General features: G+C 43.8%; 3 protein-coding genes across 3 annotated transcripts in view; 1 reads left to right on the top strand and 2 right to left on the bottom strand.

Moving 5' to 3' along the window:
* The window catches only part of LOC311130661 (prohibitin-2-like), an 8,515-nt gene extending 2,457 nt beyond the window's left edge, over window positions 1–6,058 (bottom strand). Inside the window, exons 1-8 of the mRNA XM_084163446.1 lie at window positions 5,981–6,058; window positions 2,841–2,973; window positions 2,664–2,748; window positions 2,453–2,532; window positions 2,155–2,339; window positions 1,215–1,344; window positions 896–999; window positions 249–326 (exon numbers count right to left, since the gene is read on the bottom strand). Of these exons, the coding sequence (XP_084019572.1) occupies window positions 249–326; window positions 896–999; window positions 1,215–1,344; window positions 2,155–2,339; window positions 2,453–2,532; window positions 2,664–2,748; window positions 2,841–2,973; window positions 5,981–6,001 (816 nt within the window). The 5' untranslated portion in view covers window positions 6,002–6,058. The remainder of the gene's footprint in view (window positions 1–248; window positions 327–895; window positions 1,000–1,214; window positions 1,345–2,154; window positions 2,340–2,452; window positions 2,533–2,663; window positions 2,749–2,840; window positions 2,974–5,980) is intronic.
* Window positions 6,059–6,795: 737 nt separating this feature from the next.
* LOC311131475 (retinal rod rhodopsin-sensitive cGMP 3',5'-cyclic phosphodiesterase subunit delta) lies at window positions 6,796–29,782 on the bottom strand. The gene is made up of 5 exons (XM_084164493.1): window positions 29,447–29,782; window positions 12,925–13,013; window positions 9,643–9,768; window positions 7,686–7,791; window positions 6,796–7,367 (listed from the first exon to the last, which is right to left on the bottom strand). Exons 1-5 carry the CDS (start codon window positions 29,512–29,514, stop codon window positions 7,286–7,288), a joined length of 471 nt encoding a protein of 156 aa, XP_084020619.1. The 5' UTR covers window positions 29,515–29,782; the 3' UTR covers window positions 6,796–7,285.
* Window positions 29,783–33,174: 3,392 nt separating this feature from the next.
* Window positions 33,175–61,294, top strand: LOC311131474 (occludin-like). The gene is made up of 8 exons (XM_084164492.1): window positions 33,175–33,415; window positions 37,872–38,686; window positions 38,918–39,088; window positions 48,945–49,102; window positions 54,775–54,987; window positions 57,064–57,235; window positions 57,674–57,715; window positions 57,825–61,294. The coding sequence occupies exons 2-8, from the start codon at window positions 37,892–37,894 to the stop codon at window positions 57,924–57,926; spliced, it is 1,653 nt and encodes a 550-aa protein (XP_084020618.1). The 5' UTR covers window positions 33,175–33,415; window positions 37,872–37,891; the 3' UTR covers window positions 57,927–61,294.
* Window positions 61,295–72,089: the final 10,795 nt, after the last annotated feature.

Here is a 72,089-nt window from a genome sequence, read left to right as displayed (position 1 = left end):
GCTCAGAAAAGAATCGAAGATACCGATGTAACCAGCTAACTGCACTGTGGGTTACCATAGCAATGAGAACCAAACAGCCACAACAAGAACAGGCTGCTAAAATGAATGACCCCATTCTGACTGGAACAATAACATCAAAGGTTTAGTAAACATTTCCTCCATACTTAATTAATAAAGTAGTTATGAGGACATAACTCAATTGATATCCAATTCCTTTATACAGGAACAAGGCCATGATTAGAACTCACAGTCTTAGCAATGGCCTGGGCAGCTCTGATTCGTCGAAGCTTCAGATATCCAGGATTCTTTGTCACTGCTTGTCCCAACTACAGCACAAACACAAAAGAGCCAGAATGAAGGAATGCTTAATGAAATTCATATAACATGTCAAAACTATTACAATGTAAATTGACTTTCAATCCGTCTGCCTGCATATTTCAGGCCATGGCATATGAGGGTGCAGTGAGATACCCGATGGATTGGACGATACTTTTCTCGTCAATCATCTTGGGAAAACATGTATACTTAACTGGAAATCAACCAATTCTCCGTCGTTAACACAATGGAAAGGTCAAAAGCTGTATTATCTAAATGTTGAAAGTGTGTGGGTGATGGAGAGAAACTAAATGGTGCAGTTTGAGGCCATGTGGCGGAGAGTGATGCGGGCGCTGGAGATGGGGGGGGTGTGCTAGTGGGTCTGGGCAGGGGTGATGTTGTGGATGTTGGTGTGAATGTTTTTTATTGTACAAAAAAAAAAGGAATTCATAAAACACGTTAAAGTCAATAAAAAACAATTGTAGACTAGAATAATCAGCCTGGGTTTTGAAGTGACGTGAGGTCATGCGAAGAGGAGGGGGCAGATTGTCTGAAGGTTGTGGTGAAGTTGATGTGTTACCATCTTGGCAGCCTCTGCCTCTCCCTCCGCCTGAATAATCTTGTGTCTCTGGTCCTGTTTGGCTTTCTCCACATAGAACTGGGCTCTCTGGGCCTCCTGTTGGGCTGTAAAGACACACAAGCTTTGTTTAAACTCAATGCATGTTCTCACACACGGTAGCGTACTGGGAACCTCCCCCTTCACACACACACACACACACACACACACATATATATGCAGACAACCTAAAACACAGGCAAGTATGCACCCACAGACAGCCATATAACACCCCCCCCCCCCCACACACACACACACACACACACACACAATGGGTACGCACCAACTTGTTTGGCCTCTACAGCAGCAGTGTACTCCCTGCTGAAGCTCAGCTCTGTGATGGCCACATCGTCCAGGATGATGTTGAAGTCTTTGGCTCTCTCAAACAGATCCCGTCGAATCAACAAGGACACCTACAGTAGACACCGGAACGCAGCACAGACTTATAAACCCCGTCAAGAAAAAGGCTAAACATATGCAGGAGTTCAAGTTTCAATCTACTGTGTGTTCATTTTTAAGCAGAGACCGGCAAAGTACACAACCTTGGTCCCATATAACCCATCACTTCTGGGTGGCAGCACCTGTGCTCCCTGAGATGAGCTGTAGGCTACCTGTGTGAGTCCCTGTGCCGTACCTGTGCTCTCTGAGTGATGAGCTGTAGGCTACCTGTGTGAGTCCCTGTGCCGTACCTGTTCTCCCTGAGATGAGCTGTAGGCTACCTGTGTGAGTACCTGTGCCGTACCTGTGCTCTCTGAGTGATGAGCTGTAGGCTACCTGTGTGAGTCCCTGTGCCGTACCTGTTCTCCCTGAGATTAGCTGTAGGCTACCTGTGTGAGTCCCTGTGCCGTACCTGTGCTCCCTGAGATGAGCTGTAGGCTACCTGTGTGAGTACCTGGGCCGTACCTGTGCTCCCTGAGATGAGCTGTAGGCTACCTGTGTGAGTCCCTGTGCCGTACCTGTTCTCCCTGAGATGAGCTGTAGGCTACCTGTGTGAGTCCCTGTGCCGTACCTGTTCTCCCTGAGATGAGCTGTAAGCTACCTGTGTGAGTACCTGGGCCGTACCTGTGCTCTCTGAGTGATGAGCTGTAGGCTACCTGTGTGAGTCCCTGTGCCGTACCTGTGCTCCCTGAGATGAGCTGTAGGCTACCTGTGTGAGTCCCTGTGCCGTACCTGTGCTCCCTGAGATGAGCTGTAGGCTGCCTGTGTGAGTCCCTGTGCCGTACCTGTGCTCTCTGAGTGATGAGCTGCGAGGCATTGAACTTGGCCACCACGCTCTTCAGCACCTCGTTGACGATGGAGGGTAGTACTCTCTCGTCATAGTCCTTCCCCAGCTGCTGGTACATGGCGGGCAGGTTGGCAGCCACAGGACGGGACAGCACACGCAGCCCAATGTTTATCATCTGCAGATCTACACAAGGGAAACAGAGAGAGAAGTTACAGGGCTGTCTCTTCTTTACTGATCTGCTGGACATAATGTATTGGTCTACTTGTGTCCATCCCTCCATTTCAGCCATCATGTACCTTTGCTTCCAGTTAGTGAAGCGATCTTCCTGGGCCTGGCTCTGATGTCATAGATGATTGGGTACTGGATCCATGGTAACCTGAAGAACAACAAAAAACTGTTCAGTTACAATACGGTCATGTGAATTCAGTTTTGCTTCAAGTTGGAGCCTATTGAACATGACGACCCTGGCTTTATGATAAACCCCTGAGACAGAGTCAGGCAGTGTACCTGAAGTGCAGTCCCTCAGCTAGCACTGTGTCCATCTGCATCCCCCCGATTCTGTTGAAGATGATCGCTCTCTGACCTCCATCCACTGGGAACAAACCATTTCACACAACATTAGAGGGGTGCTCTCATGATTGTGATAATAGTGTTACCCATTCCACAACCAGAGGTTAAGCCTACCTGTGAATGTAGCCTCTTTGATGCCATAGGCCAGAGCTCCAGCCCCAATGAGCAGCTTGAGACCCATCCCTGCTCCCTTGCCCCCCGCGCCAGACATACGCCCAGCAAGGTCCCGCAGGTGTGTCAGGAGGCGCTGGGAATACCGAACAAGGACGTCATGTTAGGTATCTGACAGAGCCCCTTTCTCCACAAATTACTACATGGCTTCCTCTACACTTGTTCAGTTATTAGGCCAGTAATACAGTCAACATTTTGGAGGGCTTGTTTGATGGTCCAGTTAACACCACTACCCCATCTGGTGGTCTTGAGGGGTACTTGTGGTCAGGACCTGCCTGTCATTTCATATTCAACTCGAATATTGACCATCTCTAATACATTTTAGTAATTTAGCAGACACTCTTATCCAGAGCGACTTACAGTTAGTGAGTGCATACATAATTCTTTTTATTTTTCATACTGGCCCCCGTGGGAATCGAACCCTGGCGTTGCAAGCGCCATGCTCTACCAACTGAGCTACATGGGGCCCATATACACTGCTCAAAAAAATAAAGGGAACACTTAAACAACAATGCAACTCCAAGTCAATCACACTTCTGTGAAATCAAACTGTCCACTTAGGAAGCAACACTGATTGACAATACATTTCACATGCTGTTGTGCAAATGGAATAGACAACAGGTGGAAATTATAGGCAATTAGCAAGACACCCCCCAATAAAGGACTGGTTTAGCAGGTGGTGACCACAGACCACTTCTCAGTTCCTATGCTTCCTGGCTGACGTTTTGGTCACTTTTGAATGATGGCGGTGCTTTCACTCTAGTGGTAGCATGAGACGGAGTCTAGAACCCACACAAGTGGCTCAGGTAGTGCAGCTCATCCAGGATGGCACATCAATGCGAGCTGTGGCAAGAAGGTTTGCTGTGTCTGTCAGCGTAGTGTCCAGAGCATGGAGGCGCTACCAGGAGACAGGCCAATACATCAGGAGACGTGGAGGAGGCCGTAGGAGGGCAACAACCCAGCAGCAGGACTGCTACCTCCGCCTTTGTGCAAGGAGGAGCACTGCCAGAGACCTGCAAAATGACCTCCAGCAGGCCACAAATGTGCATGTGTCTGCTCAAACGGTCAGAAACAGACTCCATGAGGGTGGTATGAGGGCCCGACGTCCACAGGTGGGGGTTATGCTTACAGCCCAAAACCGTGCAGGACGTTTGGCATTTGCCAGAGAACACCAAGATTGGCAAATTCGCCACTGGCGCCCTGTACTCTTCACAGATGAAAGCAAAAAGCAGGTTCACACTGAGCACATGTGACAGAGTCTGGAGACGCCGTGGAGAATGTTCTGCTGCCTGCAACATCCTCCAGCATGACCGGTTTGGCGGTGGGTCAGTCATGGTGTGGGGTGCCATTTCTTTTGGGGGCCGCACAGCCCTCCATGTGCTCGCCAGAGTTAGCCTGACTGCCATTAGGTACCGAGATGAGATCCTCAGACCCCTTGTGAGACCATATGCTGGTGCGGTTGGTCCTGCGTTCCTCCTAATGCAAGACAATGCTAGACCTCATGTGGCTGGAGTTTGTCAGCAGTTCCTGCAAGAGGAAGGCATTGATGCTATGAACTGGCCCGCCCGTTCCCCAGACCTGAATCCAATTGAGCACATCTGGGACATCATGTCTCGCTCCATCCACCAACGCCACGTTGCACCACAGACTGTCCAGGAGTTGGCGGATGCTTTAGTCCAGGTCTGGGAGGAGATCCCTCAGGAGACCATCTGCCACCTCATCAGGAGCATGCCCAGGCGTTGTAGGGAGGTCATACAGGCACGTGGAGGCCACACACACTACTGAGCCTCATTTTGACTTGTTTTAAGGGCATTACATCAAAGTTGGATCAGCCTGTAGTGTGGTTTTCCACTTTAATTTTGAGGGTGACTCCAAATCCAGACCTCCATGGGTTGATACATTTGATTTCCATTGATAATTTGTGTGTGATTTTGTTGTCAGCACAATCAACTATGTAAAGAAAAAAGTATTTAATAAGATTATTTCATTCATTCAGATCTAGGATGTGTTATTTTAGTGTTCCCTTCATTTTTTTGAGCAGTGTATTATGGAACTGTGGATTGTGCAAGTCATTGAGTACTGAATGTGCATGTAAACTAGTCACGTTTATGTTCAAGCAGCAATTAAATCGACGGGGCTCCCGAGTGGCGCAGCGGTCTAAGGCACTGCATCTCAGTGCTTGAGGCGTCACTACAGACCCCCTGGTTCGATTCCAGGGTGTATCACAACCGCCCGTGATTGGGAGTCCCAATTGGCCCAGCGTCGTCCGGGTTTGGCCGGTGTAGGCAGTCATTGTAAATAAGAATTTGTTCTTACATTTTAGTCATTTAGCATACGCTCTTATCCAGAGTGCATACATTATTTTTTTCATACTGGCCCCCCGTGGGAATCAAACCCACAACCCTGGTGTTGCAAACGCCATGCTCTACCAACTGAGCTTCTTAACTGACTTGCCTAGTTAAATAAAGGTACAAATAAAAATAAATGTATTCCACGTAGAAACGGATAGGCAAGTTGCCTGCATGTGTGATGACATTGAATGAATGACTTGGAATATGTGTTGGTTCTGTTAGCTAATTATCATATTTTGGTAACTGCCTGTCAGGCTCGTATGTTATTCCAAATACCAATATTTTCCCACACTTCAGCAAGAAGTTAGTTAAGTTTAACTAGCTAGCAAATATTATCAAAGGCATTTAAGTTAGCTAGCATCTGATGCAACGTGAGCACTGGCCTGTTTCTAGCTGGTTAGAGAACAGTTTAGCTAAGTTGGCATTGGCAAACCTTCACTTCCATATGGAATCTAAAAAATACTTGCTATAGTTTGATAGTTAGCGGTCATAAGCTTTGCAGAGAAGATATGAGTCTTAAAAACGACCTGCCAAGCTAGCCAATTAACCATAGCTAACTAGCTATTAGCTAACGTTTGCTAGCTATCTCTCTCCTCTCTTAAGTATAGCCTATAAGTCATAACATATAACACACGTCTGGAATACAAACAGCGTTTACAAGCTGACACTATAACAAGTAAATCTTGCCTATGTCTATAGTAAGTACGGTTGATAGTTATTTTAAATACTCACGTTGGGCTCTTTATTCTCCATGCTTGCAGTGCAGTCGATATCCAAGGTCGTCACAACCAACCTCACTCATTTAGGTGTAAGGCTTTCTGGGACTTGAAGTTCACTGCAGCTATAAATTACATAGCCACCCTGTGGTGGGCTAGTCTGTATTTTATGAAACAGGCTTGCATTCAATAGAGTACAATCAAAGGTAACTGCCCACGGGTTTATTGAAAAGAGTTGAGTGTCTGTAGTCAAAATATGAATGAATGTTTAGTTCGAATTTGCATATAGGTGCCTCATACACTTGCCAAGTTTGGGATCCCAGGAGGCAAAATATATTGCATGAACCACTTCATCATTCTGTTGCAGATATTTTTTTATTTAACCTTAATTGAACTAGGCAAGTCAGTTAAGAACAAATGTTTATTTACAATTACGGCCTACACCGGCCAAACCCGGACGACGCTGGGCCAATTGTGCGCCGCCCTATGGGACTCCCAATCACGGCTGGTTGTGATACAGCCTGGAATCGAACCACCTGTGGACGTCGGGCCCTCATACCACCCTCATGGAGTCTGTTTCTGACCGTTTGAGCAGACACATGCACATTTGTGGCCTGCTGGAGGTCATTTTGCAGGGCTCTGGCAGTGCTCCTCCTTGCACAAAGGCGGAGGTAGCAGTCCTGCTGCTGGGTTGTTGCCCTCCTACGGCCTCCCCCACGTCTCCTGGTAGCGCCTCCATGCTCTGAATACTACGCTGACAGACACAGCAAACCTTCTGCCTTAGACCGCTGCGCCACTCGGGAATTAAACTTCACCAACCACAAAGAAAATAATTAGTGGACATATTTTAATCCATAATTCATGTAGTAATAAACAGTCTATTTTACAGGATTAGTTACAGCAAAAAAAAAATAATGCAAACAACGAGAATATCAGCAACCACAACTGGAAGCAAACATCAAAAACAAAAAGTGACAATGGAGCAGTGTACATCGCAGGGTGACAAGGAAAAAATAATGTACAAATAAAATAATTTACAGGTTTCTTGCCATGAGCATCATCTTTGCCCATACATATATATATAGATATTTACATACAAAAAGTATCGTCTGCCAAGAAGCCAGTGTGATCTTGATGACTTTGTTGGATGTTGGTTTCTTCCTGCATTGTTCCCTTTATTGCTGCGGTCACCCGTCACTGTAAAGAGAAATACGTGGCCTCCTGTGACCATTGGATAACAACAATCAGCTGTGTATGCATGGTCCTGGTTTCCCCCCCACTTCAAGGATTAATAGAAAATAAAAAACGAAGGTGTTCCTCTTCAGACATAGAAAAGTCGTACTCGGGAGGTGCTGACGTGAAGATCGTCATCAAAGAACTTGGTCTCTATAACAACGTTTCCACTACAAGGGAGAGAAACGAAGAAACATTACAATTCAGCACACGATAACCTCTAGCTGCAAAATATGAGACAAAGCAGTCCCATAACAAGGACATTGCAGTTTACAGGAAGTTTGGTGTAGAATAGATAAAGTATGAAGGAATATTTGGACGGAGCCTCATTACTTCAAGATGCAGCCTAGTGAGTGACAGTTCTATACTACTGACAAACAATTGCACAACACAAATGTAGGACAATGACCAGAAGTCCCAACAACGCATGCAGAGAAATGCAAAAAGGCTGAAATAGTTTATAAAAATATATATATATTAACTCTTACGTTAAAACATTTGCGGGCATCATCTGCGACTCTGGAGCCGCCTCTATCAAAGACTGCCATGTGTTTGTGGAGTTGGGAATCACAAAGCCAAACTCAAAGAACCATTCTGCAGGTAGAGGAGAGAGCCATCCAAAATACATTAAATGAGTGTTTATTCACGGATATTGTATTCTTTAGTACATACAGGCAGAAAGGCAGAGGCGATGCTAGAGGGATAACTGAGCCCAAAATCTATCTTCTCCAGCAGGTGGCGTTGACATTAAACTTTTTCGCTCACCAAGCGAGGAGTTTTTGTATGGAGGTCAATGAGTGTCGAATTTGGTTAACAACAAATGTACTGGCTTATTTACTATGCGTGGCTTATTAGACCGAGTAGAAGTTTCGTAATGATTTGGTTGTTACGAGTGTATTGATATAAGTAGGACACATGAAATCCTGGCAACTACAAAAAAACATCGGAATTGTGCCTGGTCGACACTAGTTACCACAGCCACAAAGTCATAAACCCCACCTATTTCTAAAATGTGTCTTCTTAAAATGTGATTTTAAACCTCACATTACCCACACTGCTAACCTTATGCCTTACACTAATCTTATAATTTTTTACGATATAGCCAATTTTGATTTTGTAGCTGTGGTAACCGTTGTGCCTGTTGTTCACACGCGTATCTGTCCTCTCATTGGCTAGAATGGTCCCACCTGATCTTGCCTCCTCCCGACTGCCATTTTTGAAGACATTTACTTGTTAGAGCGACCAGATGGTCAATATAATGGATAATATGTGATACAGGTAACTGCAAAGATGAGGCATACAAAGTATATTGAACAAAAATATAAATGCAAATTGTTGGTCCCATGTTTCATGAGCTGAAATAAAAAGATCCCAGAAATGTTCCATATGCACAAAAAGCTTTCCATCCCTGTCACTGAGCATTTCTCCTTTGCCAAAATAATCCATGTCTCAAATTGAGGGAGCGGGCACTGCAGGAATGTCAAACAGAGCTGTTGCCAGATACGTTAATGTTAATTGGTCTACCATAAGGCCAACATCGTTTTAGAGAATTTGGCAGTACGTCCAACCTGCCTCAAAACCGCAGACCACATGTAACCACACCAGCCCAGGACCTCCACATCCGGCTTAATGGTGTCGCATCCCTCCAACGGAGTTGCAGACACTTCTAGAATCTATACCAAGGTGCATTGAAGCTGTTCTGGCTTGTGTTGGTCCAACGCCCTATTAAGGTATTTGTCTGTAATTATGGCCTTTTGTGGGGAAAAACTAATTCTGATTGTCTGGGCCTGGCTCCCCAGTGGGTGGGCCTATACCCTCCCAGGCCCACCCATGGCTGCACCCCTGCCCAGTCATGTGAAATCCATAGATTACGGCCTAATGAATTTATTTCCTTCTATGAACTGTAACTCAGTAAAATCTTTGAAATTGTTGCATTTATATTTTTGTTCAGTATATATTGAAAGCAGTTGCTTTCACACAGGTGTGGTTCCTGAGTTAATTAAGCTATTAACATTCCGTCATGCTTAAGATCATGTATGAAAATGCCCAATACCCCATTATTTTGGCTACCATGGAAAGAGGAGTCTCAAAAGAGCATAGCAGGTTTAATGTGTGTGTGTGTGTGTGTGTGCGTGTGTCTCAGTCACCAGATCTCAACCCAATTAATCACTTATGGTAGATTATGGAGCGTGGCCTGAGACAACATTTTCCACAACCATAATTATTTTTATTTTTTTATAGAATTTCTCGTAGACGAATGGTGTCGCATCCCTCCAAAAGAGTTCCAGACACTTCTAGAATCTATACCAAGGCGCATTGAAGCTGTTCTGGTGGCTTGTGTTGGTCCAATGCCCTATTAAGAAACTATATTGGTGTTTCCTTTATTTTGGCAGTTACCTGTATATAAAAAGCATGATTATTGAAACAGAAAAAAGAGACTAGTACCTTCTAAGCACTGGCCTTTGAAGAAAACCTTCTGCTCAAGGCGGAACTTTTCCAGTTTTTCTGACGAAGAGAAATTTAACTCTCTGGACACAGCTTTGCACTTGAGGATTTTCTTGGGGACTCGAGCTGCAAGGAAATGAAAGGGACTGTCAACCTACTAATTAGGAGAGAAAAAAATGCAACACAAACAACAACATCATGGGGCCTCATTTATAAACCGTGCATACAGTGCCTTGCAAAAGTATTCATCCCCCTTGGCGTTTTTCCTATTTTGTTGCATTACAACCTGTAATTTAAATTGATTTTAATTTTAATTTTATGTAATGGACATTGGTGAAGTGGAATGGGAAAAAAAAACGGAAAAGTGGTGATTGCATATGTAAATAAGATCAGGTGGAACCAATTACCTTCAGAAGTCACATAATTAGTTAAATAAAGTCCACCTGTGTGCAATCTAAGTGCCACATGATCTCAGTATATATACATACACCTGTTCTGAAAGGCCCCAGAGTCTGCAACACCACTAAGCAAGAGGCACCACCAAGCAAGCGGCACCATGAAGACCAAGGAGCTCTCCAAACAGGTCAGGGACAAAGTTATGGAGAAGTACAGATCAGGGTTGGGTTATAAAAAAATATCGGAAACTTTGAACATCCCACGGAGCACCATTAAATCCATTATTAAAAAATGGAAAGAATTTGGCACCACAACAAACCTGCCAAGAGAGAGCCGCCCACTAAAACTCACAAACCAGGTAAGGAGGTCATTAATCAGAGAGATAATCCTGAAGGAGTTGCAAAGCTCCACAGCGGAGATTGGAGTATCTGTCCATAGGACCACTTTAAGCCGTACACTCCACAGAGCTGGGCTTTACGGAAGAGTGGCCAGAAAAAAAGCCATTGCTTAAAGAAAAAAATAAGCAAACACGTTTGGTGTTTGCCAAAAGGCATGTGGGAGACTCCCCAAACATATGGAAGAAGGTACTCTGGTCAGATGAGACTAAAATTGAGCTTTTTGGCCATCAAGGAAAACGCTATGTCTGGCACAAACCCAACACCTCTCATCACCCCGAGAACACCATCCCCACAGTGAAGCATGGTGGTGGCAGCATCATGCTGTGGGGATGTTTTTCATCGGCAGGGACTGGGAAACTGGTCAGAATTGAAGGAATGATGGATGGCGCTAAATACAGGGAAATTCTTGAGGGAAACCGGTTTCAGTCTTCCAGAGATTTGAGACTGGGACGGAGGTTCCCCTTCCAGCAGGACAATGACCCTAAGCATACTGCTAAAACAACACTTGAGTGGTTTCAGGGGAAACATTTAAATGTCTTGGAATGGCCTAGTCAAAGCCCAGACCTCAATCCAATTGAGAATCTGTGGTATGACTTAAAGATTGCTGTACACCAGTGGAACCCATCCAACTTGAAGGAGCTAGAGCAGTTTTGCCTTGAAGAATGGGCAAAAATCCCAGTGGCTAGATGTGCCACGCTTATAGAGACATACCTCAAGAGACTTGCAGCTGTAATTGTTGCAAAAGGTGGCTCTACAAAGTATTGACTTTGGGGGGGTGAATAGTTATGCACACTCAAGTTCTGTTTTTGTCTTATTTCTTGTTTGTTTCACAATAAAAAATATTTTGCAACTTCAAAGTGGTAGGCATGTTGTGAAAATCAAATGATACAAACCCCCCCAAAAAATCCATTTTATTTCCAGGTTGTAAGGCAACAAAATAGGAAAAATGCCAAGGGGGGTGAATACTTTCGCAAGCCACTGTACATACAAAATATACCCCAAAATGTGCGTGGCAAGTTCACGCAAAAGTTGGCATTTATAAAAAAAGATTTGACAATGCCTAATTCTAGACAATGCGTACGCACATCTGCTAGTGGTTGAAATATTGTATTGCAAGTAATTAATTTGTTCAAATCGGGGATATGATGAAAAGCATATTCATAAAACAGTATAAAAATAAAACAAGAATACAGCCATTTACCATTACTGAGAAGATCAAAAAGTTTACTTTTAGAATCTAAAATAATTCGACATAGGAATCTTTTTCCTATTTATTTTATATTCATAACCATTGCAGAATATATTCGTCACCTTTTCTGGCCATGATGGGTTCATATTCCTGAGGGAGCCATACAACAAATTACCTCGCGCATCTCTCATTTAATTAGACCTAGTAGCCTAGTAAATAGATAGGCTGTATGTATTTCAAGTTTTGCAATATCATAGGCAGTGCGGTTTATAATACCGTTATGCAGTCGAATTTAACAGGTGAACAGTTTATATTTTACATTGAAGTAGGCCTTAGTAAGCTACTGTACTGTAATTGCATTTTTTTAGTAGCCTGCCTAACAATTCGCGGACAGTCCATATTTAGGTTGGAGGAAAAGTCAATGCAAAACATAGTTGATTTCAAACGTTCTGCAGACAAGTCCACAACAATTTGCTATTGTTTTCCTCATTCAGAAACTGACAGTCCTTTTTCAGATACAGCATAAATTACTGCTGAAGATTAAAACATCCTGCCAACACAGTAAATACACCGATGGCTTTACGTAACATAGTTGACAGTATGGGTAGGCTAAAGTATTGGTGTGCGATCGGAGCGCGACATCAATGCCCATTTAATCTCATAGCCTATACCAAGGCAGCACATGGAAATCCAATAATCTATTGATAAAATAAATATTGAAAGTCTTTTGCATGCCGTGGCCTAATGCCAATAGTTCCAAATTATACCTAAAATAAAAGGGCGTTATTGTCACCACAAAAGGAGAATGGAGAGCGTTTTTCAGGCGGAGTACTAATGCTAGTTCACGCACGTAGTTTTATGACAGGTCTGATTTATAACGAGAAACATGCTTATGTATGGAGTTTGCCAAGTTTATAAATCTCTATAATTTTTGTACGTGCGCAATTTTCAGAAATGGCGCATGCAGACATTATACATTGACAGGTCCCTGATGTTTACCTAAAGCTAGGCTACTTTCTCACATAAAATACATGTTCATTTTTCTATTGATTCTAATATACAACATTGAACATGGCACAACGTGACATCACTGTGTAAAGGTAAATTGCTAACAATCATTTTGGGCGTTTTGACATTGGTTAGGGGTTCAAGCTCTTAAGGAAAAACTGTCTGTGACTGCTGGGTTTGGTTAGAACCGAGTGGTCATCTTGGTAGTGGTTGGAAGATACAGCCTAATAATCCACGTTCACACCATGACGGAGGAAAAATGACAGTTAACCAGCCAGGAGATTCCAGTACCTTCATGTTCGACCCCAGGAAGAGACAGATCCTCCGTTCCCTGCCACAGCACCTTCCCCGTCTCAGCGTCACGCAGGTTCATCCAGTTTCTGGCAGAGGGAGTCAAGGAAAACTACGGACACAGCCATGTACTTACTTACATCAGGCAACAGTAGCCTTGTCTAGGTTCTGGTTTCTGGTCTGTACTGTTTGTGTCTGCGGCTCGTGGCAAACCTTTGAATTTTCCCTCAGGGCCAGGGATCAATGAAGTAACGCCAGTATTCCACAAGGTGGCACCCAGGATAACAGGAAACCCATCAAGTTATGAACGTTTAGTGGAAGCCAACTGACAGACTATTCAAACAGTAGCCAAGCCCAATCACAAGGAGGAAATACACAACAATATAGAACCTTTGATCTCTCGGAACCAACAGGTAATCCAGAAGTATGCAAACAGATGTTCAACTCAGTCTCGAAAAGAAAAAAAGCTATCCAACGGACACAAGTCTTCTTGATAATGCAACTAGTACTAGTAGCCAAAAATGAAAACTGTCTAGGCCTATTTTTATACTTCCAAAAATCTTAGAGAGCCGACGTTTGTGGCTCTAGTTATTTACACCAGCTCTCACGCCATGTTATTTTATTGGAGTGGCCAATTCTAGTGTCTTAAAGCCGAACATGATTATGTAGCTACTACTAGCTAACCTCTTCTAATAGGTCAAGTGGTGCAAGCCGAGTCAAGTGTGTAACATAACAGTTCTCCAGCTGGTGCAAGTGCTAATGGACAGAGCAAAGAGTTTCTAACTCGGAAGCCAACCTGAAGATATGGCTGTTTTGTGTCAACTAGATGGTACTCCATGTCAGATGCACCTGAACCCCGTTCTCAAGACCATCTGTGCTGCTCTCCCCCCTCCCCCCCCAACAGGGTGTCAGTACCAGCCCTCCTCAGGACACAATGCCATTCAGTTCACGTGACTATTTCACGACTAAGGGCTTCAAACATGACTATTTCGTGACTAAGGCCTTCAAACAGCGAAACAGAATAAGGAGGAGCAAAGTGTCTGTCAAGCAATTCCCCAAACGGGATAAATTCTTTCAAACTAATAATAAGAGGCTAAATATAGAATGACCAAACTTCAAAACAGCAGGTAGGAAAATACAAGTTGTGAAGTGAAAATGGAAACAAGACGCAACCAACTCCAACACGGAGCTTAGCTAGCCATCTGCTGTGGAGCTAGCACTGTCTTAGCGAGATGAAACGTGTGGTGCTTTTAATAATAATTTCATCCTTTCAAATCTGACAGACTGCAGCCCAGCAACACCTGGGGTCAGCTCAGTCACCAACCTCCCAGCAGCTTCCAAATCATCCTAGAATGATACTCAGTCATCTCAATAGAAACGTCATCAGAAAACATAGGCCTACTACCTCAGTTTTATTAGCCTGATCAGTCTGGTATACACAAGGCTACCGTTTTACCCCTTCATTCAAACTCTGTACATGACTGGGATGCTTTGTGTGAAGTGGTTTGTTAGGTAATATTTTGGCTGTGGACTTCGTGCCGTCTGTCTCCTACCTCCTACATCATTTAATTGATTTGAACACAGTTGTCAGTCCTGCTGGACAATGACATTTCTACATTTTAGTCATTTAGCAGATGCTCTTATCCAAAGCGACTTACAGTTAGTGAGTGCATACATTTTCATACTGGGGGGGGACGACGACAAAGCAGCTTAGCAGCGTCTACCCATCTAACGTTTTATGAATGGATTAGAATACGATCTGTCCTGCTGCTTCAATGTGAATTATATATTTAATTTTAATTTTATTTATTACGCTCATGAACTGGCTGCAGAGAACAATTCAGGAAAACGTTGACAGTACATTCCAAGGTCAAAGACTAGGGCCTAGACAACACAAACTTCTTCATAATAGGCCTGGTTAGAGATGTCAGCTAACTGCAGTTATATTAAAGCCCGGTGGTGAAAGAGGTGACAGATGTCTCCAGGATCACACCTACTGAGATCCCTGGTGCTAAGCAGAGAAGATCCACAGGGGGTACAGACCCAACACACTCAAACATGGTTCTTAATTAGCCCCTAGATGCATGCTAGCCTCACCTAAGCTTCATCCATTTTTAAAGAGTAGCTTTAAAAAAGGTCCATGCAGACGTTAAAAAAAAAATCTCAATATCAAATATTTTCTGTGTAACAATTAAGTACCTTACTGTGATTATTTTCAATGAAAATGGTCAAAAAGAAACAAAAGTAGCTTCTTAGCAAAAAGCCATTTCTTAAGCAACAAATTTGCTAGAACTGTCTGGGAGTGGCCTGAGTGAGGGGCCTAATGGGAGGGGCCTAATGGGAGGGGCCTAATGGGAGGGATATGTAACCTGACAACTAGCTGTTAATGGAGGGCAAACTCTCTTTGTTTACGGTCTATTAACACAACGAGTCCCACCGTGACGCCAGCGCGTTTTGGACTTCTAACCCTTTTAAACATCGTGTTTGAGCTACCGACTTCTGCATCCATAGATACCAACCATTAGTCTGTGATTAACGGGGGCTGAGCTAGAGCGCTGTTTGTGAGACAAGGGCAGATCCCGAAGGGGCCCCGTGTCTTTTTACAAAAACGGCTGCAGAGCCCCGAATGGTTTGAGCTACACACTATTAAAAGCTATCTATAAAAAGCGGAGACTCTCACTAACATGTAACGTGTTCTGCTCTATGACGCTCACAAGCTACAAAAGAGTCGTTAGAAGGTAAGGGGTTCTTCTACATAGAAGATCATAGGACATCCCAGGACATAGTGTCTATAATACTGTAATAAGCTCACATAGTTGCTGTCACAAACTCCACACAGTTGTCACCTGACTAGTTGGATATTGATTTCCCACTGAGAAAACAATTTCTGTATTTACAGCATTCAGATAAATTCATTTTGATCAGATCTTTGCTTTTGTTGTTGAGATTTGTCAATAAAACTCATGAATGCAACTGTTTATGTCGAATTGTTTTGTGTTCTACTTAGAGCCCTGGTTGTCCTGAAAAGAAAATGGTAAAACACTTAATTGTGAGACTAAATATAAGGGCTGGACATGCAGACAAATGAAAAGTCTGATAAATGAAAAGCAGATTTTTGCTTGGGTCTTGGGACTGATAGGGTTAACTTGTATCACCTGGTGATGTAGCCAGGTGGTCCAAAATCCCCACCCATGCAAACAAGCTGAAATTTAAAGCGGTCCTTTCAAAACAGATCTTACACTAAAAGAGCATTATCATAATTTTCACAATTTCACAGTAATATTCCAACCTCAGTGTGGAAATATATATAAAACACAGGAAAATCACATTTTTGACTGCACATGCAATAAACGAGAGACATATAAAGTCATGACGTATGCAATATTGCATGAACTATCAAATAAAACCACTGCAAATAAATACATCTCATTGCATAATTTGTGTACATATACTCTTCAGAAATGCAATCGAGACTTTTCTGAAGTCCCAAAGCTCAAATATCCTACCCCTACACCAACTCAGACTTTCACTGTGAGGTTAGCCAGTCCTTGTATTCACACAGTTCTGTGAATCAGTTTGTTTCAGGGACAGATTAAATGCATGTCAGGTTCACTCAGGGGAAGCAGAAGCTGGCTGCAGTGCACACTGCATTCTCCTCCGAGGCCAGCCTTTGCCTTCCTTAGGGACATAACAGTCACCGATGTTGAAGCACAGTGCTCCTGTACAGGCCAGGATGCCCAACGCAGCAGCATCATAAATACGTGAGTCATTTTAGTCTGAGATGTATGTTTGTCTAATTAACCGAACTGCCGAGAGGTTTTTCCATACAATGAACTACTGTAGGGCAGCTTTATAAAATACTGTAGTGTGCTATGGAGAGGCGGGATCCTCAGCACGACTTGGGTAATAGGTTATAGCCTAGTCCTATGGTACACAATACTGGGTTATTCATGGTTGCAAGGCAGTTCCCAGGAATCAAAGCATCAAATAATCTGATTAGGCAGCACAAGGGAATCACACACAAATCACACTTTCATAATTTCAGGTTATACCTACATTCATTACAGAACTTGGAATATTATGCTTGACTTAGAAACTTTACTAACTGAAAGCAATGATGATATTCTCGTCAACACAGTCTGCAAACAAGCAAATTGATACTGAAGTTGAGTTGTAGCTCCTCTTGTGACTTCTTTGAATTCTCCCTGCTGTGATACAACTTCTAGTGCTTTCTATAAATATCCTCATTGCATAAGACAATGACCTACAGGTCAAAAAGCTGGTCATGCTGGGGAAGACTTCCTAACCTCCTTAACCCGATAGTCACCATACAGCACACAAAGTGATACACAGAAAACTCTGATCAGCACACGTCAAATAAATCTTCTAGATTAATTTGATGGAAAAACCTTGAGAAATCTGTGTGAATGTAGCCTGTTTCTTGGTGATGTTGTAATCACGATTAATCTGATGCTCGTTACCTAACTTTTAAGGAGGGGGAAGGAAGGAGTTTTTGGTTTTAGTTCAAAGATGGCGAATTACTCAAGAGTACAAATCGATTGCTTGGTCTCAGGAGGATCAGCTTAAAGTTGAAACAGCTTGACTATCCTCTCTATGTTCCTATGCAATCCACAAAAATAAAAATCTTTGCAAAAGTCCTAAAATCCGTTACACAGCGGATGCGTCATAATACCCATAGAACCTAGCGGTCAAACACAGAAATGGTTCCTAAGTCTTTAAACCACACATTTTTCCCATAGGGGATTTTAGAACCACTTCAAAACAAGGTCTGTGTTTCATGTAGGCTTTCCCTGGCATGACGTTTTGATAACCATGTAAATCTCTCTAGGACAAGGTGACTTTTATCTATATATCTCTATATCTATACATATATATTCGGCTCCCTTTACTTTCAGATTCGAAAATGCTAATTCCATCAAAGTAGACATCATGCTAGACTATACATTCCTGCAAGCTCCTACACGTCATCTCTAGCTGACACCTTTGCTGTCAGCTAGCTAGCTACCTTGATACAAAATGAAAGATATATTGAATCATTTACTGTTCCATATTTTATTTTACTAATATTTGTTGGCTTATTTATGCATTTGGTCTTGTGTCTTGTACAAAATACTGTCCTAGTAGCAGTTAGATATTGACATTGTGCCATGAATACTAGGCAAAACATTTTTTTTGCAAAGCTAGCTAGTTAGCTAACCTACCTAGATGATATTGGCAACATACCCTTATTTTACCAGATCCTCTTCTCCTTCAGCTTGTGGTCTATATATAATCCCTTATTTCTGCCAACTATATGAACGAGATTAAATCTATTTCAATTCGTGGTGTCAGAATGCACTGCTGTATTAAAGCAATTCAGAACTAACTTGTTGACACGTTCTGTTGCAGATTCAAAGCCAGACTAACTAATTGCAGAATTTAACAGGTCATGAATGAATAACCATATTTAATGACAAGAATGCACCTAGTCACCCATCAATTACGTCAAACACCTGAACTCCAACAATTACATTGTTTTAAAGAAATCTAACCAGTAAACAATGCATACATATACATCTGACATGAAGTAAAGCTTAAATGATTTATTCATCAACAAACCTGGCACCATATTAACTATTATTACTATCCGAGAGCACACAAGATTCTTCTGCTTTTCCATTTGAGGAATTAGACCAGCACAAATAAAGTGTAAAACGGCATATTGTGATTTTTGGTGGGTGAGTTACAAATGAAGAAATAACTGGATGCGGAAGGTAGGCTTAATACACACTGAACGAAAATATGAACTCAACATGTAAAGTGCTGGTCCCATGTTTCATGAGCTGAAATAAAAGATCCCAGAAATTTTCCATACGCACAAAAAGCTCATTTCTCTCAAATGTGCACAAATTTGTTTACATTCCTGTTAGTGAGCATTTCTCCTTTGCCAAGATCATCCCACCCACCTGACATGTGTGGCATATCAAGAAGCTGATTAAAGAGCATGATCATTACACAGGTGTCTCAAGTTGAGGGAGCGTGCAATTGGCATGCTGACTGCAGGAATGTCCACCCGAGCTGTTGCCAGATAATTGAATGTTCATTTCTCTACCATGAGCCGCCTCCAATGACGAGAATTTGGCAGTACGTCCGAACGGCTTCACAACCGCAGACCACGCGTATAGCGTCGTGTGGGCGGGTGGTTTACTGATGTCAACGTTGTGAACAGAGTGCCCCATGGTGGCGGTGGGGTTATGGTATGGGCAGGCATAAGCTACGGACAACGAACACAATTGCATTTTATTGATGGCAATTTGAATGCACAGAAATACCGTGACGACATTCTGAGGCCCTTTTCTTTTAAGGTATCTGTGAACAACAGATGCATATCTGTATTCAGTCGTGAAATCCATCGAGTAGGGCCTAATTTATTTATTTAAATTGACTGATTTCCTCATAACGCTGTAAAATCTTTGAAATTATTTCATGTTGCGTTTATATTTTTTCCCGTATAAAACTCCAGCAGAATGAGAAACACAAGACTCAAAATAAGGAAGCCATGTCCAAATGCAGCTGCAGTGCCTTCAGAAAGTATTCACACCCTTTGACTTCTTCCACATTTAGTTGTGTTACAAAGTGGGATTAAAATGGATTTGTCATTTTTTGTCAACAATCTACACAAAAAAACTCTGTCAAAGTGGAAGAATAATTAAATTAATGGAAAATAAAACACATATTTTGATTAGATAAGTATTCAACACCCTGATCCAATACATTTTAGAATCAGTCTTTCTGGGTAAGTCTAAGCGCTTTGTAAACCTTGATTGTACAATATTTTCCCATTATTCTTTTTTAAATTCTTCAAGCTCTGTCAAGTTGGTTGTTGATCATTGCTAGACAGCCATTTTCAAGTCTTGCCATAGATTTTCAAGCCGATTTAAGTCAGAACTGTAACTAGGCCACTCAGGAACATTCAACGTCGTCTTGGTAAGTAACTCCAGTGTATAATTGGTCTTGCATTTGAGGTTATTGTCCTGCTGAAAGGTGTATTTGTCTCCCAATGTTTGTTGGAAAGCAGACTGAACCATGTTTTCCCTCTAGGACTTTGCCTGTGCTTAGCTCTATTCCTTTTGTCCTAAAAAAAACTCCCTAGCCCTTGCTGATGACAAGCATACTCATCACATGATGCAGCCACCACCATGCTTGAAAATATGAAGCGTGGTACTCAGTGATGTGTTGGATTTGCCCCAAACATAATGTTTTGTATTGCTGGTATGCTGCTGCACCCCTTTTAGGTCGTTGTCCCAAATATCCGGCCCATGTCCAGTCATACTCTGGGTCTCAGCGTGTCTCCCTTGACGTCATTCCGTCTCAGTTGCAGCATTCAAATCGTGGTCATCGTATGTCTGAATCACAACATTAAAAACGATGAGGTGATCACAGCATTTCCACAAATTGAGCCATACACAATATTACTTAAGCATTGAGGGCAGTATTTTGTTGACAACATGGTGGTTTACACTATGTCTACTGTGTGTGAATGATGGACACATCTTATCCCAGCTGTAGGTCCATTTGAGTGTGGTTAGTTAGGCCTGCACATCAACCAGTAATGGGACCATTGTAGACTAGGGATGCCTGCACATCAACCAGTAATGGGACCATTGGAGACTTGGGATGCCTGCACATCAACCAGTACTGGGACCATTGGAGACTTGGGATGCTTGCACATCAACCAGTACTGGGACCACTGTAGACTAGGGATGCTTGCACATCAACCAGTAACGGGACCATTGTAGACTAGGGATGCTTGCTCTCAAAGTGCTGCTTGAATGTCTTCAGGTATGTGTCTATAAAGGTAAAGTACAAAATGGAGGAAGTGAACAATCTGTGGCTTAGACCGAATTCAAAGTTGACACAAACTATAGCAATACGATGCGACAAACTACATTTTACATTTTAGCAGACGCTCTTATCTAGAGCGACTTACAGTTAGTGAGTGCATACATTTTTCATACTACTACACATATGAAAGACTGAACCACACAGGCCAGTACCATACCCTACACATGGAGAGGAACCTAAAGGGACATGCAGTACCAACCAATAGGTTGGTGTGGACCAGTGCTGCCTTGGCTGCAGTCTTCTAGTCGCAGCTGCTCCCTCAGCAGCCGCCAGCTTGGCATCAGTCAACAAGTTCAACTTCAACTTGAGTGTGACATGTATTATATAGCAATACCATCAAAATGAATCCCCCCCCCCCCAAAAGAAAATTGTACCCATAGTACAGAATAATCTCTTAAATGGGTGGACATCTCCAGATCTGAATGGCAGGAGTGTATAAGCTTTTGTTCCTGCCCAGCTCATACCTGATTACAAATCTTAGCCTATAACCGTGACTCGTTATGTTGATTATTTAAGCCAGGTGTTAGAGCTGGAATGGGACAACACCCTTCATACACACTCCAGCTCTTCAGGACTTCCTGCAATGACTGAAACAGACCAACGCATGAGAATAGTGTTCCAGGTTGAAACAGCTTACCTAGTTGAGAGGTGATAAGACTCAGGCACACCCATTGGTTCTGGAATAGAGAAAGTGCAAATAAGGTATGCAATTTGGCATCAATAACATGACAGTAATTCTACCTCAAAAACAAACGTGTGAATACCAATTAATTTAAAACCCACCATAGCAGGTAGGACTAAATATGGTTACATAACCTCGCCTACTAGCTATACTAATGATCGGCTGTCCAGAGGGTAACAGCAAAGAGCTCAATGTCTTCCCGCAGTAAAGTAAGCACACTGTTGACCCAAGAGATGCTAGTCCGTCTCTCTGAAACCTCTCAAAAAGCCAGACCAAAATAATACAGCTAGCTAGGGTGGCTACAAGTCAAGTAGTAGGCTACTTGAAGTGGGCTACCCTCACCCTGACACAAACAAACATTATCAAGAACACCTAGCTTCACCATCTAAGTTAGCTGGCTAGTTAACTAGCAAGCTAGACAGTTGGTTTAGAACAGCTAAACTCGTTTTTATGAATTTCTCATGCATTTAAATTGCTAGAAAAATAGACCTCTAATGTAGCCATCTAGCCAGGCTAATGTTGCTAACTAGCTTGCTAACCATGAGCTACCTGGCTAGATTGATAACAGGTAGTGTAAATTGTAAACTTGCCCAAGACAATTGTCCATTTAAATAAATGTCACCAATTCATTCATCACAAAATTTGGCTAAGATTAGATAGTTAATCCAGAGATTCTTACTTTGCCTCAATTTGGCAGTCTCGTCCAGATCATCATGGCCCTGGTGAGTGACGTGAAGTTTGAGACAGGTATTTGTAGTTCTGTATGATAGCCACATTAGCAGCTAATTAGCATTGCATACAGGCAAATATATTGATAAAAGTCACCTTGTCCTGGGCCTCCCGAATGGCTCAGCGATCTAAGGAACTGCATCGCAGTGCTAGAGGTGTCACTACAGATCCGGGTTCGATCCCGGGCTGTATCACAACCGGCTGTGATCGTGAGTCCCATAGGGCGGCGCACAATTGGCCCAGTGTCGTCCAGGTTAGGGGAGGGTTTGGCCGGAGGGGCTTTACTTGGCTCATCACGCTCTAGCGACACCTTGTGGTGGGCCGGGCGCCTGCAGGCTGACCTCGGTTGTCATGTGAACGGTGTTTCCTCCGACACATTGGTGCGGCTGGCTTCCGGCTTAAGCGGGCAGGTGTTAAGAAGCGCAGTTTGGCGGGTCATGTTTCGGAGGACGCATGACTTGAGAAAAATAGTAACCTTGTCCGAGAGAGATTTGCACGGTTATCAAAACGTCACGCCAGGGTAAGCCTAAACGAAACACAGCCCTTAATTTAAGTGTTTCTAAAATTCCCTATTGGAAAAATGTATGTTGGAAAAACGATTGGAACCATTTCTGTGTTTTACTGCTAGGTTTTATGGGTATTATACTGTGGTACTCTAGGAGTATGCAGCCGGTCGTGGCTCAATGCAGTGCCTGGTAGCACGCTAACCTCAGTCACCAGGCCTGTTAGGAGGACCATAAGGCAGCAAATCCCTGTCCTTGCAAATCAAGGATTTAAGAATGAGAAGCCTAGAAAATGAAGCTTGCCTTGCAGGTCACGAATACACAGCCTGCTACAGGAGTCAGGATCCCTTACCTATTCAACACTGAATAGGTCTACCCTCAGTGCTACCAAGTCATGATTAAAGTACAGGGTGTAATTAAATAACGATGGATCTTCAGTCTTCCGAGTGAAGCCGGTGGCAGTAGCGTAGGTGTGATTATTCTCGTCCGCATTACCGTGCCTATTTTGGGACCGGTGGCTTGTGCTAGCCTATGTAAACCAGAGTAAGGGCTTCTATCCGAGCTAGGAGAGATGCACAAACATTACCCCTGGAAGGTACATAGAATGGTAATCAAACAAGCTCCTCAAATGAGCTTACTCCACTATGTTTTAAAAGATCAGGGTAGACTGTCACATTTCCCATTCTGCCCTGCCAGCAGCTCCAGTTACCTCCTACAGGTTTAGTATAGATCAACTTCCCGGTCAGACACACGCCTTGCATTGTCTGTGATGAATAAAGTTAGACACAGGGCAGGCGGTTGTAATTCCTAACTTCCACTGCCCTTCTTCTCTCCCACTGACTACCTGCACAGACTCTATGCCCATCCTCAGGTTTCTACCACACTTTACATTCACACAATCATTTATTTGATTATAGTGATTAATATTGCTGCTATATTGCTTATTAGGGGTTCCCTTTACATGGTCAAATAACTCAAGCATAAATTGGTAACTTTTTTTTCTCCAAATTAGGCAAACAGAAACTACAGGCCATGTGTAACTTTGTCAAAAAAGAATGGCACTGATTGGCCTATAGGTGGTGCTGTTATATGCAGTCTCACTTAAACCCTCATATCTGTCACCCCGTGTGACCTAGAGACTTGAAACTTTTTATGTAAGTGTCTTTCCTCATGCTGAACAAATTTGCCTCAAGGACCCATAAGGTCAGTCAGGATCAATGACTGTGTGTGTATATATAATATATATATATATATATATATATATATATATATATATATATATATACACACACACACACACACACACAGTCGTGGTCAAAAGTTTTGAGAATGACACAAGTATTGGTCTTCACAAAGTTTGCTGCTTCAGTGTTTTTAGATATTTTTGTCAGATGTTACTATGGTATACTGAAGTATAATTACAAGCATTCCATAAGTGTCAAAGGCTTTTATTGACAATTACATTAAGTTTATACAAAGAGTCAATATTTGCAGTGTTGACCCTTCTTTTTCAAGACCTCTGCAATCCGCCCTAGCATGCTGTCAATTAACTTCTGGGCCACATCCTGACTGATGGCAGCCCATTCTTGCATAATCAATGCTTGGAGTTTGTCAGAATTTGTGGGTTTTTGTTTGTCCACCCGCCTCTTGAGGATCGACCACAAGTTCTCAATGGGATTAAGGTCTGGGGAGTTTCCTGGCCATGGACCCAAAATGTCGATGTTTTGTTCCCCGAGCCACTTAGTTATCACTTTTGCCTTATGGCAAGGTGCTCCATCATGCTGGAAAAGGCATTGTTCGTCACCAAACTGTTCTTGGATGGTTGGGAGAAGTTGCTCTCGGAGGATGTGTTGGTACCATTCTTTATTCATGGCTGTGTTCTTAGGCAAAATTGTGAGTGAGCCCACTCCCTTGGCTGAGAAGCAACCCCACACATGAATGGTCTCAGGATGCTTTACTGTTGGCATGACACAGGCCTGATGGTAGCGCTCACCTTGTCTTCTCCGGACAAGGTATTTTCCGGATGCCCCAAACAATCGGAAAGGGGATTCATCAGTGAAAATGACTTTACCCCAGTCCTCAGCAGTCCGATCCCTGAACCTTTTGCAGAATATCAGTCTGTCCCTGATGTTTTTCCTGGAGAGAAGTGGCTTCCTCACTGCCCTTCTTGACACCAGGCCATCCTCCAAAAGTCTTCGCCTCACTGTGCGTGCAGATGCACTCCCACCTGCCTGCTGCCATTCCTGAGCAAGCTCTGCACTGGTGGTGCCCCGATCCCGTAGCTGAATCAACTTTAGGAGACGGTCCTGGCGCTTGCTGGACTTTCTTGGGCGCCCTGAAGCCTTCTTCACAACATTTACATTTACATAATTTAGCAGACGCTCTTATCCAGAGCGACTTACAAATTGCAATTGAACCTCTCACCTTGAAGTTCTTGATGATCCGATAAATGGTTGATTTAGGTGCAGTCTTACTAGCAGCAATATCCTTGCCTGTGAAGCCCTTTTTGTGCAAAGCAATGATGACGGCACGTGTTTCCTTGCAGGTAACCATGGTTAACAGAGGAAGATCAATGATTTCAAGCACCACCCTCCTAAAGCTTCCAGTCTGTTATTCTAACTCAATCAGCAGGACAGAGTGATCTCCAGCCTTGTCCTCGTCAACACTCACCTGTGTTAACGAGAGAATCACTGACATGATGTCAGCTGGTCCTTTTGTGGCAGGGCTGAAATGCAGTGGAAATGTTTTTTTGGGGGATTAAGTTCATTTTCATGGCAAAGAGGGACTTTGCAATTAATTGCAATTCATCTAAATCACTCTTCATAACACTCTGGAGTATATGCAAGTTTGGCATCATAAAAACTGAGGCAGCATACTTTGTGAAAATTAATATTTGTGTCATTCTCAAAACTTTTGACCACGACTGTACATGAATGGACAACGCCATCGATCACGTGACAACATTCTCTCCTATGTGAAGACAATAGCGCATTGAAGCCAAATTAAGTCGGTTAAGATGGCGTCTCATGGAGACATAACATGTGCACTTTGAGCTATTCCAGGAAGTGACGTTGCAGGCTAGCTCAGTGCTGCCCCCTCATTGAGTACCTCAAGTTGAAGGCCGACCAGGGCAAGCTGCCATTAGCAACTAAATTATCCTTTTAACTTTTTCTGTGTGCGATTTTAAAATAAATTGGTTCAAGGACATACATCTGGTGTATTAGAAGCAATTATGATTGTCTTCTAAACTTTTTTTATTTATTTACACGAAGACTGACATTTTTTCATTCACTAAAATGGGGGGATCCTGTTTTCTGCTAATACACAATACACCACCCAAAGGACATCCAGCCAACTTGACAACTGTGGGACGCATTGGAGTCAACATGGGCCAGCATCCCTGTGGAACGCTTTCGACACCTTGTAGAGTCCATGGCCCAACAAATTGAGACTGTTCTGAGGGCAAAAGGGGGTGCACCTCAATATTAGGAAGGTGTTCCTAATGTTTTGAACACTGTGTATAGTCTAGTGAGCGTGCATCAGTGCAAGATAGATTCAGTGCAGATAGTTTGTGTACCATTAATTGACTATTTAGCAGTCTGACTATTTAGCAGTCTTATGGCTTCTGGGTAGAAGCTGTCTCGGAGCCTTTTAGTCCAAGAGCCGATGTTCCGGTAACGTTTGCCGGGCAGTAGCAGAGTGAACAGTCTATGGCTTGGGTGGCTGGAGTCTTTGGCAATTTTTCAGGCCTTCCTCTGACATCGCATAATATAGAGGTACTGGATGGCAGGGCGCTTGGCTCCAGTGATGTACTGGGCGGTCTGCACCACCCTCTGTAGCGCTTTGCGGTCAAGGGTGGTGCATTTGCCGTACCAAGCGGTGATGCAGCCAGTCAAGATGCTCTCAATGGTGCAGCTGTAGAACTTTTGAGGCTCCGAGGGCCCATGCCAAATCTTATCAGCCTCCTGAGGGGGAAGAGGCGCTGCCGTGCCCTCTTCACGACTGTGCAGGTGTGTGTGTGGACCATGTTAAGTCTTCAGTGATGTGGACGCCAAGGAACTTGAAGCTCTCGACCCGCTCCACAACAGCCTGCTGAATACTGTGCTTGTGACAATAGTTTTCACACAGATTTCAGCTATAATTCGAATCAGAGTTAAACTATTTGTTACATTCAAATTCCTAAACAAAACCACGTGTCCATGCAAGTCATTTGTTTATTGGACAAAATTGCTCACGTTAAATCCATTTATGATTATCATAAAGGGGCGGCAGGTAGCTTAGTGGTTAAGAGCGTTGTGCCAGTAACCGAAAGGTCGCTGGTTCTAATCCCAGAGCCGACTAGATGAAAAATCTGTCGATGTGCCCTTGAGCAAGGCACTTAACCCTAATTGCCCCTGTAAGTCGCTCTGGATAAGAGCGTCTGCTAAATGACTAAAATGTAAAATAAAGCATCACTTCATGATTGCTTTCGCTTTGGCCTTCCAACAACATGCGGGAGGGAAGAGCGCAAAAAATAGCCGCTCTAACTGCGACGTGAATATTCTATATTCAGTAGCCTATATCCGTGGTATGGCCAGTCTCCCCTAATCTGCATCAGATGTGCTCATAAACGCGCTGCTACTCACAGAATGTTTCAGAGTTATGATGCTGCGTGCATTTCCAATGCTTGCAGTCAAACAACCAATAATAATAATAATAATAATAATAATATGCCATTTAGCAGATAAATAATAATAATAATAATGTATGACTCTGGTTCTTAACGTTCTTAACCTGTGTTTGGTCACGACAGAGTTATCACCTGCTGCGAACCGCACCATGGTACGAATGGAATCAGACTGAGACCCCCCCCTCTTTGAGCGAACCCACAAGGGTACTCCCTGTATACCCACGACTGTGTGGCCTCACACAGTTCCAACTCCATCATCAAGTTCACTGACGACACGACAGTAGTAGTCCTGATTACCAACAACGAGGAGACGGCCTACAGGGAGGAGGTAGGCACTCTGACGGTGTGGATTTCAGGAGGAACCAGGCTGGGCACGCCCCATCCTCATCAGCTGGGCCGCCGTGGAGGCTGTCAAAAATGTTAAGTTCCTCGGCGTACACATCTCCTAGGAGCTGAAATGGTCAAACCACACAGACGTGAAGAAGGCCCGACAGCAACTCTTCAATCTCAGGAGGCTGAAGAAATTTGGCCTGTCCCACGAGGGCCCTCACAGTATTCTACAGAAACACCATCGAGAGCATACTGTCTGGCTGCAGCACCAGGTGTCGCAGGACGGCCAATAAGATCACCAGGGACTCAGCCACCCGAGCCACGGCCTGTTCTCCCTGCTTCCATCAGTCAGACGCGGGCAGTACAGGAGCAGACTGGCCAATAGCTTCTACCCCCAGACCATCATGCTGCTGAATAGTCAGCTACTTGCTCCCCCGGACTTCCTACCTCCACCCACATCTACCCTGCCCCCACCACAATGGACATACACTGAGTATACCAAAGATTTAGGAACACCTTCCTAATATTGAATTGCACACCCCATTTTGCCCTCAGAACAGCGTCAATTCGTCGGGGCATGGACTCTACAAGGTGTCCGAAAGCATTCCACAGGAATGCTGGACCATGTTGACTCCAGTGCTTCCCCCCCAGTTGTGTCCAGTTGGCTGGATGACCTTTGGGTGGTGGACCATTCTTGATACACACACAGGAAACTGTGGAGCGTGAAAAATAATATAATAAAAAATGCCACACCCCAATGGACATTTACATTTATCATTGTCTCAGTTGTAAACATGCATATATTATTTGTTATTGTTGAATTCACACCTGAACTGTTGGCGCTTGGCACTTAATAATTTCCCTGTACCCAGCAACTACTACATCTGTGACCCTGTGCATGTGACTAAACAAATAAAAATCGAATCATAGTGCATTGTTTAGTGCACTCCCGAGTGCGGATAGCGTTCACACAAGTCCAAACGAACCGAACTGACGGAAAAACAGCACCAAACCAACTTGGTGTGAAAGCCCCCGAAAACTTGAAACTGATGCTGTAGTAAAGGATGCTCTTGCACAAGTAATAGGCAATGCATGACAATTGGCCAATACTGTTCCGTATGCATGAACAGCTAACGCTACAGAGACTGAGCGGGAGCATCAGCAAATGACTACCCAAGTTTGGTGCCAGTCAGAACCAGTCAGCTAACTAGCGACAGCAACCATTCAGCTAACACCTAACCTATGTTTGCATGTTCAATTAAATGCACATCTAAATAGCTTCTCATTGTGCAATTTGACTGCTCCTTATCAACTTATCCAAAGTAGTTGGCTAAAGTTAGCCACCACATCTATGAGCTGAGTATCAAGCTAGATATCTAGCTAGTGGTGAGGCCTGTTACTGTTAGCTAACGTTAAGCTAACTTGACAGCAAACTAACGTTAGACTCAGAACATGGCCAAGAAAGACACTAGCAACCCCACTAACGTTACCTGCTAGTTAGTTAATAAACCATCAATAGACTGAAAATATTAGCTAACTTGGCTAACGTTACCTAGACTAGCCACCCACGCCTTGCTAACGACGTAACGGTAGCCAACGTGGTACAGTAAGGGCAGTACTACTAGCTAGCTATGCCAGTTACGTTAACTGAAGACTGTAGCCAACTAGCTAGCTAAACAAACCTCAATTAATTGAAAAGGATACAGCTTAAACCCCTTCAGAATCTCCTTGGCTCTGTCTTCGGTTGAAGACATTATGTCGGAGTCGGACATCTTCAGTTTCGTGAGTGTAGAAAAAAACTGCTAAAAAACTGAGGTAGCTTGTGATGTTACTGTACGCGTTACCAAGCTAATGTAAATGCACCTGAAAATGGCATAAAGTCCGAGGACTCTTGCAATATCACATTAACCTCCAGCAGATCCAGATTTAATCTCACTGGGAACTGCTACAGTACTGAGCCCTTAATCAACCTACCTAAATAGATTTTGGTCGGAGATTGACAGCTAATTCGTCCGAACACCTTGCGCGGTAGCAAAGCACGACACAAAACAACAAATGAAACCGGGCGTCTAGGGAGGGATTTGGCTGGGGAGACGCGTCACCAGTGGCAACGCCAAAGGCCGAGGCAACGCCCCCCTTCGGAAGAGCGGTCTCTTTTCTTGCACGAGTGCCACATGCAGAATCATTGCAAGATAAATCATACAGATATTTGAGGAGCACCTCTCAATTTGCAGACACAAAAGGTATGCATCCAGTGTAGGGGCTGTTGCACCTGTGCTTTAAATCAGATTGTCTAGATAGAACCATGAACAAATAGTATAATTACACAATCCTGAGTTTGCAAGTGAAAGATAAATTGATGTTTTTAGAGATGAGAATGTCTAGCAATTTAAAGTGCATAGAGGCAAGGTCTTATACAGTTGGCCTAAATCATCACTCAGGGGCACTCACACAGGCCTATGTCTGCAAACAATGTCCTCCTCTAATTTCCCAACAGCAACAGGTGTCAACAGTGGGACACTTTCCAGCACCACCCTGCCAATTTCTGCACCTGGTTCAGTAATGCCAGATTCCCTGCTGTCTCTCTGATCACCTCTGGACTAGTATGACATATTATACAGCTGTTTCGCTTCACGCTGTCTTTGTGTCAAGAAGTCACCCAGCTGCTCAATGGTAACGTCATAAATCTGCAGGCCTCAAAAACTGAATGAATGGAAAACATTAGCGCAGTGTAATTCCTTGTAATTAGATGGTGCCAATCTTTCCCATTCATTAGGGATTGAGGCCTGCAAATATATCCTAATATACACATGATAGGCCTACTACTACATGGTCACCCAACATGGTATACTGGGGAATATGGACACGAGTCAACTTAAGACCACTTACTCTGTATACATTGTAAAACATCTGACTAACCTTTTGGGATAAACTATCTCTTTAAGGATATAGGCAGCAACTTGTCAGTCATCACAGTGCTTCATATTGGCTCGTTAGCAAGGTACAATTCCCAACACAATCAAAGGTGACTACAATACACGAAAGGGACTGAGCATAGCTAATGAACTCAATCTTCAAGATAATGGCCTTTGGCCACTGCCAGACAAGTAGGCGGTAACATTTCCTTCAGTATTCACATAAGCCTCTCAGTGTGCTCCAGCTGAGCTCCTCATCAATGAATGAATGAATGTCATTTATCCCCAGAGAGGAAAATTGTAGGTTTGCCATCAGCTGCAGACACAGACATACAGTACATTACAGAGACTCACCGGTACACAGAACACAGAAATTAACCAGGAAGAATACTGGTAATAATGCTGTGACGGGACAACACCAGTTTGCGGGGCCACAGATGGCCATCTAGTGATTACAGAATGGACTCACACCCTCTGAGGAGCATCAGATTAAAAGGGGAAAGGTCCTATTGAAAAAAAAATGGGGTACTATGTCAAACATTCTTTCAGTAAAACAGATAATGGTACAGATTATTTTACATAAAAAGAAAACTGTTAGTGGAACTGTCTGTGACTGTTTACCTCATAAGAAATATATTTGGTGCTAATGTACTGTCTATGAGAAGTTAATATTGTATTTCAGTAAAATGTGTGCATTTTCTTGTTTACTTAATGCTGGTGTGTCATTATACTGCGTTAACAGGCAAGTGATACTGTGATGTCAAGATTCTTACAGTACCCAAAAGCTATAGCAAGGTGGAGACATCCACCAAAAACAAAACACGTACGGTCTCTACTGGGAATGAATGAATAACTAGGCCACCTCAGATATCCAAAGAATTAGGCAACTATTGAGAACAAAAAATAGAATAAAAAGAGAGAGTAAAACAGAGAAATGTAGATCATGTCGTGCATTTGGCAAAGCGGGTCAGTAGATAAGATCTACACTGAGTGTACAAAACATTAGGAACACCTTCCTAATATTGAGTTCCACCCCCTTTGGCCTTCAGAACAGCCTCAAGTCATCGGGGCATGGACTCTACAAGGTGTCAAAAGCGTTCCACAGGGATGCTGGCCCATGTTGACTCTAATGCTTCCCACAGTTGTGTCCAGTTGGCTGGATGTCCTTTGGGTGGTGGACCATTCTTGATACACATGGGAAACTGTTGAGCATGAAAAATCAGTGGTGGAAAAAGTACCCAATTGTCATACTTCAGTAAAAGTAAAGATACCTTAGTAGAAAATGACTCAAGTAAAAGTGAAAGTCACTTTTAAAACCAGTAAAATACTACTTCAGTAAAAGTCTAAAAGTATTTGGTTTTAAATATACTTAAGTATCAAAGGTAAATGTAATTGCTCAAATATACTTAAATCAAAAGTAAAAGTATAAATCATTTCAAATTCCTTATATTAAGCAAACCAGAAGGCACCATTTTCTTGTTTTATGAATTTACAGATAGTAAAGTATAAATAGTAAAGTAAAGTAAAGTTCAGATACCCCAAAAAGTAGTATTTTAAAGTATTTTTTACTTAAGTACTTTACACCACTGTGAAAAACCCAGTAGCGTTGCAGTTCTTGACACACTCAAGCCGGTGCGCCTGGCAGCTACTGTGATACCCCATTCAATGGTACTTAAATATTTTGTCTTGCTTGCCCATTCACCCTCTGAATGGCACGCATACACAATCCATGTCTCAATTGTCTCTTAAGGCATACAAATCCTTCTTTAACCGGGCTCCTCCCCTTCATCTACACTGATTGAAGTGGATTTAACAGGTGACATCAATAAGGGATCATAGCTTTCAACTGGATTCACTTGGTCAGTCTATGTCATGGAAAGAGTAGATGTTCCTAATGTTTCGTACACTCAGTGTACAACGCCAGTCCCTCTGTGTAGACTCTGGGCCACATGTACAGCACATCCCATAGGATCCCACTGTCTTTGCCGGCACGGAATTTGATGAATGGCATTCATGCAATGCAAATTGGTTCAAAAAGGTAGTAAAATTGATGATCAAAGCAGCTGTACTGACTTGCCTCCATCATGTTGCATACAGGTTGCAATTGCAATAATACTATTTGGATTTGGGATGGATAAGCCTACATGAGTGCAAAGTTTGCACCTGTTATTTTCTGGTGGAAATAAAAATCTGACCAAACCAACTATAAAGTCAAGTTTTTATATAATGTTTAATTTATCATTTTTAGTTTTTACGTTTATCTTGAACGGGAAAAAGTTCTGAAAAAGCAAACGAAGTGAATTTGGTCTATTGGTTGTTACATGGTAATTGCATACTAATATAGACAAATAGGCTACCTACCTGTAAAAATGTATGAGAAAATGCACAGAACTAGTGTTTTCAGAATTCAATTAACCAATGGACTATTTCTCTCATCACACACTGGGTAGTCGACTAGTCTACAAATCACACCTACTTCCAGACAGCGCAGGGTTGGGCGGTCAACCAATGTCCTTGGAAAGCACAACAAAGCACTTGTTCACAGACACAGAACCGTCTCTGCGCGTGGGACGGGACGAAAGAGGGAGCCACCACATCTAAAGCAGGTCACTAATAAAGAGGTTAATTTCGTTGCCCAGTTTATTTCAACCTCTCTGGTCTACATCTTTACGGATACAAAGTAAACTTGCAAAACAACGGTGATTTCGGCACTGCCTTAAGCGCCAACACCCGTCTGTTTTTTTCCTTCTACTTTCAGGTAAGTGAAATGGGCGTTAAGTCGACTTTTAAACCGTTAGGAAGCGAAATAGTAACCTATATAAATGGGTAGACTTCATTTTAACATTTAGTTTGAGGACTTTTCCCACTGATTTGTACACTCTACAGGGGTTCAAAGTCAACAGTTTAGAAGACCTAGTGTTCAATTGACTACATATTGAACACCATGTCTTCTTGACCAGGGTTTCCCAAACGCGGTCCTGGGGCCCCCACTGGGTGCACGTTTTGGTTTTTTGCCCTAGCACTACACAGCTGATTAAAAGCTTGATGATGAGTTGGTTATTTGAATCAGCTGTGTAGAGCTAGGGCAAAAACCAAAACGTACATCCAGGGGGTGTAGGACCTAGTTTGGGAACCCTTGTAGAGTGTACAGTAAGTGGGAAAAGTCCTCAAACTAAATGTTAAAATGAAGTCTACCCATTTAAATAGGTTATTATTTCGCTTGTAAATGTTTTAGGCTACGTTTTGAGTATTTTATCATTAAAATCTAGGTTTTCTTTTGGTCCATTGTCAACTGTTCTGTTCTCTCACACAAGCTCGCAATTGTGCCTGCTCTGAGAGAGGTGAAGTGTGCTGGTGGGGCTTGAGGGGGGCTCTCACAGGTGGGGCCTGTGGGGGTTTCCGTTTGCATTGTTAGTAGCTTTTCTCTGTTATTTCAGTTATTTCAATTGTACATCCTGTATTAGGAAAACATGCCTAGTGGTTGACATGGTTGACTCTTCAAAAAACCTGATCTTATTTCTTACATAAAATCAGATAGCCTATAATGGGAACATCTCAGGCTAAAAAGTTTAAATAAATTGGCTTTATACCCATTTGTGTTCTCTAAGGGCGAAACATTCAGTTATTTAGCCCTGTATTGAGATATTGTGAGAAAGTATTTGCTTGTACTGCTTAATCCTTCATTTCGATTTATTATAGTGCTCCTCTCTGAGTGTTTTGAATAGCAGTGTAACTAGAGTAGCCTACTACTAGCTGTGCCAAAGTGCCCCAGCCTTAGCCTACATTAGGCAGGGGGATAATCGTTTTTGACAGATGTGAGGCATGTGATTCAGGGTTGGAATTCTGTTATCAAGAAGAGATGATTGAGTGTGTGGCTGTCTGCACTGGATGACAGCAGCTCAGTGAGTAGTGGGTGGCTGATCTTTGACCCCAGCTAAACAGCCTCCTCTATCACTGTGGTGTTTGGTTGAAAGACCATTGTCTGTTTCATCGAGGCAACATTTACATGGAGCTCTGAGCTGTAGGCTGCTGTTAAACTGTATTGTATTATTTTATTTTATTTATTTGACCATTTAAAAACACAATACAACCACATGTGGATACAACCAGGGATGGAAATGAAGCTGTTAACAAACACTGTATACCCTCAAAACATGGTTAAAACGATAATTTTGATATCATGGATGGTCAGTCCTTGCATCCATAGCCCAGTCTATGAATTTGAGAGTGGAAACATTTCTCCAGGCCCATCCCTCAGCTTTTTATCAAAACAGAGGCGGGGAGCGGCTTTGTTATTGTTTCAATTAAGGACTTTAGCTTTAAAGCATTTTGCCCATTTAACCATTTCTAAAGGTTTGCCTTAAAACTCCCGAACATAGGGGTGGGTTTGGCTCTTCTGTCAACATGTCCAGTCAGAGGTGTTTCTTTTGGTGAGGCAGTATCACCACGTACATGCAGAGCAGAGGCCTGGAAAGGTGTGATGGACCCAGGTGTCTAAACTTTACACACTGCAGAGGAAGTTATTTCCAATATGCTGTGATGATGATTGAAGCTACTAGGCAGGCTATTGATAAACAAAGGTGGAACCCCCTTCAGAAGACACCTGATCCTCCTGCCCAAATGTACCCCTCCCTCCCTCCCACAGTATCCACACAAGAGAGCTCTTGTTGGATCCTTTCTTTACTGTGGCCAGTTTTTTTCTTCCTAAATACTATGGCAACCACAATTCCCTCACCTAGAAGTTAGAAGTCTTGACTTTTCCCCTCACCCTCCAAAGACAAGAAGTTAGGGCGCGAGGAAGGGAGGGAGGGGTAAGAGGCGGTGAGGGATGACGGAATGAAGGATATGGAGTGGGGGATGGGATTATGGGAGGAAGGGGGGAGAGGATGAGGGAAAGGTGTCTGCGAAGGAGGCTCTCAGGCAGGCGAGACCCCTGCTGAACTGAGTCATAAAGACAGAGAAGTAATGGCTGTACTGGGTTGAGCCAGGCCTGTCTGTTTTGTTTGTCCTCCATGATGTAAAGCTTTGGGCCGTTCAGTGTGTCTGTGAGTGTGACTGTAAGGAAACAGGCAGTTCTTCACCCCAGCAGACAGGCAGGCGGGAAGACAGGCAGGGAGGAAGACAGGAAGACAGGCAGGCGGGAAGACAGACAGGCAGGGAGGAAGACTGGAAGACAGGCAGGGAGGGAGGAAGACAGGCAGGGAGGGAGGAGACAGGCAGGGAGGGAGGAAGACAGGCAGGGAGGGAGGAATACAGGCAGGGAGGGAGGAAGACAGGAAGACAGGCAGGGAGGAAGACAGGCAGGGAGGGAGGAAGACAGGCAGGTAGGGAGGAAGACAGGAAGACAGGCAGGGAGGGAGGGAGACTGGAAGACAGGCAGGGAGGGAGGGAGGCTGGAAGACAGGCAGGGAGGGAGGAAGACAGGCAGGGAGGGAGGAAGACAGGCAGGGAGGGAGGAAGACAGGCAGGGAGGGAGGAAGACAGACAGGCAGGGAGGGAGGAAGACAGGCAGGGAGGGAGGAAGACAGGAAGACAGGCAGGGAGGGAGGGAGACTGGAAGACAGGCAGGGAGGAAGACAGGCAGGGAGGGAGGAAGACAGGCAGGGAGGGAGGAAGACAGGCAGGCAGCCTCCTGATAATGTCTTGTACTACTGTTATCTAATGAATTTAGCCACACACTGTTCTTGCACAGTGCTACAATGTGTCATGATAAATAGATGGAACAATGCAGTCTTTTGATGTCAAAGACTGGCAAGGCCTCCTCAGCATCAGCAATAAAATAAATACTTCACATTTATTTATTTTATTTATTTCACCTTTATTTAACCAGGTAAACCAGTTGAGAACAAGTTCTCATTTACAACTGCGACCTGGCCTAGATAAAGCAAAGCAGTGCGATAAAAACAACAACACAGAGTTACATATGGGGTAAAACAAAACAAAGTCAAAAAATACAACAGAAATACATATATATACAGTGTGTGCAAAAGAGGGATGTTTACATCTGCACTTCACAAATGTAAACATCTTTAAATATTTGTTCTTCTTTAATTAAATCAGCTTGTTGTGAATTCCAACCTCTTGCCTGTAGACTATTGTAAAATAATGGCCATTGTTAAGTCTGTTTATACTGTGGACTAGCAGTTATGTGTGGCCTAAATTCAAAAGAAAACCAAATTTGGCCGAAGATGGGATATGACGTGTTCAAAGGCAGCAGGACAATATGAGGGATTGAAGGAGTCTCCCACTGCCCATGGGGCCGGGTGAAAAGCAGCATTGTGCTGGGTTGGGCTGCTGTCTGAACTCTGGTTCCTGGTACCAACGTCTCCATGCTGGTTCTGACTTTGCTGGTTCATAGAACTCAAAGCAAAGGTAATCTGTAAAGTCTTTATGTTTGAAATGATGACCTGGTGCACCCCCTCTAAATAACTTAATGTTGGTACTGTTCATAAAAGAGAACAGACATTGGACTGCTGTCTGTAAATGTACAATCAATCATCAAACACATCTGTTTTATAAGTCATACATGTTGGGACCAGTCAATAACGAACATCTAATAGGAATATAATAGCAATGCACTAACATATTTATTTAATTATATTACTGTAAAGCTTGCCAAGTGTAATCATGTAGATACATTATATTAGTGTAAAGCTTGCCAAGTGTAATCATGTAGATTCATTATATTAGTGTAAAGCTTGCCAAGTGTAATCATGTAGATACATTATATTAGTGTAAAGCTTGCCAAGTGTAATCATGTAGATACATTATATTAGTGTAAAGCTTGCCAAGTGTAATCATGTAGATTCATTATATTAGTGTAAAGCTTGCCAAGTGTAATCATGTAGATTCATTATATTAGTGTAAAGCTTTCCAAGTGTAATCATGTAGATTCATTATATTATGGGTCCTGTGTAGCTCAGTTGGTAGAGCATGGCGTTTGCAACGCCAGGGTTGTGGGTTCATATGAAAAATGTATGCACTCACTAACTGTAAGTCGCTCTGGATAAGAGCGTTTGCTAAATTACTAAAATGTAAAACATGTAAATATTAGTGTAAAGCTTGCCAAATGTAATCATGCAGATTCATTATATTAGTGTAAAGGTTGAGATGAGCAAGGTCAAGTGTAATCCTGTACATTGCCACACCTCATCAAAGCTATGTCTCAGTGCTGTTGTGCTGAGTGTCCACTAGCATATATTTTGTCTCTGTAGGTCCCTGCCATCTTTGAGAGATGTTTGAGAAGCAGCGTTACGACAGCCCTCCCGTCTACAGTCCTCCATACAGCCCGGCCTCCAATGGCTACGGCCCCCCACAAAGCTACCACCCGCCCAGGAGTGAGTTTGACCCCTACCCACCCCCACCGGGCTCCTACTACATGGAAGAGAAGCCCCAACACTTCTACAAGTGGCTCTCTCCTCCTGGCATCGTCAAGGCCATGTTTGGCACCATCATAGTGCTCTGTGTGGGGATCTTTGCCTGTGTGGCCTCCACGCTGGTCTGGGACATGCAGTACGGGATGGGGGGGATGGGCTCCTACGGCGGAGGGATGGGCTATGGCGGTGGTTATGGGGGAATGGGCGGCGGTTATGGCTCCAGCTACGGCTCTGGCTATGGAGGAGGCTATGGAGGAGGCTATGGAGGAGGCTATGGTAACTATGGTAACTCCTACCCGACACCTTACTCGGCCAAAACCACCATGATAGCTATGGCGGCCATCAACTTCTTTGTGGCGCTGGGATTCTTCGTGGCCAGTTTCTCTAAATCGACCACGTTCAGGAGCAGGAAGTTCTTTCTGGTGGTTCTGGTGGTCAGCGTCATCATGGCTGTCATCCAGGGCATCATCACCATTGTGTACATCGTGGGGGTGAACCCAATGGCCCAGAGCTCTCAGAACATGATGTACAACCCCATGCTGTTGATGTGCCAGAACCTGTACGGAAGCAGCTATTCTAATATGGGAGGAGTCGGGGGTTTCGGCATGTATAACCAGTACCTCTATCACTACTGCTACGTGGACCCACAAGAGGTAGACCAACAGTTATACTACCTGTGTAATGTATCATTTGATTGTTGTGTTGTTGGTGCTCTGAAGATGTAGAATTGGTCTATGATTACACGTGTGTCCTTAACCCTTATTGAACCCTTATACTATGTATTTTTATCCCTTTAAGCCTTAAATAACAAACTAGTATTTTCAGATCGTTTGCGTAATAACTGACTTACGTAAACTCCTTGATGTTGGATGTGTCTCCTCCAGGGTGTAGCCATGGTGTGTGGGTTCCTGGTTACCGCTGCGTTGGTCGTGGCTGCTTTCTTCTCACACAAAACCAGAGGCAAGATCTGGCGCTACGGCAAGCCCAACATCTACTGGGAACAGCCCCCTGAGACTGGAGGCCTAGTTTCTGAAGGCAGAGATGTGAAGGACTGGGTAAGGAAACACTCATACTGGTATGAATATCATGCTCATACTCTTGATTGATTGATTGATTTTATTTGCCAGTAAAAATAATAATAACATATACACAGTACATATATTGAAAAGATATGACAGGGATATCATAATAAATGTGACGGGGATATCACAATAAATTTGACGGGGATATCACAATAAGTGTGACTGGGATTGTGACAGGGATATCACAATAAGTGTGACAGGGATATCACAATAAGTGTGACAGGGATATCACAATAAGTGTGACAGGGATATCACAATAAGCGTGACAGGGATATCACAATAAGCGTGACAGGGATATCACAATAAGTGTGACAGGGATATCACAATAAGTGTGACAGGGATATCACAATAAATGTGACAGGGATATCACAATAAATGTGACTGGGATATCACAATAAATGTGACGGGGATATCGCAATAAATGTGACGGGGATATTACAATAAATGTGACTGGGAGTGTGACAGGGATATCACAATAAATGTGACAGGGATATCACAATAAAGTCAGACTTACAGTGCATTCGGAAAGTATTCAGACCCCTTGACTTTTTCCACATTTTGTTACGTTACATCCTTATTCCAAAATTGATTAAATTGTTTTTTTTCCCCTCATCAATCTACACACAATACCCCATAATGACAAAGAAAAAACATGTTCTTAGAAATGTTAGCAAATATCACATTTGCGTAAGTATTCAGACCCTTTACTCAGTACTTTGTTGAAGCACCTTTGGCAGTGATTACAGCCTTGAGTCTTCTTGGGTATGACGCTACAAAAGTTTGGCACACCTGTATTTGGGGAGTTTCTCCCATTCTTCTCTGCAGATCCTCTCAAGCTCTGTCAGGTTGGATGGGGAGCATCGCTGCACATCTATTTTCAGGTCTCTCCAGAGATGTATGATCGGGTTCAAATCCGGGCTCTGGCTGGGCCACTCAAGGACATTCAGAGACTTGTCCCGAAGCCACTCCTGCGTTGTCTTGGCTGTGTGCTTAGGGTCATTGTCCTGTTGGAAGGTGAACCTTTGCCCCAGTCTGAGGTCCTGAGCGCTCTGGAGCAGGTTTTCATCAAGGATCTGTCTGTACGTTGCTCCATTCATCTTTCCCTCGATCCTGACTAGTCTCCCAGTCCCTGCCGCTGAAGAACATCCCCACAGCATGATGCTGCAACTACCATGCTTCACCGTAGTGATGGTGCCAGGTTTCCTCCAGACGTGACACTTGGCATTCAGGCCAAAGAGTTCAATCTTTGTTTCATCAGACCAGAGAATCTTGATTCTCATGGTCTGAGAGTCCTTTAGGTGCCTTTTGGCAAACTCCAAGCGGGCTGTCATGTGCCTTTTACTGAGGAGTGGCTTCCGTCTGGCCACTCTACCATTAAGGCCTGATTGGTGGAGTGCTGCAGAGATGGTTGTCCTTCTGGAAGGTTCTCCCATCTCCACAGAGGATCTCTGGAGCTCTGTCAGAGTGACCATCAAGTTCTTGGTCACCTCCCTGACCAAGGGCCTTCTCCCCCGATTGCTCAGTTTGGCCGGGCGGCCAGATCTAGGAAGAGTCTTGGTGGTTCCAAACTTCTTCCATTTAAGAATGATGGAGGCCACTGTGTTCTTGGGGACCTTCAATGCTGCATAAATGTTTTGGCATCCTTCCCCAGATATGTGCCTCGACACAATCCTGTCTCGGAGCTCTAAGGACAATTCCTTCGACCTCATGGCTTGGTTTTTGCTCTTGACATGCACTGTCAAATGTGTGACCTTATATAGACAGGTGTGTGCCTTTCCAAATCATGTCCAATCAATTGAATTTACCACAGGTGGACTCCAATCAAGTTGTAGAAACATCTCAAGGATGATCAATGGAAACAGGATGCACCTCAGCTCAATTTCGAGTCTCATGGCAAAGGGTCTGAATACTTATGTAAATAAGTTATTTCTGTTTTATCTTTAATAAATGTGCAAATATTCTAAAAACCTGTTTTTGCTCTGTCATAATGGGGTATTGTGTGTAGATTAATGAGACGTTTTATTTATTTAATCCATTTTAGAATAAGGCTGTAATGTAACAAAATGGGGGAAAAAGGGAAGGGGTCTGAATACTTTCCGAATGCACTGTATTTCCATTGTGGTTCCTTTTTAGAGTAAAGACAACCGACACTGGTATGAATACACAAAGTATGAGCAGAATGTATGTGTTTTTAGATGCTCCCAGTTTTAATGCAGTAATATTTCATTTACTATGGGTCTTTGTCAGGTTGAACATAAGTTACTGTGACTAATCTATCCCCTCTCCCTAATCAGTTATAACACATTAAAAAATGTTAGATTTTTGACAGTTAGAATTGCACAATACCTCAGTCAGTTACAATGTTTTCTTTACCTGAGGTAAATTCAAAATGGGAATCAAAACAGACTTTGGAATGCGAGGTTGCAGTTCCCTGCTTTTACTTTATGAGTTGAAAGTCCACGAGGAGGTTCATCATTTCGTGCTTTTTATGACAGAAAATGTCAAGAGAGTAAAAAAAAAACATGACACAATTACAGATACAGTATAATTCCATAGTGGGGGCTTGGTTTAGGTGTGTGTGTGTGTTTGCACGTATCTGACTGTGCCCCTGTATGTCAAAGGGTATCAGTCAATACAGTGAGTATAGTATTAGCTGTGACACATTGACTGGCCATTGATTGATCTCAACCCAACATCGTCCTCTTGTGCACTTACTCTCATTTCCTGTCTCTCACCTCAACCCCCTCTCAATTACCAGACAACCGAGAATTGTCTGATTGTAAAATGTTGGCCACGCTTAGGAAAAATCAAACTAGTAACCTTTAACCCATGCCCTACTCCAGTTTCACATTTTAAGAGCAGCCTTTTGACTCCTCAGGTTAGTTTTATAGCTGCTAGCTATGGCTACAGTGTTGCCACTCTGCTGAGGGGCTGTTGCTAACAGGCTGGTAGCATGGCTGTTTGTGGAGCTCATAGTTGCTGTTTGTTCAGTCTACCTGGTTTCACTCTGGCTGATCATTAACTAGTATAAACAGGTGGTTTCTAGAGCTCTTATCTAACGCTGCCTGCCTGGCTGGCTGGCTGGGGTTTTAAACGTCAACAACATGCCAGGGTTTCATGTCAACAAAATGCATTGTTACCAGGGTTATTGGTGAACAAGTACTGATCTAGATCGGTGATGTGTTGTTGTTGACAGATTTGTGGCATGTGAACGTAGTCAATGTAAGCAGTCGCAAGTCAATTTCACTTAATCCTAAATTAAATTAGCAAATTATTCGCATTTGAATGGAATTGTAATTTATTTCCTGTCATTGACTGACGGCAAAAGGAATGGGTCCCACCCCTCCTTGTTATGTTGTGTTAGTCCAGCAGGGTTGGGGTAAATTCCAATTAAATTCCAGTCCATTCAGAAAGTAAACCAAATTTCAGTTCCAATTTTCCTCATTAAGAAGCATTGCAGAGAATTTGAATAAACATTTCAGTATACTTCCTGAATTGACTGGAATTCAACATGTAATCTACCCCAACCCTGTACTTCAGTAATGCTTTTTTACGAGGGGTGTTATCTAGTTGTTTGTTTGTGGTGAGAGTGGTTGTCACAGAGCATACCCACAGATGGCCCTGGACAGAGGTGTGGAGAGTACAGGAGAGGACAGGACAGGACAGGACAGGAGAGGACAGGAGAGGAGAGGAGAGAACAGGAGAGGACAGGAGAGGACAGGACAGGAGAGGACAGGACAGGAGAGGACAGGACAGGAGAGGACAGGAGAGGACAGGAGAGGACAGGACAGGAGAGGACAGGAGAGGACAGGACAGGACAGGAGAGAACAGGACATGTAGTATGTACTACAGTATCTATCAACCCATGCTGTGAGTCACCCCACACTGGTTCAATGACAGTTACTTTGACTCCCTCAGCCCACTGTGCCCAGGGCCCTGTCTCTGTCTGATGACCTCACCCACACTGGCCTCATTCAGCCTGACCAGGCTCCTTTGTCCTCCGACAGATGATGTCACAGGTTCTCCAGATGTAGGGCTGAATGATGTGGTAAAATGTTAGACCAACCTTGACTAGTAGACAACATGATGACGTGCGTTGGTTGACAGTTTATAACAATGTTCAATGCACAGTGCATTACCACAGTTGTCCAAACTAAAGCTTTGCTGTTTGAGTCTGACATCTTGTTTTTTTTTATGCCCAGTGCAGGCTAGTGTTTCGAAGTGCTTGGCAAATTGCATTTGTTTCTCTTTAGTATTCTCTGCAAATCCTGCAATTAATATGTAATTGAGTGATACTCATTATAACTCCTTCTGGTGCTGCCTACTTCTTTAAGTCAAGGAATAATGCAGCATTAAAGGTGCAATATGCAGAAATCACTCCGCCATTTCCTGGTTGCTAAAATTTGAATAGTTCGCCTAATTTCAGTTTGTGACAAAACAAGCAGTCATTGTGTAAAGAATCATTGTACCATATAAACCACACGGGAAGCATAGAAATAACACACATAGAACAGATCTACCCCTACTTAGAGTTGCTTTCAATGAGAATGACAGATCTATAACTCACATTTCTATGTTAATTCGGTCGCCCAAAAAGTTACATATTTCAGCTTTAAACATTACTTAATAGTTACAGTAAGTATTAACAAATGTAGGGAAGGACTTCCAAATAAAGAATTATCAGCTGTAGTCCCGTGTGGCTCAGTTGGTAGAGCATGGCGCTTGCAATGCCAGGGTTGTGGGTTTGATTCCCACGGGGGACCAGTACGAACAAATATGAAAATGTATGCACTCACTACTGTAAGTCGCTCTGGATAAGAGCGTCTGCTAAATGACTCAACTGTAGATAAAAATAAGGGGTGTGGTTGGTTGCAGCTTATTTACCCTCTACCATGCTCAGCTGTGGGAACATACCAGCTGGCTCTCCCTCCATCTCTGCCCCATGCCTGCTTTCCCTCTCACCTTCCTTCCCTCCCTCTCACCCTCCCTCCCTACCCCAGGTCCTAGGGGCTCAGACATTCCTTCCCTGCTTATTTAGGCAGCTCACGGCCCAGCACCACTCTACTCCATGCAGAGAGGGGCATTGTTGGAATTCCTAGATGACTTGCCTTGTGCTCTTCAAAAGGTGGCCTTCTTCCTGGTTCCTGCAGCTGCGGGGAAGTGCTGCCTGTACCCCACCCAATGATTGTTTCTTTCTAACAGCAGGTCTGCTGTTGTTACAGAGAGCCTGCACTGTGAAGTTAGTAATGCAGTGCACATGTCTTAGGAACGGTAGCCTACTACGTTAGATGATCTCACACACACACACACACACACACACACACTATACATTGCGTTTTTAGCGACAGAGATTAAATAATGTGACAGATTGCCTAGGCCTGCAGTGTGTCCCCATACTGAGGCCTTTATTGTGGAGACGACCTTCACACGAACTTTCCACTCACACAGGAAGGACTTGCTGATATAGATGAAGACTTCCTTGTTTACATCCCAGAGGCCTCTCCCTTTGTATTGAGGGAAAGGAAAGAGGAGTTTGTCTGTTGCAGGTGTACATGAGACTTTTCTTTGTTTCTACAGAACTCAGTCAAATGTAATCTCACACAGTGTCAATATACACCTCATTTTCAGCAATTAGATTACAAAACTGTCTCTGATATCGATCACCAATATTTACATTTCTCAACAGAATGTTTGTGGAAATGGATGGATAGCTGGTAGAGCACGGTGCTTGTAACGCCAAGGTAGTGGGTTCGATCCCCGGGACCACCCATACACAAAAAAAATGTATGCACGCATGACTGTAAGTCGCTTTGGATAAAAGCGTCTGCTAAATGGCATATTATTATTATTATTATTATTATATTATACCCATAGAACCTAAAGGTCAAACAGGGAAATGGTTCCAATCGTTTTTCCATCGTTAATTTTTCCCATAGGTTATTTTTGAAACACTTAAAATAAGGGCTGTGTTTCGTGTAGGCTTACCCTGCTGTGATGCTTTGATAACTGTGTCAATCTCTCTAGGACAAGGTGACTTTTATAAATATATTTGCCTGTATTTACCCCCCAAAAATGTAATGCTAATGTGGCTATCATAAGGAACTACAAATGCCATAACGTTCTGGACAAGACTGCCATATCCAGGCAAAGGTAAGAATCTCTGGATTAACTATCTAATGTTAGCTAAATGTAGCAATTAACATCTATGGGATCGGTGTCCCGTATACGGGACGGTTGAGCTATCTTGCGCTAATGTGATTAGCAAACTTTCTAGGACATAGACATGTCTTATATGGCAGAAAGCTTAAATTCTTGTTAATCGAACTGCACTGTCCAATTTACAGTAGCTATTACAGTGAAACAATACCATGCTATTGTTTGAAGAGAGTGCACAACAACAACAAAAATTAGCACGGCAACTGTTTTGATACATTCACCTCTGAAGGTAAATAATGTACTTACATTAAGTAATCTTGCTCTGATTTGTCATCCTGAGAGTCCCAGATATAAAATGTAGCATAGTTTTGTTTGATAAAATCAATTTTTATATTCAAATTTAGGAACTGGGTTCCACAGTTTGAACCCCTGCTGTCTGTGGCTCCACACCCACCCCGCCCGGCAATCTAGATGTGTGAAAGTTAGTGTATAAGTTAATGATCCATCATGTATGACATTCCTGGGAGTGTGTAAACTTACATTTTGTATTACCATATAATTTTAGTATGTTCTCTATAGTTATGTACTTGAGAAACTTTGCACACACTGCTGCCATCTAGTGGCCAAAATCTAAACTGCAATATTATATTGTGGCATTTCTCTTGCATTTCAAAGATGTAAAACAAATATATGTTTCTTTGTTTGTATTATCTTTTACCAGATCTAATGTGTTATATTCTCCTACATTAATTTCACATTTCCACAAACTTCAAAGTGTTTCCTTTCAAATGGTATCAAGAATATGCATACTTGCTTCAGGTCCTGAGCTACAGGCAGTTAGATTTGGGTATGTCATTTTAGGCGAAAGTTGAAAAAAGGGTCAGATCCTTAAGAGGTTAATAAATAGGCTACATTTCTTTTAAATTGACAATTCTGTGAACTGTCTTGTTTAAATTGACACAATACCTGTTAGCAAAGGTATCAGCTAGAGATGACAAGCAGGAGCTTGCAGGGATTTGTAGTTTTGCATGATGTCTACTTTGATTTTAATTAGCATTTTCGAATCTGAGAGTAAATAGAGCTGAATATATTGATAAAAGTCACCTTGTCCGAGAGAGATTTACACGGTTATCAAAACATCACCCCAGGGTAAACCTACATGAAACACAACCTTTATTTTAAGTGTTTCTAAAATCCCCTAAAATTAATGGTGGAAAAACGATTGGAACCATTTCCCTGTTTGACGTCTAGGTTTTATGGGTATTATGACACCTCCACTGTGGGGCTCTATAGGGTTCCTTTGGGCTTTTTGCATCTACAACAGAGATGTGACATTTCTGGTTGCATTACATGCGTTCTGGCAAGAGTGTAGTAAATCCTATGAATTATCTTAAATTGCTGTAGTTTATGACTTAGGTTGTAGGAGCAGGTTTGAACATTTTCACATATTTATGACCAATGGTTCTCCTCAATTTCTTCCTTTAGTTCTGTTTCCCATTGTTTCCTTATAGGTTCTGAACCATCAGGTAGAGTTTCAATCAACTGTTGATATAATCTGGCAATCAACTTTTTTGGCATAACAGCTTCTTTCAGTATTTCTTTCTATGCTAGATTTCTGAGTTGTAAGAACTTAAAGAAATCGGCCTTGGATAATCCAAATCTTTCTTATAATTAATTGAATGACAGTAGAGATCCATCCTAGTGCACATGTTCAAAATTCATGATGCCACTTTGGAACCAGGACTTAAACGTGTTATGATTAAACACTGGAGGTAAGGTGGGGTTATTCCTAATACGGATGCCTGGCGATATTGGTTCTTCCCACCTCATGAATTTATGTTCCTTTTTTCCAAATACGAATGGAATTGAGAATAATTGAATTGTCTGTTTTTTCTGCTGCAATGCCTTGGACCCGAAGTAGTGAATATATTTTAGATCATACGGTATTACATTTGTGGCTTCAATAGTCCTCCATGCACAAGGATAGTCTGCTATCCATTTATTTAAGTGAAAGCAGTTGTGGATCCCAGTAATACATCTTCATATGAGGTAGTCCAAGACCTCCAGCTTTATAGGGGAAGTGTAAAACAGTCAATTTGACTCTTGAGGTCTTTTACATTCCAAATAAAGTTGGAGAGCAGGCCATTTATTTTATTTAAAAAGATGGAAGGAATTTAAACTGGAATAAATACATCAACCTTGGTAATATAATAATAATAATAATAATAATAATAATAATAATAATAATAATAATAATAATAATAATAATAATAATATGCCATTTAGCAGACGCTTTTATCCAAAGCGACATACAGCATACATTTTTTTTTTTTTTTTTTTTTTTTGTGTATGGGTGGTCCCGGGGATCGACCCCACTACCTTGGCGTTACAAGCGCCATGCTCTACCAGCTGAGCTACGGAGGAATATATTCATTTAGATTATGTTGACCCAACCTAACATAGAAATAGAGAGAGATCTCCATCTCTGAACATCAGATTCAAACCTATCTATTAAAGGAGGGTACTTGATTTGATATGCCTCCTCCAGACTGCATGGTATCAGTACACCCAGGTATTTCATAGGTGTCTTTGCCCATTTCCACTTAAATGTACTTTCTAAGCTGGAGAAGTCATGATTATTTCAGTCTTCTCCCAATTAACTTTGAATCCTGATACAGCACCATATGTGTCCAACAGTAGTACAAGAAATGACAGAGAATGTTCTGGTTCAGATAAATAAAGTAAAATGTAATATGCTTACAATGATGTCACATTTTGATCTCCACCAATCTCTATTCCCCAGATTGAGCCATGAGTTCTAATTATTGATGCTAGGGGTTCTGTTGGCTAATGAAAATAAATAGCTAGACAAAGTACATCCCTGTCTTGCAAGCCCTTTCCTTAGCTAACGTAGATGTTCAAATGGAATCAAGGCCAACTGTCATATCATAAACTTTCCTACTGTTTTATGTCATTGCAGTTACGTCAATGATAAGACTGGAGCTGGACAGAGAGAGCTTCCTGCTAACAGAATAACACTAATGGTCTTTTTTTTTGGGACAGTAACTAAGGGAAATGGGTCTGTGGTGATTGTTGGTAACTTGGCATGGTGTCCCTCTTGAACCTGGTAAATCAAGCACGTAATCCAAATTTCACTCAAGACCCGGTCTGGCCAATTATATGCCTGGCCGACTGCTCAGCCAGACTTAAAAGAGTCATTTTTAAAAGTGCCATTCCTGTATCCTTGGAGAACAATAAATGGGGGCAAAGTCAACACAGATCCCCCTTTTAGCCTCATAGAATCAGGCCTATTAAAGTGAATCACTGTCTAATTCCATGCATGCTCACATAATGCCCTGTAGTAAGAAGGGGCCCAGTCTCTTGTATCCTGATACTATAGGTTGTGGAGAGGAGGGCCTAAAGTTGCTCAAGCCTCAAATATTTCTGAAACAAACTCTTTGAATCAAAGTCTCTGCCTGTCCTCTACATTACTTTCAAGGTCCAAGACTAGTATTTCTTTTTTATTCCAGGTCTTTACCAGAGAGGATGCTGGGTAACGTTATGGTCATACTAGGAAGTTAGCGTGAAAACAGGCTCCTGACCTCTTTGTTTGTGTTTGTCATTGTGCTGCTGACTGAGGTCCCTCTCTGTGCGTGTTTCCTGGCTGCTTTAGGTTAACAATGTGGAGGACGGACAAAGTACAGAGGATGCACCTACCGTGGTGCTGTCAGAGAAGTCCGTCCCCCTCAATGCCTCAGCCAATAGCATCATCTCCTACCCAACCAAGGCTGACAGCAGGGTATACACTGGCGACACTTACAACAACAATGTGTGAGTAAACAGAAAAACAACATCGCCTCAGCCCTGTTCCAAGGCATCTTTTCTTTTCTCTCTTCATCGGTTATATCCTCCCTTTCCTTGAACATACTCAAATAAAATGATTTGTCACATGCGCCGAAATTTCAAACAATCTGTTTTCGCTTTGCTATTATCAGGATTTTTTATTTATTTAATCCATTTTAGAATAAGGCTGTGACGTAACAAAACGTGGAAAAAGTCAAGGGGTCTGAATACTTTCCCAAGGCACTGTATGTACATGAAGGCAGGGTAAAGTGACCAAGCATCAGGATAGACAATAATAATAATAAGAGTAAAATAAAGAACCGAGTAGCAGCAGCATATGTTGAGTGTGTGTATATACAGAGACTTCAGAAAGGATTCATACCCCTTGACTTATTCCACATTGTGTTGTGTTACAGCCTGAATTCATAATGGATTTTTTTACCCATCTACACACAATACCCCATAATGACAAAGTGAAAGAAAACATGTTTTTAGACATTTTAGCAAATGCATTGAAAATGAAATACAGAAATATCTACCGAGCAGTGATGCAGCCAGTCAAGATGCTCTCAATGGTGCAGATGTAGAACTTTTCGAGGGCCCATGCCAAATCTTTTCAGCCTCCTGAAGGGGAAGAGGCGCTGCCGTGCCCTCTTCACGACTGTGCGTGTGTGTGTGGACCATGTTAAGTCTTCAGTGATGTGGACGCCAAGGAACTTGAAGCTCTCAACCCGCTCCACTACAGCCCTGTGGATGGGGGCGTGCTCGCCCCTACTTCTCCTATAGTCCACGATCAGCTCCTTGGTCTTACTGACGTTGATGGAGAGGCTGTTGTCCTGGCACCACACTGCTAAGTCTCTGACCACCTCCATGTAGGCTGTCTCATGGCCGTCGGTGATCAGACCTACCATCATCGTGTAATCAGCAAACTTGATGTTAGTCTTGGAGTCATGCATGTCCATGCAGTCGTGGGTGAACAGGGAGTACAGGAGGGGACTAAGCACACACCCCTGTGGGTCCCCGTGTTGAGGGTCAGCGTGGCGGAGGTGTTGTTGCCTGCACTCACCACCTGGGGCCGGGCCGTCAGGAAGTCCAGGATCAAGTTGCAGAGGGAGGTGTTCAGTCCCAGGGTCCCTAGGTTGGTGATGACCTTGGAGGGGACTACGGTGTTGAACACTGAGCTGTAGTCAATGAACAGCATTCTCACATAGTTATATCCCCTCTTGTACAGGTGGGAGAGGGCAGTATGAAGTGCAATTAAGATTGCGCCATCTGTGGATCTGTTGGGACGGTGTGCGAATTGGAGTGGGTCCAAGGGTGTCTGGGATGATGGTGTTGATGTGTGTCATGACCAGTCTTTCAAAGGCTGGTCATGACACAGATATGAGTTGTGAGTGCTACACGGCGATAGTCATTTAGGCAGGCTACCTTGTAATTTTTGGGAACAGGGACAATGGTGGTCAGCTTGAAACATGTTGGGATTAAAGACTGGGACAAGGAGAGATTGAAAATGTCTGTGAAGACACTTGCCAGCAGGTCTGTGCATGCTTTGAGAATACGCCCTGGTATTCTGTCTTTCTGCGAGTGTTAACTTGTTTTAAAATTTACTCATATCGCGGAATAGCGAGATCACACAGTAATCTGGAACAACTGGGGCTTTCACGCAAGACTCTGTTGTATTCTTCAAAGTGAGCATAAAAGGCATTTCGCTTGGGAGGTCTGCATCATTAGGCATCTCACTGATGGGTTTCCCTTTGTAATCGGTTATCGTCTGCAAGCCCTGCCACATACGACGAGTGTCGGAGCCGGAGTAATGTAATGTAATGTTGTTTTGCATGTTTGAGGTTGTAGCGGGCTTTCTTGCATACGTCCATGTCTGTGTCCCGTTCCTTGAAAGCGGTAGCTTTAGCCTAGCACGGATATTGCCTGTAATCCATGGTTTTTGGTTTGGATACGTTCGCATAGTCACTGTGGGGACGACGTCGTCTATCCACTTGATGAATCCCGTGACTAATGTGGTAAACTTCAAAATGCTATCAGATGAATCCCGGAACATATCCCAGTCTGTACTAGCGAAACAGTCTTGTAGCCTCGCGTCAGCTCCATTGGACCTCTTCCGTATTTAGAGCATCACTGATACTTCCTGTTGTAGCTTTTGTTTGTAAACAGAAAGTAGGAGAATAGAGTCATGGGAGGACGAGGGAGGGCATTTCTCTGGGTAGAATACAAGTGGTCTAGAGTTTTAGCACCTCTGGTTGCGCAAGATATGTGTTGGTAGAAGTGAGGTAGAACGTTTTTAAGTCTCCATTTGTTAAAGTATCCTCCTACCAGAAGTACTGCCTCTGGGTAATCGGTTTCTTGTTTGTTTATGGTCCCATACAGTTCCTTGATTACCTAAATGTTTGCTTGTGGAGGGATGTAGACAGCCATGATAATTACGGATTAGAACTCTCTTGGTAGCTATAAGGGTCTGCAGCTTACCATGATCTATTCTATATCAGGTGAGCTAAAGCTCCAGATTTCCTTCACACTGGAAGCAGCGCACCAGTTGTTGTTTATAAAGAGGCACACCCTTCCCCCTTTGGACTTGCTCGAGGCCATCTTCATCCGATCGTGCCGCTGCATGGAGAAACCACTGAGTTCTACGTATATAGAGTCATACAGCCACGTTTCTGCAAGGCACATAATATTGCTGCTTTTTGAAGTCTCTCTGATAGGAGACTCTCGAGTGAAGCTCATCCATCTTATTCTCGTGTGACTGGACATTTGCCAATAGAACGGAAGGGAGTGCCGGTCAATTTTCTCTTTGTCCTAGTCTCGCCAGGATGCCGGCCCGTCTGCTGCGTCTACGCCATGAAACAAAGGTCCAGGATGAACTTTCTGTACAAGAAAAGTAAAGATAAACACGAAAAAGTCACTAAAGTCGGTTTGGAACTCGTAGGATGTCGCCCTTCTCCGTCGGCGCCATCTTTCTGTATTCTTTCTTAGAGAATTTAAAACTAAATATTGCGCAACTATATACAAATAAGAGAATGTACTGTACTTCAGCTTGTAGGCTGTGTGTAACTGAAAGTAAAATGAGGTCGGTTTGAATGGGTTTACAGTAACCTGCACCATTCCTTCCTCCCTTCGTAATCACTGATCTCACGCAATAGGGATGGGTGTGAGACAGGAAGTAGCTTTCACCTATCCGCCAGTGATGTCAGATCATTGATAACTTCCAGGAAGGACAGAAGGAAGGATGCATGTTAAATGTTTAGGTACAGACGCCCTTCTCTGTGAGAGTTACACATGCCAAGTCAAGTGTTTGGTTACGTGCCAGGTCACGTGCCAGGTCAAGTGCTCTTATTTGGTCTTATTTGCGAAGGGGTTGCACAAGACTTGGTGCTGTGCAGTAAACAATGCTAGCAACCGCCCTCGGAAGTATCATGGAAAGTCAACACACACATCTATAAACTGCTTATTAAGAGTTGAGGCTTATAAATAGTTAAAACAGTTATTGGCACAATAATAATAATGGATGCATGCTTATAAATCGTTATAAACCAATCAATTAGACTGTATAAGAAACGTTTTAGCTCTCACCATATATCATTGCAACCCTTATTGATGCTTTGTATGTAATGCTGATAAAACTCATAAAACAGAGGAATGCTAGCCTCAAGACTTCCCTGACCTCGTTGACATAATCTGCTAGTTTGTCATAGGGTGCTCTGCTGTAATATCATAGCTACTTCCATTGAGCCCCTGAGATGAAACCTTAAATCCCTGCTAACTCAACAGTGAACTTGTGTTCTCCTCCTTTAATTAAGGAAATCCGGAGTCTGTCTCTTCCATTTGTCCAGTGGTTTCAGTGACATGTGATCAGTTATATTCATGTACACTACCAGTCAAAAGGACACATCTACTCATTCAAGGGTTATTCTTTATTTTTTACATTGTAGAATAATAGTGAAGACATCAAAACTATGAAATAACACATGGAATCATGTAGTAACCAAAAAAGTGTTAAACAAAATCAAAATATATTTTATATTTGAGATTCTTCAAATAGCCACCCTTTGCCTTGATGACAGCTTTGCACACTCTTGGCATTCTCTCAACCAGCTTAATGAGGTAGTCATCTGGAATGCATTTCAATTAACAGGTGTGCCTCCTTAAAAGTTAATTTGTGGAATTTCTTTCCTTCTTAATACGTTTTAGCCTATCAGTTGTGTTGTGACAAGGTAGGGGGGGTATACAGAAGATAGCCCTATTTGGTAAAAGTCCATATTATGGCAAGAACCGTTCAAATAAGCAAAGAGAAACAACAGTCCATCATTACTTTAAGACATGAAGGTCAGGCAATCCGGAAAATGTCAAGAACTTTGAAAGGTTCTTCAAGTGCAGACACAAAGACCATCAAGCTGAGGACCGCCACAGGAATGGAAGACCCAGAGTTACCTCTGCTGCAGAGGATAAGTTCATTAGAGTTACCAGCCTCAGAAGTTGCAGCCCAAATAAATGCTTCACAGAGTTCAAGTAACAGAGACATCTCAACATCAACTGTTCAGAGGAGACTGTGTGAATCAGGCCTTCATGGTCGAATTGCTGCAAAGAAGCCACTACTAAAGGACACCAATAATAAGAAGAGACTTGCTTGGGCCAAGAAACACGGTGGAAATTTGTCCTTTGGTCTGGAGTCCAAATTGGAGATTTTTGGTTCCAACCGCCGTGGCTTTGTGAGACACGGTGTGGGTGAACGGATGATCTCCGCATGTGTATTTCCCACCGTAAAGCATGGAGGAGGTGGTGTGGGGGTGCTTTGCTGGTGACACTGTCTGTGATTTATTTAGAATTGAAGGCACACTTAACCAGCATGGCTACCACAGCATTCTGCAGCGATACGCCATCCCATCTGGTTTGGGCTTAGTGGGACTATCATTTGTTTTTCAACAGGACAATGACCCAACACACCTCCAGGCTGTGTAAGGGCTATTTTACCAAGAAGGAGAGTGATGGAGTGCTGCATCAGATGACCTGGCCTCCACAATCCCCCGACCTCAACCCAATTGAGATGGTTTGGGATGAGTCGGACCACAGAGTGAAGGAAAAGCAGCCAACAAGTGCTCAGCATATGTGGGAACTCCTTCAAGACTGTTGGAAAAGCATTCCAGATGAAGCTGGTTGAGAGAATGCCAAGAGTGTGCAAAGTTGTCATCAAGTCAAAGGGTGGCTATTTGAAGAATCTCAAATATAAAATATATTTTGATTTGTTTAACACATTTTTGGTTACTACACGATTCCATAGTTTTGATGTCTTCACTATTATTCGACAATGTAGAAAATAGTAAAAATAAAGGAAAATCCTTGAATGAGTAGGTGTGTCCAAACTTCTGACTGGTAGTGTACATCATTGTTGTTTTTCCCTAGAAGTAGATCAGAAACCATTGGAAGGTCATGGCTGACGTGTTCTTGGTTGTGTGTGACTAGAAACTAAGGTCATAGAAACTAAGGTCAAAACAAAGGTAATTTTTGGTACATAAATCAGAGGTATTCAGGCATTCAGAGTGTTTTTGGTAGATAGAGCAGAGGTATTCAGGTATTCAGAGTGTCTACCATGTTATATTTACATGACATTACTTGTTGAGTTTATATTGAATGTTATTGTTGTGCCTCAGGTATTCGGAGCATCTGGCTAGCCGTCCCTCGGACCAGCCCTCCCAGGGGGCCAGTTCCAGCCCCTCTGAGGAGGCAGGGGGGGTCAGGAAGCCCTCGGCCAAAAGGGGCAAGAGGAGCCGGCGCAACCCTGAGCTGGACGAATCACAGTACGAAACAGAGTACACCACGGGAGGTGAGACTGGCAACGAACTGGACCCAGAGGAGTGGGAGAGGTGAGACACACGCAGGGAGGCAGGCAAGGCGCACACACTCACATGCATGGACGTTCACACACACGCACACGCACACGCACAAATGTATCTACGCATGACTGTATGTCACTTTAGATAAAAGCGTCTGCTAAATGGCATATATTATATAGTATTATAAACTGGGTGGCTCGAGTCCTGAATGCTGATTGGCTGACAGCCATGGTATATGAAAACATTTATTTTTACTGCTTCTAATTACATTAGTAACCAATAGCAATAAGGCACCTTGGGGGTTTGTGATGTATGGCCAATATACCACGGCTAAGGGCTGTATCCAGGCTCCGTGTACTTTCCACAGAGGGTTCTACATGGAACCCAAAAGGGTTCTACCAGAAACCAAAAAGCGTTCTACCTGGAACCAAAAAGTGTTCTCCTATGGGGCCAGCTGAAGAACCCCTTTTGGAAGCCTTTTTTCTAACAGTGTAGCAGTCTGAGCTGGTCTTGTTCGGTCCAGTAGAGTAACTAATCTCTACTGGCATGCCATTCCACATGAGGTTGTAATTGGAAATAATGAGAGAATTGGGCCAAAGGTTTAAGGTGTGGGGGTCAGTGGTGGGTAGGTAGTTAGTGAGAGAGCAGCTGTATTTGGCTGCATCCACCTCCACTCTACCTTTCCTCTCCATGAGACTGAGAGGGCCCTGGTGAGAGAATTGGGATCTGAAAACCATTGTTTGACTGGTGTAAAACAGAAGGCATGAAGCCCTGGCCTGCTGTGCTGTGTATTACAGGAGCACTCAGTTCCCGTAATGGTCGAGAAGTGGCCAAAAAGGAAGCGGAGCTTCTCAGTGAAATATGCTGAGTGTACAGCAAGACAGAAGATGATCCTAATACTGTTGATCATAGTACAATCGAGTTGTATTGATCAAATACACTACACGACGTAAAGTATGTGGACACCTGCTCGTCGAACATCTGATTCCAAAATCATTGGCATTAATATGGAGTTGGTCCCCCCTTTGCTGCTATAACAGCCTCCACTCTTCTGGGAAGGCTTTCCACTAGATGTTGGAACATTGCTGCGGGGACTTACTTCCATTCAGCCACAAGAGCATTAGTGAGGTTGGACACTGATGTTGGGCGATTAGGCCTGGCTCGCAGTCTGCGTTCCAATTCATCCCAAAGGTGTTTGATGGGGTTGAGGTCAGGGCTCTGTGCAGGCCAATCAAGTTCTTCCACACCGATCTCGAAAAAACAATTTCTGTATGGACCTCGCTTTGTGCACTGGGCATTGTCATGCTGAAACAGGAAAGGGCCTTCCCCAAACTGTTGCCACAAAGTTGGAAGCACAGAATCATCTAGAATGTCAATGTATGCTGTAGCGTTAAAATGTCCCTTCACTGGAAATAAAGGGCCTAGCCTGAACCATGAAAAACAGCCCCAGACCATTATTCCTCCTCCACCAAACTTTACAGTTGGCACTATGTATTGGGGCAGGTAGCGTTCTCCTGGCATCCGCCAAACCCAGATTTGTCTATCGGACTGCCAGATGGTGAAGGGTGATTCATCACTCCAGAGAATGCGTTTCCACTGCTCTAGAGTCCAATGGCGTCGAGCTTTACACCACTCCAGCCAACGCTTGGCATTGTAGTGAATGTTGCAACTGAGGACAGATGAATTTTACACGCTATACGCTTCAGCACTCGGCGGTCCCGTTCCATGAGCTTGTGTGGCCTACCACTTCGCAGCGGAGCCGTTGTTGCTCCTAGATGTTTCCACTTCACAATAACAGCACTTACAGTTGACCGGTGCAGCTCTAGCAGGGCAGAAATTTGACAAACTGACTTGTTGGAAAGGTGGCATCCTATGACGGTGCCCCTTTGAAAGTCACTGAGCTCTTCAGGAAGGCCATTCTACTGTCAATGTTTAACTATGGAGATTGCATGGCGGTGTGCTCAATTTTATACACCTGTCAGCAATGGGTGTGGCTGAAATAGCCGAATCCACTAATTTGAAGGGGTGTCCACATACTTTTGTATATATAGTGTATGTGTTAACAATGTCTAACAATATTCTCTTACCTCGTCTCTCTCCCCTCAGCGTCTACCCAGAGATAATGTCAGACGGCCAGCGTCAGGAGTACAAGAGGGAGTTTGATGCCGACCTGAGGGAGTACAAACACCTGTGTGCTGAGATGGACGACATCAGTGACCAGATGAACAAACTCAGCAGGCAGCTGGACACACTGGACGAGACCTCCGCCCAGTACCAGGTGAGACACCAGAGGGAGACCAGTGGAGGCTTGTGTCAATGTAGTATTTTTTAAATATATATCTTTAAGTATTGTTATTATTTTTGAGAGTACAGCGGGAAATGTGGAGAGGGAAATGGGGAGACCTAGTCAGTTGTACAACTGAATGCATTCAACTGAAATGTGTCTTCCGGATTTAACCCAACCCCTCTGAATCAGAGAGGTGCGGAGGGCTGCCTTAATCCACATCATCGGCGCCCGATGGAGACAGATAGTAGGGTCATAGACAGAGGGTGGCCGAGACGGGGCATATGTGGTCCGGATGGTGGAGGCTGGTGTAAATTTAAATGGGAGGACAGGCTCAATACTATGAGCTGTCCTTCCTTCGCCAGCCTCCACTGAGATCCACACGCAGAACCAGGGAGAAATACTTCTTACTTGCCATATTCTTAACTTCAGGTTGTGGCAGAGGAATATAATCGACTGAAAGACGTTAAGAGGGTGAGCAGACCTTTCTAGCAAATCACATACATTGTAATGATTGAACCTTTATCACCCCATAATAGAGACGATGAAACAATGTATGTGTTTTCTCTCTTTTCCTCTCCAGACACCAGACTATCAGGCTAAGAAGCTGGAGTGTCGCAGGCTGAGACACAAACTGTTCCATATCAAACGTGTGGTCAAGGCCTACGACAAGAGCCTTTCTTAAAGGCACGCTCTCCCTCCAACCCAATCCAACCCCCTCCTCTGTTGTCATGACAACACAACACTCCTGGACTAAGACTATGCAGAACACTGAGATTATGTAGAACGTTGAAAACCAAAGCTGCCTTCTTGGCACTCACATGCACACACACACTGTGAACACACACACATCCACATCCCTGCATGCACACATGCTCATACACACACATTCATCCATCAATAAAAAGGACGAATAACAGATCCACACACACACCCGCACACCCACAAAAACACTCACACACATGCACACACACACACCCACACACACATCCACACACCCACATACGCACACACACACAGAGACAGACAGACAGAGACACATACACAGACCCACAAACACACTCACACACACACACACACACACACACACAATGAACATTAATGGCTTGGACATGTGATTCCTTCTGCCTCTACTCATTTCAGACCAGTTCTTATTCTCTATGTGGATTGCTTCATAGACAGTATCGTACACTGTGGAGTTGAAAGACTATATTCATAACACTTCACACGTAATACATAAACCACCAGCACTGCCGTGTTCCTAACTGTGCCTAGTAAGTAGCATTGTGGTACATGCTTGCCTTGAAACACTGCAGCCTATTTGACTGGATGGGTGTGGTTATAAAAGGTTACTTCAATGTCGTTTGACCTGAGGTGGTCTGTGATAAAGGTATCGGGCCTTTGCTGGTTCCTGTTTGCTTTAGATAGGGGATAACGTGCATTGTTTTGTCTCCACAGATAAGGCAGTATCACTGAGCGTAGAAAAGGGCGAGTCGGACTGCTGAGTATGCACCAAACATACTAGAACAAAACCGTGCCGTGTGCTTCAAGCACTCCACAAAAGAAAGCTAAAATACCTGCTGTTTTCTCTTACAAATGGCTGAATTCTACCTTATATTAAGACAGTTGGAGGACCTGCAGTATGTGAACACTCTCTCAGGTGCGTTCGTAAATTCGCTCTGGCTATCTACTCCGATTTCAGAGCACTCTCTTCTGAGTGTGCCAGAGCACAGAATAATGAATTATGAACGCTCAACACCCGTTGGATATGACCGGTGTCAGTAAACGTAGGCAAAAAAAGCGTAATTAAATTGTTGCCAGCAGCGCAGTTACAGTCACCAACGCTCTGGATAACATGAAAACAGCCTAACCAGCTCTGCTAGGGTGAGTAAAATGGTCAGAGTGAGGTTGTTCTCTCAATTGTGTCTGGAAGTAGCTAGCCAACGTTAGCCAGTTAGCTTGGGTGCTTGACTGCTGTTGTGAGGTCAGAACACTCGGATCAACCCTACTCCTCGGCCAGAGCGTCCGGTGTGCTCCCTGAACGCTCCGAGAGCGAAACACTCTGAATTTAGGAACGGACAATCTGACAATGCCCCACTCTGAGCATACTCTGGCACTCCAGATTGAATTTACGAACACACCCTCTGTTGTGTATTGCCTTGACAACCTGACTGTTATGTTTGAGACAAGTAGGGTTCTGAATGCAACATTGTCAGTGAAATTAGTATTGTATTGAACTGTGTCTGCAGTTAGTTTCCAAGCAGTCAGACCACTGTATTATAACAAATCACCATCTAGACTTCTTCTAAATCTATTGTCAATTGTGATTAACTGTATATTTTGTATATATTTCGGAGTTAAACAAGATTTAAATGGTGAAGTATTTTCTAATAACACAGGATCAAGAGGAATAAAACGCTTTATATTTGTGATATGCATTCTTCATGTTAAGGAGCCGTCTCTCTGAATTTATGCCATGGTGACGTGCTAGTCGGAACTAGGAAAAGCTGACATTTCCGACTTGCTAACTGGTTGAACGTGGCACGTGAATAACTACAACCAGTTAGCAAGTCGGACATTTGTGAGTTTCCTAGTTCCAATTAGTATGTGAACATTGTATAGTGACACTTTGGTCATTTTGTACTTACTGAAGAGACAAATTAACTGTTGTCCAGGGTGTTTTCTCAGTGGTCATTCACAATGCACTGATGCTATGCACATATAAACAATGACAGGGGCAGTATTTTATGAACAATATTTGTCTCATCATGTGCTCTTTAAACACTATGGGAAGCATGCATCAATGTGGTAAATATGTCAATAAGCTCAACTTGGTTTAGATTTGATTTCTCTGCCATGATATAATGATTACCTGTTGATTGTTATGTGTTGTCACTGCTCTGCTACACTCCCTCTGCAAGGTAATGCTTCTCAATGTCAGTTAGAAAATGATTTACAGCTATTTGGATTATTTGTTATTAATTTGTATTTTCTATGAAGAACGGATTGTTTTCTCCCCCCCCCCCCCCCCCTTTATGAGTCCTTTATGTTGATATGAATGTATTTCCTTTCATGTTACTGTAAAATCTATATTCTTTGTTTTATAACCAAACACTTGTAAAAAGGCATAATTTCTAAAACGTATTGATTACCATGAAAAAAATAAACGTATGTAATTCTTTAAAAACGGTAATGTAACAAATACAGTATCCAGGATAGTTACCAGCCTGCAAGTAAAAGGGGAAAAATGTAGGCCTAGCTCCGGTAATATATCATAACTTTTGAAGGTTTTCTGCATTGTAAAGTCTGCCTAATCAGACTTGGCCGTGCTTATGGTTCTCACAGGTGAGGTGCAATTAAGCGGTCGCTACCTCGTTCTTCAGTGAATCCAGAAACTCTTGGAGGATAGAGGGGGAGAATCTCAATTGGTTTTGCTCGACTCCTTGCAACCTCTTCTCCGTCCTCGCCTGCTTTTGAAAGAGACTTTCATATTTTTCTAATGGCCTCCGATTGATCAGACTTTCAGAACTCATTTATCAATCACATCATGTTTAAGAGCCTCCTTACTTTTTCACCTGTAAACCCCTGGTGAAGAGTGAAGACAAAGGCCCAAAATGCATTGGTTTTATCAACTGTTATCAACTTCCACTGTCCTCCAAGAGTTGCTGAATTTCTCCTTCACTCTCACAGGTGAGGTGAAATGATACAATGTATCGACTTTGCTAGTCGATGATTGCTGCTCAAATAATTAAACAATTATAACAACAGCCGGAGAAAACCAGACATGAAACAATAACAACGTTAACAACTCTCTTTAGTAGGAATACAGGTACCCTACAACAGTGGTTCCCAACCAGGGGTACAAGGACCCCTGGGGGTACTTGGCCTATCGCAGGAGGTATTTGAGAAGACTCATGAGACCACAGGCCTACTGGTAAAATGCAAGAGGGGGTACTTCAGGGTTACTCCGGGAAGAGCAAAATTAAGTTGGTGGCACAGTAACCGAAAAAGGTTTAGAACTACTGCCCTACAGCAATGTAGTTCTTGATAAAGCTCAACAGTGTAGGACTACCTCATGTTTGCCCAATAAAGAGTGCTGTGCTGTGCCTGTTTCTAGACAACTTTGCAGTTTTTTTCTTTTTGAGGTGTTATTTTATCAGCTATAGTCTAATCAAGCCAGTTCTCAAGCCTTCTCAGGACTTTGGGACATATAATATTCTACATTTCCATAGATATAACATGCTTACATGCTTTAAAAGCCTTATCTAGTATTTTCAAACATTTTAGGTGTTATTCCCAAATGTCGCTCATGTCTGACAGTTTGCAACAGTCCCATGCTCATGCCCCATACATCATAAAGTAATCTGTTACTGCCCTCTGTTGGTGGTCTGAAATCCTGTTAATAGATGTTTGCAAACATTGTCGCACAAGTTGGTGGCAGAACAAGGGGAGTGCTTATAGAATGCCAGCAAAAAAAGCCTCTATTTACATGTTGCTAATGAGTGCATTTCACACTACTTTTGGAATATAATTTGATTTTAAGGCTCGTATGAATGTCCTGCTTAATAATGTTTGTGTCATCACAAATCAACTGCATTATACATAAATACTTCAACTTCAACCAGTAAAATGGCTCTTTGGCTAGCTTTGGCTACAGCCTATATCAATGGTCGTTAGCATTCTAGCTAACAACAGCTGCATCCAAAATAGTTATTTTGCAAAGATCACAGCCAAATACGTTCTTAGCAACTGTTCAAGCAAGAATCAAAACATCATTGTAAGTGTATGAGAACCCCAAAAAGTGATTTTGTTTAGAAGTAATAACAACGTATGGGCTATGTTGAATGGGCGCAGATGGCGAAGGCTTTCTTACTGCCGCCAAGAGTTGCACTCATCTGTGCGTGATGTCAGTATGTCGTGTACTGGAAAAGGGTCTATTGGGCAAAGTATTTCATGATTTGGTGCTCAGGACCATAATTCATCTTTATTGTCCCCCAAGATGAAATCGGGGAGGGGACTGTAGACCTGTCTCCGTGTCCGTCCTTAAGTAAATTCGTACGTTCTTTTGTCACACGCAATATCTCAGACAGCACTGGCCCGATTTGGTGAATGATGCGTCTTGCCATAGAGATCGGGCACAAAAATATATATACTGATTGGCCAGATGGTGGCGCTATAACAAGTGATTGAAAATGCAAATTCTGAACGGTCACGCCCCTAATTCCATTTGACCTAAAGTCATGAAATTCGGTGCATACAGTGCCTTTGGAAAGTATTCAGACCCCTTGACTTTTTCCACATTTTGTTACGTTACAGCTTTATTCTAAAATTGATTAAACAAATGTTTTTCCTCAGCAATCTACAAACAATACCCCATAATGACAAAGCGAAAACAGGTTTTTAGAAATGTTTGCAAATTTATTAAAAATTAAAAACAGAAATACCTATTCAGAACCTTTGCTATTAGACTCGAAATTGAGCTCAGGTGCATCCTGTTTCCATTGATCATCCTTTAGATCAGGGTTCTTCAATTCCGGTCCTGGAGGGCCGAAACACTTCTGTTTTTTATTTCTACCTGGTAGTTAATTGCACTCACCTGGTGTCCCAGGTCTGAATTAGCCCCTGATTAGAAGGAGAGGATGAAAAACAGAGGTGTTTCGGCCCTCCAGGACCGGAATTGAAGAACCCTGCTTTAGATGTTTCTACAACTTGATTGAAGTCCTCCTGTGGTAAATGCAATTGATTGGACATGATTTGGAAAGGCACACACCTGTCTATATAAGGTCCCATGGTTGACAGTGCATTTCAGAGCAAAAACCAAGCCATGAGGTCGAAAGAATTGTCCTTAGAGCTCCGAGACAGGATTGTGTCGAGGCACAGATCTGGGGAAGGGCACCAAAACATTTCTGCAGCATTGAAGTTCCCCAAGAACACAGTGGCCTCCATCATTCTTAAATGGAAGAAGTGTGGAACCACCAAGACTCTTCCTGGAGCTGGCCGCCCGGCCAAACTGAGCAATCGGGGGAGAAGGGCCTTGGTCAGGGAGGTGACCAAGAACCCGATGGTCACTCTGACAGAGCTCTAGAGTTCCTCTGTGGAGATGGGATAACCTTCCAGAAGGACAACCATCTTTGCAGCACTCCACCAATCAGGCCTTTATGGTAGAGTGGCCAGACGGAAGCCAATCCTCAGTAAAAGGCACATGACAGCCCGCTTGGAGTTTGCCAAAAGCCACCTAAAGACTCTCAGACCATGAGAAACAATATTCTCTGGTATGATGACATCAAGATTGAACTCTTTGGCCTGAATGCCAAGCATCACGTCTGGAGGAAACCTGGCACCATCCCTATGGTGAAGCATGGTGGTGGCAGCATCATGCTGTTGGGATGTTTTTCAGCGGCAGGGACTGGGAGACTGGTCAGGATCGAGGCAAAGATGAACGGAGCAAAGTACAGAGAGATCCTTGATGAAAACCTGCTCCAGAACGCTCAGGACTTCATACTTGGGCGAAGGTTCACCTTGCAGGAGTGGCTTCAGGACAAGTCTCTGAATATCCTTGAGTGGCCCAGCCAGAGCCCGGACTTGAACCCGATCGAACATCTCTGGAGAGACCTGAAAATAGCTGTGCAGCAATGTTTCCCATCCAACCTGACAGAGCTTGAGAGGATCTGCAGAGAAATGGGAGAAATTCTCCTAATACAGGTGTGCCAAGCTTGTAGAGTCATACCTAAGAAGACTCAAGGCTGTAATCGCTGCTAAAGGTGCTTCAACAAAGTACTGAGTAAAGGGTCTGAATACTTAGGTAAATGTGATATTTCCGTTTTGTTTTACATTAGCAAAAATTTATAAAAACCTGGTTTTGAACTGTCATTTTTGGGTATTGTGTGTAGATTGATGTGGATAAAAAACAATTTAATCAATTTCAGAATAAGGCTGTAACACAACAAAATGTGGGAATAGTCAAGGGGTCTGAATACTTTCTGAATCCCCTGTAGGTCCCTCTCCGCACAAGGAACAATTTAGCCTCTGGCACTCATAAGGTCCACAATGATGAATGTTCTGCCATTTAGAATTTTGTGAAAAACACTTAAAATGCTACTCCTCTGACACTGAATGACCGATCTGCACGAAACTTGACATGTGGCATCTATGTACAAAGGTCTCTCAATGCACTATTTTTCAGACTAGTACTTAAAACAACATGGCCAATAAATATTCACGTGGGCGTTGTCTAGTCTTGGATTAAGAATCACTTTTAATTGAGATTATCCATTAACAATGCTTTTAAATCCAGGAGTAGGTTTAATCTGGGTCCCGCAATCTGTCTCTAAAAGTAAAAACGGGGATAATGCGTTATAACAGAATATATGATTAACATGAACTGTATGGGTGGACTTTTCCTGCAGTCAATCGCCCTCTAGTGGCCTCATGGGTGGAATGTAATTAATATTTTTCATAATGTAATAATTATAACACTTTTTTTAACAGCCGAAAATCCAGTGTTTCGATGTCAAACAGTTTGTTATGTTTCAGTCTTCTGTGATGTATATAAAGTCTAATTTTGTGATGCAAACTCAAAATTGAATACATTTAAACTCTGTATCTGACATGGTACAGGTGTCTTCTTTTTTTAAGCCCATAACCATGTGTGTGAAGTTTATACTTTTGTTTCTAAGTAGATTTGTGTAAGACTACCAAGAAACACTCCGTGTGACCCTGATTTAGCCCACTGCAGTAAAAGGTTAATCAAGATCATGTTTTGATAATATAAAGGCAAGTATCTTCATTTAATATTCTGTTTGCTTTGAAGGTAAAATGACCACACAACCACATTGGTCTTTGAGATGGTCCTTTATTCATTGGGCTATAAACAACATTTTGCATCACTGACATTCTCCATACCTGCCGCCGACGAATATGGCGGCCTCGCAACTAGCTTTTAGGAAACTTTGCAATATGTATATTTTTACATTTAAGTCATTTAGCAGACGCTCTTATCCAGAACGACTTACAGTTAATGAGTGCATACATTTTCATACTGGCCCCCCGTGGGAATCGAACCCACAACCCTGGCGTTGCAAACGCCATGCTCTACCAACTGAGCTACACATAGATGTATATATTCTTAAATTCCATTCCTTACTTAGATTTGTGTGTATTGGGTATATGTTTTGAAATTGTTAGATATTACTTGTTAGATATTACTGCACTGTCGGAGCTAGAAGCACAAGCATTTCGCTACACCCGCAATAACATCTGCTAAACACGTGTATGTGACAAATAAAATGTGATTTGATTTAGACTCATGAGACCCAATAAATTATTTCAAGCAGAAAACAAATTAATATGTCTTGTTTTGTACGCTTTGTACAAAATAATAAAATGCAGGACGACAGGATATTTATAAACGTAGCTCTTTATTAACTAGCTGTAACTGGCATGTCCATGTGTCTCTGGCCATGATCATCTTAGAATGACCTCCCAACCTGGGTGGTCTTAACCAATCATAGCACAGTATAATGCATCCAATTACAATTCAGTATGCTGACACATATGAATATTACATCCCCCTTCTTTTAAAAAAAAGAAAAAATATGTAGAACAATAAAGCGTTTCTTTTGAATATATGCTCTGTAGTTTGAACTCGAGGTAAGTAACCATTTAAACTGCATCAACTGCATCAACATAACAGACAAACAATGATTCAGCATACTGTTACTTTTAGAACAAATATTTCTCAGCAACTCAGCTTTTCACTGTAGCAATGACATCTCAACATATCAAACAAATACCATACCAAAGCATTTCAAGTTAACTTTCAATAACAAGTTTACAGTCTGGAACTCTTTTAGGGCAGCGATCCGCCTACACCCTTTGACATTTCACAGGTCTAGGACAGCTCTAGGCTTGACCTCTCTTCCTGACCTTGTGTGATATGAAGCTGAGTATGCTTCTGTGTCAGTCAACAGTTCTTGTGGTGTTGCAGGTAAGTATGGTGTATGTTGTGTTGTGTCTGTGTTTAGTCTACCCCGTTCTCTTTCAGGGGAACAGTTCATCTCGTCAGTGTGTTGTTCTTTTGTGTTCAGTAGGTGACGACGATTGCGGCGGTACACCGCTCCTTCTGCGGTGCGAACGAGATATGAACGTTCAGTGTCAGCTGGTTGGATGACGACTGCTGGCTTCCAGTAGCCATGCTCCTGGATTCTAACTGACTCTCCGTCGTTCAGTGGTGGCAGTGGTCTGGCTGACCTGTCGTAGTATCGCTTTTGCTGTTGTTGTCTCTGTGCACGTTTTGCATGCACTTCCTTGTAGCTGACGACCTCAGGTTGCAGCTGCTGGTTGGTGCTGGGAAGGATTGAGCGAAGTCTGCGGCTCATCAACAGCTGGGCTGGTGATTTGAAGTTGTCAACTGGAGTGTTGCGGTATTCAAGGAGACTGAGGTAGGGGTCTCTCTTGTCTGCTTTTGCTTTGTCCATGAGTGATTTAGCGATCTGCACAGATTTTTCAGCAAGGCCATTACTTTGAGGGTAATGTGGGCTTGTGGTGACGTGTGTGAACTCCCATGCTTTTGTGAAGGATTCAAACTCATTTGATTTGTAACAGGGCCCATTGTCAGATATTAAAGTCTCTACAATGCCATGCCTGGCAAAGGCTGCTTTCAGCTTGTGTATCACAGCTGCAGATGTGGTGCTGTGAAGCTTGTCGAGTTCGAAGTATCTGCTGTAGTAGTCCACTGTTATAATGTAGTCCTCGTTGTTCCACGTGAACAGATCGGTTGCCACGACCTGCCAGGGCCGGTCTGGGATACGGTGAGGTAACATTGGCTCTTTGGTGTTTGAGGGGCGTCGTTCAAGACAGGTGGGGCATTTACCAACCATGTCCTCTATTTGTTTGCACATTCCGGGCCAAAACAAAATGTCCCGTGCTCTCTGTTTGCACTTTTCCATGCCCATGTGTCCAGCATGGATCTTTGTCAAAATCTCTTCTCTGAGACTGGTAGGAATGATGATTTTCTCTCCTTTGAAAATGATTCCGTTGATCTGTGATAGTTCGTCACGATGGTTCCAGAACTCTGAGACGCTCTGAGGGCATTTTCTCCTCTCCTCAGGCCATCCTGACTGTATGACTTTCCTCAGCTGTGTGAGTTGTGTGTCTTTTTCTGTTTCTGCTCGGATCTCCTTCAGTTTTGTGTCACTAACTGGTAAGTTGCTGTACACAGTGTGCACCTGCATGTCCATGCCTTCACTGAGGCTGCTGTCCTTGTAGGTAAGAAACTTCCTGGAGAGTGTGTCTGCGACAGGGATGTCTTTGCCTGGACGGTGAGTGATTGTGAAGTCGTATTTTTGTAGTTGAAGGATCATTCTCTGTAGCCTTGGCGGGGCTGCGGCTAACGGTTTCCTCATGATTGACTCGAGGGGCTTGTGGTCTGATTCCACAATGACTTGTCGTCCATAGACATACTGATGGAAACGCTTACATCCGAACAGAATGGCATACAGCTCCTTTTCGATTTGAGCGTAGTTGATTTCACAGTCTGTGAGAGATTTGGAAGCGTAGCCGATGGGTTTTCCTTCTTGCAGTAGCACTGCCCCTAGTCCATACTTCAACGCGTCCACCTGGAGTCTGAGCTCTTTGTTGGGGTCGTAGTTGTCACGGTTCAGACAGACGACCAGAGGACCACAATTGCGTCACACCAGAAAGTTTATTAAACTTAAGGGAAAAGGGAAGTAGGGAGTGAATGAAGGCTCCAGGGGTAACAGGGATCCCGTCCAATGTGCTGGGTCTGTGCCCCCCCCAGTGGCAGCGGTGCGTCCTATGAAGCCGGTGGTGGGTGGTCCAGAAGTCCTGGGGGGGGGAGACACAGACACAACAGGGCGGAATGAAACAAGGCAGCAGTACAGTTCAAGGGAAATTCAAAATACGTAGTAGCAAGGCAGAAGGCTGGTCAGAGTTACCGGGATTGAAGAGTAGTCAGGAGTCGTAATGGCAGAAGCAGGTCTGGATCTCCTGAGGCAGAAGAGTATCCAAAAAACAGGCAGGTCCGGGGTCACAAAACCAGGGTGAGCCAGAAGCGCGAGCAAACAGGTTCCGGGTGTGAGCTTTGCAGACGATCTGACACCGGAGAGCTGAAAGACAGGGCCTTAAATACTGGGGGAGGTAGTGGGTAATGCAGCGCAGCTGGCAGAGTAATTAGAGCAGAGCAGAGCAGGGACAGGTGGAGCTAGTTAGGCTGAGTAGAGAGAGTGGTGAGCAGAGTGGAAGACAATTAAGGTGGTAACCCGGTGGAGTGAGAGGCCCATGACAGAACCCCCCCCCCAAGGGACGGCCCCAGAAGTCCCAAGAGCAACACCACGCCGGGCGGGAGGAGGGGAGCCGGAGGAGGGCTAGAACTCCTCCGAACGGTCCGAGTGAACGTCCTCATCCTCGGAGGAAGCCGGAGGGCCGTGGTCGGGAGATGGGACAGGTCCCGAGACAGGATCAGGCACAGGACAGGAAGCCGAGCGGGCAGGACGGTTAGGGACCCCTCTGGGGCGGCCCCTACGGATTGCAGGTTGATCAGGATGCCGTTGGTGGAAAGCGGTGATGAGAGTCCTATCCACAATCCGACTAGCTGGTACCCAGGTCCTTTCCTCAGGTCCATAGCCCTCCCAGTCAATGAGGTACTGGAGACCCCTACCCCTCCGTCTGGACCGAAGCAGGCGGCGGACGGTGTAAACCAGACCACCATCGACGAGCCGTGGAGGAGGAGGACCAGGCGCAGCAGGGACCAGCGGACTCTCATGGATGGGCTTAATCTTAGACACATGGAAAGTGGGGTGCACCCTCAGGGAATTAGGCAGTTGGAGCCGGACAGCAGTTGGGCTAATCACTCTTATGATAGGGAATGGGCCAATGAACCGAGGTGCCAGCTTCTGCGACTCCACCCTGAGTGGCAGGTTCTTCGATGACAACCACACCCTTTGACCAACATGGTAGGTGGGAGCAGGAATTCTCCGACGGTTGGCCCCGGTAGTGTAGCTGGCAACGGATCTGAGGAGTGTGGCTCGGGCTTGTGACCAGGTGCGGCGACATCGACGGGCAAAAGCAAGTGCAGATGGGCAAGTAACCTCCTCTTCCTGGCTGGCAAATAGAGGAGGCTGGTATCCATAAACACATTGGAAAGGGGACATACCGATGGCAGAGCAGGTCAGAGAATTGTGTGCGTACTCCACCCATGTCAATTGCTGCGACCAGGAGTGGGGGTTGCGTGAAGTCATGCATCGCAGTGCCTTCTCGAGCTCCTGATTAGCCCGCTCTGACTGCCCATTGGATTGGGGATGGAATCCGGAAGTCAGACTGACTGTGGCTCCCAGCAGGTGACAGAACTCCTTCCAAAAAGCGGAGGAGAATTGTGGACCACGGTCAGAAACTACATCCTTTGGCAGTCCGTGGATCCGGAAGACGTGTTCCAGGACCACCTGGGCGGTCTCCTTGGCGGTTGGGAGCTTGGGGAGGGGAATGAAGTGTGCCATCTTGCTGAAACGGTCAACGATGGTGAGAATGACGGTCATGCCCCTTGAAGGGGGCAGCCCTGTGACAAAGTCAAGGGCGATGTGAGACCAGGGACGTCTGGGCACAGGCAGGGGCTGCAGCAATCCGGCTGGGGGCTGGCAGGACGACTTGTGTTGGTTGCAGATGGGGCAGGCTTGGACGAATTCCCGTACATCCTTCCTCAGAGAGGGCCACCAGAACCTCTGGGCGAGCAGGTTGTAAGTGCGGGTGGAGCCAGGGTGACAAGCTAGGCGGGAGTCATGTCCCCACTGAACGACCTGGGACCTCAGGTCTTCGGGGACAAAAAGGCGGTCAGCTGGGCAAGTGCTGGGACCTGGCTGGTTACGGAGAGCCTCCAGCACCTGTTCCTCAACAGCCCAGGTCAGAGCTGCAACGATGCAGGGACTTGGCAGAATCGACACAGGGTCCTTGGAGGGGGTGTCATCCTTCTGGAATTGACGGGAGAGGGCGTCTGGCTTGGTGTTGCGTGATCCAGGCCGGTATGACAGAGTGAAATTAAACCTGGTGAAGAACAGGGCCCAGCGGGACTGCCTGGAGTTCAACCGTTTGGCCGTGCGGATGTACTCCAAGTTCTTATGATCGGTCCAAACGAGAAATGGAATGGTGGACCCCTCCAGCCAGTGACGCCACTCCTCCAAGGCAAGCTTCACAGCCAGCAGCTCACGGTTCCCTATGTCGTAATTGCACTCAGAGGGGGACAACCGACGTGAGAAAAAGGCACAGGGATGGAGCTTCCTATCCTCCGCAGCCCACTGAGAAATCACAGCACCAACTCCCACATCCGAGGCGTCCACCTCCACAATGAATTGCCGGTCCACATCAGGCATCTGGAGGATGGGAGCGGAGGTGAACCTCACCTTGAGGGTACTGAAGGCCTTGTCGGCTGCTGGGGTCCAGGTGAAGGGTTGCTTGGTGCTGGTTAGAGCAGTGAGAGGGGCAGCAACGGTACTGTAGTTCCGGATAAACTTCCTATAGAAGTTAGCAAACCCCAGAAACTGTTGCAGCTTCTTTCTGTTCTCCGGAACTGGCCATGAAGTGACTGCTGATACTTTGGCAGGATCCATTTGGATACTTCCCTCTGCCACTATGTACCCCAGGAAGGCCACTGTCTTGACGTGAAACTCACATTTCTCTGCCTTGGCGTAGAGGGAATTCTCCAGAAGACGATGAAGGACTTGCTGGACATGGCGGGTGTGTTCAGACAGGTTTCTGGAGTAGATTAAGATGTCATCCAGGTAAACGAAGACAAACTTGTTTAACATGTCCCGCAGTACATCATTCACTAGAGCCTGGAACACAGCAGGAGCATTGGTGAGGCCAAAAGGCATAACCAGATACTCGTAGTGGCCTGTTGGTGTATTGAATGCGGTTTTCCATTCATCTCCCTCCCGGATCCGCACTAGGTGGTAAGCGTTTCTGAGATCCAACTTGGTAAAAACAGTGGCTCCCTGGAGCAACTCAAAAGCGGAGGTGAGCAGAGGCAGAGGGTAACGGTTCTTCACTGTGATGTCGTTGAGTCCCCTGTAGTCGATGCAGGGGCGAAGAGATCCGTCCTTCTTCCCCACAAAGAAGAAGCCAGCACCAGCAGGAGATGAAGATGAACGGATTAATCCTGCGGACAGAGAGCCATTGATGTAGTCCTCCATGGACTTTCTTTCAGGAGCAGACAACGAATAAAGACGACCCTTTGGAGGAGCTGTTCCAGGGAGGAGGTCGATGGCACAGTCGTACGGTCGGTGAGGGGGCAGAGATGTGGCTCTTGCTTTGTTAAACACCTCTCTGAGACCATGGTAGCATTCTGGGACATTGGAGAGGTCAGGAGCGGAGTTAGTAGGTACTGGCCGAGGGGGTAGTGCGGCAGCAAGCAGGCAGGTTCGGTGGCAGTCCTCTCCCCACTCCCTGATCACCCCGGTCACCCAGTCGAGCTGAGGGTTGTGCCGGCGGAGCCATGGGTAACCCAGGATGAGGGGTTGGCCTGGAGAGGGGAGCAGGTGAAACTGGATAGTTTCTTGATGGTTTCCGGACAGACCCATCGAGACCGGGGCCGTGACATGAGTGACCGATCCGAGTAAGTGTCCGTCCAGTGCCCGGGCAGGAATAGGAGGTGTCAAACGGAGGTTCTCCAGTCCCAGTTGGCGTGCCAGCTTGATGTCCATTATGTTGGCTTCGGCGCCAGAATCCACCAGAGCAGCCAGGGTGTGAGTTGAGTCAGAGAGGCGGAGGTGAACTTGCAGCAGGGGTTTGCGGTCGGAGGACTGGATGGTCATTGAACTCAACCGGACTCCCTCTATGCCCG

This window comes from Coregonus lavaretus (assembly GCF_964263955.1).
Source record: "Coregonus lavaretus genome assembly, chromosome: 6".
Taxonomy (NCBI): domain Eukaryota; kingdom Metazoa; phylum Chordata; class Actinopteri; order Salmoniformes; family Salmonidae; genus Coregonus; species Coregonus lavaretus.
The sequence above is the reverse complement of the archived record's forward strand: the minus strand, read 5'-3'. Positions and strand labels throughout refer to the sequence as shown.

What these genes read in the sequence shown, in the direction of transcription:
- LOC311131474 (XM_084164492.1), top strand. Translation starts at nt 37,892, where the DNA reads ATGTTTGAGAAGCAGCGTTACGACAGCCCTCCCGTCTACAGTCCTCCA. An exon ending in GACACTTACAACAACAATGT is followed by an intron (nt 49,103 to 54,774) that starts GTGAGTAAACAG and finishes GTTGTGCCTCAG; the next exon opens with GTATTCGGAGCATCTGGCTA. An exon ending in AGACCTCCGCCCAGTACCAG is followed by an intron (nt 57,236 to 57,673) that starts GTGAGACACCAG and finishes TCTTAACTTCAG; the next exon opens with GTTGTGGCAGAGGAATATAA.
- LOC311131475 (XM_084164493.1), bottom strand. Translation starts at nt 29,514, where the DNA reads ATGTCCGACTCCGACATAATGTCTTCAACCGAAGACAGAGCCAAGGAG. An exon ending in CAAAGGCCAGTGCTTAGAAG is followed by an intron (nt 7,792 to 9,642) that starts GTACTAGTCTCT and finishes CTCTACCTGCAG; the next exon opens with AATGGTTCTTTGAGTTTGGC. An exon ending in ATGCCCGCAAATGTTTTAAC is followed by an intron (nt 7,368 to 7,685) that starts GTAAGAGTTAAT and finishes TCTCCCTTGTAG; the next exon opens with TGGAAACGTTGTTATAGAGA.